At 44.6% G+C, this 72,089-nt stretch overlaps 1 protein-coding gene across 2 annotated transcripts; it reads right to left on the minus strand.

The window, feature by feature from the left end:
- Positions 1-19,933: 19,933 nt before the first annotated feature.
- LOC125553236 (vacuolar-sorting receptor 3-like) lies at positions 19,934-48,583 on the minus strand. 2 transcript variants are annotated; one of them, XM_048717069.2, is made up of 12 exons: positions 48,083-48,582; positions 40,592-41,284; positions 40,243-40,331; positions 40,035-40,104; positions 39,871-39,954; positions 39,518-39,594; positions 39,342-39,423; positions 30,042-30,124; positions 23,367-23,433; positions 22,830-22,958; positions 22,640-22,749; positions 19,934-20,421 (listed from the first exon to the last, which is right to left on the minus strand). In XM_048717069.2, the coding sequence occupies exons 1-12, from the start codon at positions 48,390-48,392 to the stop codon at positions 20,314-20,316; spliced, it is 1,902 nt and encodes a 633-aa protein (XP_048573026.1). In that variant the 5' UTR covers positions 48,393-48,582; the 3' UTR covers positions 19,934-20,313. The 2 variants fall into 2 exon arrangements, 1 of the variants encoding a protein (XP_048573026.1); XR_015600023.1 differs by lacking the exon at positions 23,367-23,433 and having other exon boundaries at positions 48,083-48,583.
- Positions 48,584-72,089: the final 23,506 nt, after the last annotated feature.

Consider the following 72,089-nt stretch of genomic DNA (forward strand, 5'->3'; position numbering starts at 1 on the left):
TGCAAAGCAGTAGAAGTCATGGGAGCAGAAGCTTGAATTTGAACCTTGGTGCAATGATTTCCTTCCATTATCTGAATGAAAATGCCAATTTTTGTAGTTGTAGTTCATGCGACATGACCTGGAATTTTGGCATATTTCCAGGATGCATCAGAGAAGATTTTGACTCCTGGGATAAAGAGATCTGTCTTGATTGAATCTCCCTGTTGGGCATATGAGCTCTTTGTCCAGACTGTGCAAAAAAATTGTGTTGGTCCTGCTCTAAGTAATTCCCTAGTTCTTGGTTTGTTGCAATTGCTTGTGTCGTGTGATGAACTTGTCGAGGTGTACCTGCCTTCCAATCAAACTTTTTATCATTTCTAGATTTCCGTAAACACCACATGAAAGTCAGAATGTTCTCTAGTGGAGCGTGAGGGTGGTTTATGGAAACAAGAGTTTGGATGGCTTCAACCTTTGGAGCAATACATTATTCTGATACACCAAGGCTGAGCAAACCAAGAAGCTCGAGCAAAGGTGCAATAGAAAAATAGATACAAATCATCTTCTTCTTCATTGCACCTAGAGCAATATTTGTTTATGTGTGTAGAAAATCAACCAGCTCTTTTACTTGTGGGGATTTCCCATATAATAATTTACCATCCAAAAGTTTGAACTCTATGAGGTATGTGCTTGTTTTTCAAATCTCTTGGAGAACCGCCTTGATATGTGAGGGTACCTGTCTTGGTCTAGGTTCACCTTGTTCGTGCATAACTAGAAGGCAAAGTCTATATGCTGATTTTGAATTGCATTTACATGTTGGAGTTAGATCAGAGGATATAATCATCTTCACATTGGATAATGGGAGTCTTTTTTATGACATTAGCAGCAGGTTGTTCAAAGAGTGTATCTATGAGAGCACTATTCAGATTTTTTTTGATTTGGGATTTAAAGATCTTTTACAAGGGCAGGATAAGCAAAACGGTCTTCTAAATCATTAAGATAAAATACAACTAGATCTATCTCAGGGATGCAAATTAATGTATGGTTGAACCAGTTAGTGTCAGAGGGTAGGGTACCATTTGCCTACCTAATTCAGCCGGATCAGTGGGACATCTAGATCAAGGGACACCTAAGCAGAAAGCATAAGGATTGAGGAAACAATGACAGTTTTCACGAGCAGTGGATTAAGTGAAGTTAAGATATACCTCAATGGGAGAATCATCAGCGTGAGATCTTGAGGGATTAACAATTGTGATTTAAAACGTCATTAGAGAAGACTACTAAAAGAGGTCGTGTGATTGCAACAGAGAAAAAACACCACACTTCCCTAACCCAATAATCATGACACAAGATCTCAATGATTCCACGTCTTTTATTTCAACACATGGTATCCCATCTGTATGTTCGCTTACCTCCTCACCCTCTCCCACGGTGGCCTTAGTGCATCCCGTCCTTTGCACCGGTGATAGACCAAATTTTAGGGCCAGGGCTTTAGCCATCAATACATCTATGCACCAGTCAATCTTACCATTTCCCCAACAATAAATTTACATTTGTCATCTCTTAAGACCGCCCCCATCGTACCGCGGAGTAAGCCATGGTCAAAAGAAGTATCAACGTTAAGTTTAACAAATCCCAATGAAGGGAAAGACCATCCTCCTCTTTTCATGGAAACCTTTAGCGAGGAGGCAGTAACAAAATTGGTCGTAAGAGCCCGGATCCACATGGAAATTTGGTGTGCTTTTTGAGTTGTCTCCTTGTGAACCAATTTACGTCTTTCCCACCACAAGTACCAGGCTGATATAGCAAACATTTCATGACATTCTGGTTAGCCATAATACACAACTCCTAATTTGGCATTGAGAGAAAATATTCCAAAACCGCCTCACCCGCATGATCTACTTCACAAGCTCTGTCAATAATATCATCCATCCCCGGCCTTCTCCACACTTCTTTTTCTCTGTTGCATAGAAATAACAAATGATTTATGTCTTCTAATACAGATGAGTAGACATGGAAATTGGGTGAAACTTCCACATGTCTATTGGCTAGCACAACATGGCACGAAAGAGTGTCATGTAGCGTATGCCAAATAAATATTTACCTTTGCCGAGAAAGAAAGTTTCCAAATCCTACACCAAATAGGATTAATTGTGGTATGTCCCATCCCATTGGTATGTCGTAGCTTGTTTCCATATTGATGGTCCCATTCCAAAAAATAAGCAAATCGGACCGAAACATACCATTTTGTGTGAAATTTCAAGCTATGAAATCTGGCATATCATCTTGCGAGATAGGGATCGCAAGTACTCGTTCAACATTGATAGGCCATAGGGTTTGTCTAAGTAGATCTTCATCCCAAGTATTAAGAATAGGGTCAATCAAATCTACTACCTTAGATAACAATGGACCTCCCTTAGGAGTAATAATTTTCTGGTTTGCACAATTTGGAATCTAGGCATCCTCCCAAATATTAATATTCCGACCATTCCCCACTTGTCAAATGTGACCATGTTTCAGAGAAATCACACCCACCATAATACTTTCTCGGGTGAAGGAAGAACCCTTTTTTAGATTAGTGTTCAACAAATCACCATCGGGTAGTATTTGACTTTCAGAATAGTAGCACATAGAGAATTAGGATTCTCGATAAGACACCAAGCCTGTTTAGCGAGCATAGCCAAACTGAAACAGTGGATATCACGAAAAGCCATTCTTCCTTGATTCTTGGGTACACACATTTTCCATCAAGCCATCCAATGCATCCTCCCATGGTTGTCTTCGTCTCCCCACCAGAAATGCTGAAGGAAATATACCCTAGAGGCAATAATGAAGTTACTATTTATTTCCTTATATCATGATAAATGTTTATTATTCATGCTAGAATTGTATTAACCGGAAACATAATACATGTGTGAATACATAGACAAACAGAGTGTCACTAGTATGCCTCTACTTGACTAGCTCGTTGATCAAAGATGGTTAAGTTTCCTAACCATAGACATGAGTTGTCATTTGATTAACGGTATCACATCATTAGGAGAATGATGTGATTGACTTGACCCATTCCATTAGCTTAGCACTTGATCGTTTAGTTTGTTGATATTGCTTTCTTCATGACTTATACATGTTCCTATGACTATGAGATTATGCAACTCCCGTTTACCGGAGGAACACTTTGTGTGCCACCAAACGTCACAACGTAACTGGGTGATTATAAAGGTGCTCTACACGTGTCTCCGAAGGTACTTGTTGGGTTGGCGTATTTAGAGATTAGGATTTGCCACTCCGATTGTCGGAGAGGTATCTCTGGGCCCACTCGATAATGCACATCACTATAAGCCTTGCAAGCATTGCAACTAATGAGTTAGTTGCGGGATGATGTATTACGGAACGAGTAAAGAGACTTGCCGGTAACGAGATTGAACTAGGTATTGAGATACCGACGATCGAATCTCGGGCAAGTAACATACCGATGACAAAGGGAACAATGTATGTTGTTATGCGGTTTGACCGATAAAGATCTTCGTAGAATATGTAGGAGCCAATATGAGCATCCAGGTTCCGCTATTGGTTATTGACCGGAGACGTGTCTTGGTCATGTCTACATAGTTCTCGAACCCGTAGGGTCTGCACGCTTAAAGTTCGATGACGGTTATATTATGAGTTTATGTGTTTTGATGTACCGAAGGTAGTTCGGAGTCCCCGATGAGATCGGGGACATGACGAGGAGTCTCGAAATGGTCGAGGCATAAAGATTGATAGATTGGACGGCTATATTTGGACATCGGAAAGGTTCCGAGTGATTCGGGTATTTATCGGAGTACCGGGGAGTTACCGGAATTCGCCGGGGAGTGTATGGGCCTTATTGGGCTTTAGGGGAAAGAGAGAGAGGCAGGTCGCGTGCCCTCCCCAAGGCCTAGTCCGAATTGGACTAGGGGAAGGGCTGCGCCCCCTCCTTCCTTCTCTTCTCTTTTCCCTTTCCTTCTCTCCTACTCCTACTACTTGGAAGGGCTCCTAGTTCTACTAGGAAAGGGGGAATCCTACTCCCGGTGGGAGTAGGACTCCCCTAGGGCGCGCCATAGAGAGGGTCGGCCCCTCCCCTCCTCCACTCCTTTATATACGGGGGCAGGGAGGCACCCTAGAGACACAACAATTGATCATTGATCTTTTAGCCGTGTGCAGTGCCCCCCTCCACCATAGTCCACCTCGATAATATCGTAGTGGTGCTTAGGCGAAGCCCTGCGTCGGTAGAACATCATCATCGTCACCACACCATCGTGCTGACGAAGCTCTCCCTCTACACTTGGCTGGATTAGAGTTCGAGGGACGTCATCGGGTTGAACATGTGCTGAACTCGGAGGTGTCGTGTGTTCGGTACTTGATCGGTCGGATCGTGAAGACATACGACTACATCAACCACGTTGTTCTAACGCTTCCGCTTTCGGTCTACGAGGGTACGTGGACACACTCTCCCCTCTCGTTGCTATGCATCACCATGATCTTGTGTGTGCGTAGGAAATTTTTTGAAATTACTACGTTCCCCAACAGTGGCATCCGAGCCAGGTTTTATGCGTTGATGTAATATGCACGAGTAGAACACAAGTGAGTTGTGAGCGATATAAGTCATATTGCTTACCAGCATGTCACACTTTGGTTTGGCAGTATTGTTGGATGAAGTGGCCCGGACCGACATTACGCGTACGCTTACGTGAGATTGGTTTTACCGCCGTGCTATGCACACAGGTGACTAGCGGGTGTCAGTTTCTCCAACTTTAGTTGAACCGAGTGTGGCTACGCCCGGTCCTTGAGAAGGTTAAAACAGCACTAACTTGACAAACTATCATTGTGGTTTTGATGCGTAGGTAAGAACGGTTCTTGCTCAGCCCGTAGCAGCCATGTAAAACTTGCAACAACAAAGTAGAGGACGTCTAACTTGTTTTTGTAGGGCATGTTGTGATGTGATATGGTCAAGACGTGATGAGATATATAAGTTGTTGTATAAGATGATCATGTTTTGTTGAAGTTATCGGCAACTGGCAGAAGCCTTATGGTTGTCTCTTTATTGCATAAGATGCAAGCGCCAAATAATTGCTTCACTTTATCGCTATGCGATAGCAATAGTTGCAAGAGCAATAGTTGGCGAGACGACCATGTGACGACACATTGATATAGATCAAGATGACGGAGATCATGGTGTCATGCTAGTGACGATGGAAATCATGACGATGCTTTGGAGATGGAGATCAAAGGCACAAGATGATGATGGCCATATCATGTCACATATTTTGATTGCATGTGATGTTTATCTTTTATACATCTTATTTTGCTTAGTTCGACGGTAGCTTTATAAGATGATCTCTCACTAATTATCAAGGTACAAGTGTTCTCCCTGAGTATGCACCATTGCGAAAGTTCTTTGTGCTGAGACACCACGTGATGATCGAGTGTGATAGGCTCTATGTTCAAATACAACGGGTGCAAAACAGTTGCACACGCGGAATACTCAGGTTAAACTTGACGAGCCTAGCATATAACAGATATGGCCTCGGAACACTAAGACCGAAAGGTCAAGCGTGAATCATATAGTAGATATGATCAACATAGTGATGTTCACCATTGAAACTACTCCATCTCACGTGATGATCGGACATGGTTTAGTTGATATGGATCACGTGATCACTTAGAGGATTAGAGGGATGTCTATCTAAGTGGGAGTTCTTAAGTAATATGATTAATTGAACTTAAATTTATCATGAACTTAGTGCTGGTAGTGTTAGCATATCTATGTTGTAGATCAATAGCTCGCATTTAGCTCCCCTGTTTTATTTTTTGATATGTTCCTAGAGAAAACTAAGTTGAATGATGTTAGTAGCAATGATGCGGATTGGATCTGTGATCTGAGGTTTATCCCCATTGCTGCACAGAAGAATTATGTCCTTGATGCACCGCTAGGTGACAAACCTATTGCAGGAGCAGATGCAGATGTTATGAACGTTTGGCTAACTCAATATGATGACTACTTGATAGTTTAGTGCACCATGCTTAAACGGCTTAGAATCGGGACTTCAAAGACGTTTTGAACACCATGGACCATATGAGATGTTCCAGGAATTGAAGTTAATATTTCAAGAAAATACCCGAGTCGAGAGATATGAAGTCTCCAACAAGTTCTATAGCTAAAATATGGAGGAGAATAGCTCAAGTAGTGAGCATGTGCTCAGATTGTCTAGGTACTACAATCGCTTGAATCAAGTGGGAGTTAATCTTCCAAATAAAAGAGTGATTGACAGAATTCTCTAGTCACCATCACCAAGTTAGTAGAACTTCATGATGAACTATAATATGCAAGGGATGACGGAAACGATTCCCAAGCTCTTCGTGATGCTGAAATCGACGAAGGTAGAAATCAAGAAAAGCATCAAGTGTTGATGGTAAACAAAACCACTAGTTTCAAGTAAAGGGACAAAGGGAAGAAAGGGGAACTTCAAGAAGAACGACAAGCAAGTTGATGCTTAAGTAAAAAAAACCAAGTCTGGACCTAAGCCTGAAACTGAGTGCTTCTACTGCAAAGGGACTGGTCACTGGAAGCGGAACTACCCCAAGTAATTGGCGGATAAGAAGGATGGCAAAGTGATCATAGGTATATTTGATATACATGTTATTGATGTGTACTTTACTAGTGTTTATAGCAACCCCTCAGTATTTGATACTAGTTCAGTTGCTAAGAATAGTAACTCGAAACGGGAGTTGCAGAATGAACAGAGACTAGTTAAGGGTGAAGTGACGATGTGTATTGGAAATGGTTCCAAGATTGATATGATCATCATCGCACACTCCCTATACTTTCGGGATTAGTGTTAAACCTAAAATAAATGTTATTTAGTGTTTGCATTGAGCATGAATATGATTGGATCATGTTTATTGCAATATGGTTATTCATGTAAGTTAGAGAATAATTGTTGTTCTGTTTACATGAATAAAACCTTCTATGGTCATACACCCAATGAAAATGGTTTGTTGGATCTCGATCGTGGTGATACACATTTTCATAATATTGAAGCCAAAAGATGCAAAGTTAATAATGATAGTGCAACTTATTTGTGGCACTACCGTTTAGGTCATATTGGTGTAAAGCGCATGAAGAAAATCCATGCTGATGGGCTTTTGAAATCACTTGATTATGAATCAGTTGATGCTTGTGAACCATGCCTCGTGGGCAAGATGACTAAGACTCCGTTCTCCGGAACAATGGAGCGAGCAACATATTTGTTGGAAATCATACATACTGATATATGTGGTCCGATGAATATTGAGGCTCGCGGCAGGTATCATTATTTTCTGATCTTCACAGATGATTTGAGCAGATATGAGTATATCTACTTGATGAAACACAAGTCTGAAACATTTGAAAAGTTCAAAGAATTTCAGAGTGAAGTGGAGAATCATCGTAACAAAAATAAAAGTTTCTACGATATGATCGTAGAAGTAAAATATTTGAGTTACGAGTTTAGCCTTTAGTTAAAACAATGTGAAATAGTTTCACTACTCACGCCACCTGGAACACCATAGTGTAATGGTGTGTCCGAACGTCGTAACCATACTTTATTAGATATGGTGTGATCTATGATGTCTCTTACCAATTTACCACTATCGTTTTGGAGTTATGCATTAGAGACAGCTACATTCACGTTAAATAGGGCACCATCTAAATCCGTTGAGACGACACCGTACGAACTATGGTTTGGCAAGAAACCTAAGTCGTCATTTCGTAAAGTTTGAGGTTGCAATGCTTATGTGAAAAAGTTTCAACCTGATAAGCTCAAACCCAAATCGGAGAAGTGCGTCTTCATAGGATACCCAAAAGAAAATGTTGGGTACACCTTCTATCACAGATCCGAAGGCAAGATATTCATTGCTGAGAATGGATCCTTTCTAGAGAAGGAGTTTCTCTCGAAAGAAGTGAGTGGGAGGAAAGTAGAACTTGATGAGGTAACTGTACCTGCTCCCTTATTGGAAAGTAGTTCATCACATAAATCTATTCTTGTGACTACTACACCAATTAGTGAGGAAGCTAATGATGATGATCATGTAACTTCAGATCAAGTTACTGCTGAACCTCGTAGGTAAAACAGAGTGAGATCCGCACCAGAGTGGTACGGTAATCCTATTCTGGAGGTCATATTACTTGACCATGACGAACCTATGAACTATGAAGAAGCGATGATGAGCCCAGATTCCGCGAAATGGCTTGAGGCCATGAAATCTGAGATGAGATCCATGTATAAGAACAAAGTATGGACTTTGATTGACTTGCCCAAAGATCGGCGAGCAATTGAGATTAAATGGATCTTCAAGAGAAAGACGGACGCTGATAGTAGTGTTACTATCTACAAAGCTAGAATTGTCGCAAAAGGTTTTCGACAAGTTCAAGGTGTTGACTACGATGAGAGTTTCTCACTCGTATCTATGCTTAAGTCTGTCTGAATCATCTTAGCAATTGCCACATTTTATGAAATCTGGCAAATGGATAAACAAAAACTACATTCCTTAATGGATTTATTAAAGAAGAGTTGTATATGATGCAACAAGAAAGTTTTGTCAATCCTAAAGGTGCTAACAAAATATGCAAGCTCCAGCGATCCATCTATGGACTGGTGCAAGCATCTCGGAGTTGGAATATACGCTTTGATAAGTTGATCAAAGCATATAGTTTTATACAGACTTGCGGTGAAGCATGTATTTACAAGAAAGTGAGTGGCAGCACTACAACATTTCTGATAAGTATATGTGAATGACATATTGTTGATCGGAGATAATGTAGAATTATTCTGCAAAGCATAAAGGAGTGTTTGAACGGAGTTTTTCAAAGAAAGACCTCAGTGAAACTGCTTGCATATTGAGCATCAAGATCTATAGAGATAGATCAAGACGCTTGATAAGTTTTTCAATGAGTACATACCTTGACAAGATTTTGAAGTAGTTCAAAATGGAACAGTCAAAGAAAGAGTTCTTGCCTGAGTTACAAGGTGTGAAACTGAGTAAGACTCAAAGCCCGACCACGGCAGAAGATAGAAAGAGAATGAAAGTCATTCCCTATGCCTTGGCCATAGGTTCTATAAAATATGTCACGCTGTGTACCAGATCTATTGTATACCCTACACTGATTTTGGTAAGGGAGTACAATAGTGATCTAGGAGTAGATCACTGGACAGCAGTCAAAATTATCCTTAGTGGAATAAGGATATGTTTCTTGATTATGGAGGTGACAAAAAAGGTTTGTCGTAAAGGGTAACATTGATGCAAATTTTGACACTGATCCAGATGACTCTAAATCTCAATCCGGATACATATTGAAAGTGGGAGCAATTAGCTAGAGTAGCTCCGTGCAGAGCATTGTTGACATAGAAATTTGCAAAATACTTATGGATCTGAATGTGGCAGACCCGTTGACTAAACTTCTCTCACAAGCAAAACCTGATCACACCTTAGTACTCTTTGGGTGTTAATCACATAGCAATGTGAACTAGATTGTTGACTCTAGTAAACCCTTTGAGTGTTGGTCACATGTCGTGTGAACTATGGGTGTTAATCACATGCTGATGAGAACTATTGGTATTAAATCGCATGGCGATGTGAACTAGATTATTGACTCTAGTTCAAGTGGGAGACTGAAGGAAATATGCCCTAGAGGCAATAATAAAGTTATTATTTACTTCCTTATATCATGATAAATGTTTATTATTCATGCTAGAATTGTATTAACCGGAAACATAATACATGTGTGAATACATAGACAAACAGAGTGTCACTAGTATGCCTCTACTTAACTAGCTCGTTGATCAAAGATGGTTATGTTTCCTAACCATAGACATGAGTTGTCATTTGATTAACGGGGTCACATCATTAGGAGAATGATGTGATTGACTTGACCCATTCCATTAGCTTAGCACTTGATCGTTTAGTTTGTTGCTATTGCTTTCTTCATGACTTATACATGTTCCTATGACTATGAGATTATGCAACTCCCGTTTACCGGATGAACACTTTGTGTGCCACCAAACGTCACAACGTAACTGGGTGATCTACAGGTGTCTCCGAAGGTACTTGTTGGGTTGGCGTATTTCGAGATTAGGATTTGTCACTCCGATTGTCGGAGAGGTATCTCTGGGCCCACTCGATAATGCACATCACTATAAGCCTTGCAAGCATTGCAACTAATGAGTTAGTTGCGGGATGATGTATTACGGAACGAGTAAAGAGACTTGCTGGTAATGAGATTGAACTAGGTATTGAGATACCGACGATTGAATCTAGGGCAAGTAACATAGCGATGACAAAGGGAACAACGTATGTTGTTATGCGGTTTGATCGATAAAGATGTTCGTAGAATATGTAGGAGCCAATATGAGCATCCAGGTTCCGCTATTGGTTATTGACCGGAGACGTGTCTCGGTCATGTCTACATAGTTCTCGAACCCGTAGGGTCCGCACGCTTAAAGTTCGATGACGGTTATATTATGAGTTTATGTGTTTTGATGTACCAAAGGTAGTTCGGAGTCCCGGATGAGATCAGGGACATGACGAGGAGTCTCGAAATGTTCGAGACGTAAACATCGATATATTGGACGACTATATTCGGACATCGGAAAGGTTCCGAGTGATTCGGGTATTTATCGGAGTACCGGGGAGTTACGGGAATTCGCCGGGGAGTGTATGGGCCTTATTGGGCTTTAGGGGAAAGACAGAGAGGCAGGCCACCGCCCCCCCCCCCAAGGCCTAGTCCGAATTGGACTAGGGGGGAGGGCTGTGCCCCCTCCTTCCTTCTCTTCTCTTTTCCCTTTCCTTCTCTCCTACTCCTACTACTTGGAAGGGCTCCTAGTTCTACTAGGAAAGGGGGAATCCTACTCCCGGTGGGAGTAGGACTCCCCTAGGGCGCGCCATAGAGAGGGCCGACCCCTCCCCTCCTCCACTCCTTTATATACGGGGGCAGGGAGGCACCCTAGAGACACAACAATTGATCATTGATCTTTTAGCCGTGTGCGGTGCCCCCTCCACCATAGTCCACCTCGATAATATCGTAGCGGTGCTTAGGCGAAGCCCTGCGTCGGTAGAACATCATCATCGTTACCATGCCGTCATGCTGACGAAGCTCTCCCTCTACACTTGGCTGGATCGGAGGTCGAGGGACGTCATCGGGCTGAACGTGTGCTGAACTCAGAGGTGTCGTGCATTCGGTACTTGATCGGTCGGATCGTGAAGACGTCCGACTACATCAACCACGTTGTGCTAACGCTTCCGCTTTTGGTCTACGAGGGTACGTGGACACACTCTCCCCTCTCGTTGCTATGCATCAACATGATCCTGTGTGTGCGTAGGAAATTTTTTGAAATTACTACATTCCCGAACAAATGTGTCATCACGTCAATAATCCCTTTGCATATTTTTTTAGGAATTTCAAAGACCAACATTGCATAGGAGGGTATGCCTTGAATGGCCGCTTTTAGCAAAATCTCCTTTCCTCTGGCCGAAAGAAGTTTTTCCTTCCAACCACCGATTTTCTTAACAATCGATCAATTAAGTACTGAAAACAACCGGTTTTATCTAATCCCACATTGGCTGGCAGTCTTAAATATCTGTTGTTTAGGGCTTCAGTCATGATATTAAGAGTTGTACACATTTTCCCTCTAGTCTCCACACTCTTATTAGGACTAAAAAGATATTGGATTTGTCAACAATGGCCATCTGTCCCGAGGCCGCCCCGAGGCCGCGCAATACGAATCTAAAACTGATTTCAGTGCTTCCGCACTTTGCAAATTTGCTTTCATAAGGATTAAAGAGTCAACGGCAAAGAAAATATTTGTAATAGGTGGTGCGTCTCTGCACACCTTTGCTCCTAAAATATTTTTGTTTTCTTTCGCATGTGTTAATAGGGTAGTCAGACCCTCCGTGCGTAACAAGAAAAGGTAAGGAGATAACATGTCTCCCTGCCTCAGACCCATAGTAGGTTTAGAATTCTCACTTTCCTCCGCATTAAACTAAATTTGGTATTCAACAGTGGAGATGCATTGCATAATAAAATTTACACAACTTTCACGAAAACAAAGCTTGAGAATAATCTCCTTGAGAAAAGCTCACTCAACCGGCGATAAGCTTTGTGCATATTTGGTTTTATTGCACACAAACCTTCTTTGTGCTCTCCCCTTTTCTTAATAGTGTGGAAGCATTCGTATGCCACCAGTGCATTATCTGTAATCAGTCTTCAGGAATGGGCGCAGTTTGAGTCGGACTAATAATATTTGGTAGGAACACCTTTAAGCGAAAAGCTATCTTTTTTGCAATTATTTTATACACCACACTGCACAAATTGATTGGCCTAAATTGGGTTACATTCTGAGGAGAATTGACTTTTGGGATCATCACAGTCGAAGTATCATTCTAGCCTAATGGGTGCAGGTATTTGCCGCTTGCAAAAACTCCTCAATGAGACCGTCTCCTAACATTGGCCAAAACCTTTTATAGAAAATAGAGTGTAGACCATCAGGTCCCGGGGCTTTTAAATCCTCAATATCAAAGAAGACTTTGTGTATCGGTCGTATATGAAGCGAGGAGGGCATTGTTCATCTTAGTAGATACTCTCCTCCGAACCAGGGATAAAACCTCCTGATTAGGTTACTCAATTTTTGAGGTAAAAAGTTCTGTAAAATATTCTGTGATATGGTCTTTTGTTCCGTATCTTGCCACCAGACCCAGAGTCATCAAGAAGCTTCTTAATATTGTTTCTCTTTTTCCTATATGTGGTTGCGTTGTGAAAAAAAAGTATTTTGGTCTCCATGCATCAACTTGTTAGAGTTATATAGTTATATTTATGTGGCCTTTGGCCTTTTGTATTCTAGCTTCTGGCATTCTCTTGTACATATATGCTGGTCTTTGGCACCATAGTAATACAAGTTGCTTTCATAACATGGTACCAGAGCCATGTTGAGACTCCTATGGAGCTCAATCTTCACCTTCGTGCTTCTGATGGTGAGCCCCTGTCTGATCCGACTCATTATCGTCATCTTGTTGGTAGTCTTCTCTATCTTGCTGTTACTCGTCCTGATATCTCCTATCTTGTCCATATTCTGAGTCAGTTTGTTTCTACTCCCACTTCAGTTCACTATAGTCACCTTCTTCGTGTTCTACGATATCTTCGTGGCATGATCTCTCATCGTCTCTTTTTTCCCCGTTCCAGTTTGTTACAGCTCCAGACCTATTCAGATGCTACGTGGGCTAGTGATCCTTCGGATCATCGTTCACTTTCTGCTTACTATGTTTTTTTGGTGGTTCTCTCATTGCCTGGAAGATGAAGAAATAGACTGCAGTTTCCCGTTTGGGTGCGGAGGCCGAGTTGTGAGCTATGGCTCTTCTGACGACAGAGGTGACTTGGTTACGATGGTTACTGGAGGATTTTGGTGTTTCTGTTAATGCACCTACCACCCCCTTGTCTGACAGTACAGGTGCTATCAGTATTGCGGGACCCTGTGAAGCATGAGCTTATCAAGCATATTGGTGTTGATGCTTTTTATGTGCGAGCTGTTGTGCAAGATCATGTTATTTCTCTTCAGTATGTGCCTACTGAGTTACAGCTAGCGGATTTCTTCACGAAGGCCCAGACTAGAGCGCAACATAGATTTCACCTCTCCAAACTCAGTGTTATGAATCCATCATGAGTTTGAGAGGGGGTGTTAGAGTTATATTGAGTTATATTTATGTGGCCTTCGGACTTTTGTATTCTAGCCTTCTGGCATTCTCTTGTACATGTATATATGTTGGTCTTTGCCACCATAGTAATACAAGTTGCTTTCATAACACAACTAATTGCTCGACCTCTTTGTAACCAGAAAAATTCTTCTTGATCCAACAGATTCTCAATGAGAACAATAATTTCATTCTGCCTAGAGTGGGGATCAACATCATGGGACCGCGTTTAAGTTTCTCTAATTCTTTTTAAATTTATTAATTCTCCGCTTTGCCCTCTTCAGAGTTTCGCGGTCCCAAGAATGTAGATCGGCATGTATCGCTTGAGTCCTCTCTCCAAGCATCGAACTGATGCTAGCCAGTTTTGCCTTTTCCTAAGAAGCCTTGACAATTTCCCCAACAGTTTCTTCTCTAAGGCACCTGGCTTCAAAAAATTTAACACTTCTTTTTGGCGGATGAAACATATTACCGTCAAAATAATCCATATCCAAAACTAACGAGCGATGATCAGAATGTACACGTTCTTCATTAATAGCAGCTGCCCGAGGAAATTTATGTGCCCATTCTACATTACAGACTGCACGGTCAAGGTGTTCCCCAATCTCACCTTTCCTCTAGGTAAAGGGGTCGCCCATGAAACCCATGTCGTCCAAACCACACTATGTGAGACAACCATGAAAATCCTTCATCGCATTTTCCAAAGAATACAAATCTCATTGAAATCTCCTACTAACCTAGGTCTTCTTCAATAGTGAGCCAAGCTGCAGCGCGCCACCCCACTGTCTTAGTCAAAGAGGGTGTGGCCTATGGCAGATTCTCCATGATCTCTTGGAGAAGACAAACAGGTCATAGAGGAAAGAGATTCAAGGAATTATTGGTTACATAGTTAACAGATGCGAGGAGTTCTTTAAATATATCTGTAAGTGGCTAGGTGCCTTCCGACTTCCAATCAGGAGCATTTGTTTGATGTTCAAATTTTCACCAATTGAGAGTTTTCACCAGATATGTTGCCTTCAATATTGTTAGAGATATGACAAGCAATACCGAGGAAGACCAAATCAACATAGAGGATTCTAACATGGCAAACTCCCTCCAATAAGAAGGGTTAAAACCCATGGCGCCAGCCAACGAAATTTCCCTATACCTGGAGAGTTAACAAACGTCGGAGATTTATAACAATGACCTTATCTCATGCAGCAGCATAAAGAGATACTCCCTCCGTCCAAGTTTATTGGGCCCCTTAGCCAAATCAACGAGACAAAGGAGCCTCGTATGCAAAGATCTTTTTCGTTACATAGCCAATAATTATAGGGCATTAATTATGGACAGGGGTTTCGGAAAACAACAAAGTTAATGCCTTTCCTTTGCGCGCACAGGGAAGCATGGGAGCAACAGGTTGACGAGCGCTCCTTCGGGAGCCTCCCAACGATCACTTTGAGGTGGGCTGAGAGTGCACCGCTCTCAGCTGCCATCACGTGTCGCGCTCTCGGCACTCCCTTCAGATTTTATCTTTTTATTTTTTTCCATGCGTGTTTTCAAAATTTTCAACGATTTTTTAGGGGTTTTCAACTTCTCAATTTTCCACCCATCTCTTTTAGTTTTTTGACAAAAAATTGATTTATTTTTATTTTTACACAAAAAATGCTTTTTTCTTTCGTGAGAGACACGGATTTAAAAACATGTTTTCTCTTTTTTTTTCCTTCTGTGAGAAGCACGGTTTTTTTCTGCGAAAGGCACGGTGCGCCTCCTGGAAACGAAAAAAAAATCTTCCATGAGAGGCACGATTTTGCTTCTGGGAGAGGCACGGTCGTGCCCCTCCCAAACGAAAATTACGCGTTTTCTTTTTTTTCGGAGAGGCATGGTTTTGCTTTCGCGAGAGGCACGGTCGTGCCTCTCGTAAACGAAAAAACCGTGTTTTCTCTTCTTGTTTTCCTTCAATGAGAGGCATGATTTTGCTTCCGTGAGAGGCACGAAAACAAAAAAAAAGTCATGTTTTCTATTCATTTTCCATCTGCGAGAGGCACAGTTTTTTCGTCCGGTTTTTCCGTGGGAAAAAATAGTTCGTCAAAACCTATCAACATAGGATCTAGTTTCAGAAATCTTGACGCGAGAAATCCAATAATGAAAATGGTTTGAAATTTGAACGCATGATTTAAGAGATAAAATATTTTCAATAAACCGATCTACGAAAAAAGGAAAAATCTCAGGTTGCAACAAGTGGCGCACATACAACGTGCCACTTGTCGCAACCTTGAAAGGTGAAAATTGATCTTTGAAAGGACTACTCGGTTAGTAATTTTGGGGACGAATGCATCCGCACCGATTCCAATTGCATGGGCCCATGCATGCCTAATGAAAAAGAAAAACGCATCCATTGGTAAGTGGTAGCAGTTTCCCTAGTTATACACATATAAGTGACTCAATCAAACATAAAAAAGAAAAGGATGCGTCTAGTCGGTGTGTGGGCACCAGGAAGGATCACCCAAGCAGCCGACTAAAAAGGAATTTATCGGTCCCCTCGTCCATAAAAAGGAAGGTGCTCAAATCTCATGCATAAAAACCCGCTAATCAAGTACCCACCCATGCATGCCCTTCTGCATTAAATGCAATTCCATCATTGTCTTGCTGCGTATTAAATTCAGTTTTTCAAATTTTTCAAAAAGTGATATCTTTTAAACCAATCATCGGAATTAAGATCCGTCTTCACCATTGGAACCCTCGCGAGATGCTCTTCGAAACTAGATCCCGCATAGGCATGTTTTGTGCAATTTAAATCCCGTTTTGTGCAACTATTAGCAGTCAATGTGCAACTAGTACATGATAGTCGATGTGCAATTTTCTACCTACTCGTGGACGTGTAGTTTTCACTCATGCAAACACTTATGAACACATTTAATTTGGGTTTTCATTTTTTTTAAATGCCATAAGCTTTTGGTTCGAACATCGGAATTAAGATCTATTTTCACCATAGGAATCTCCATAACGTGTTGTTCAAAGTAGACCCCGAATGAGTATGCTTTCACAAACTTTTTTCCTGCAATTTTCTTCTCATTAAATGCAACTGCCTAGCAGTTAATGTGCAACTACCTGATAGTCGATGTGCAACTTTTTCACGTGCGTCGAGAGTATGCAACTCTGTGCTCGTACGTGAGCTACTACGTCGATGAGAGTGTGCAACTCCATGGTCATGTTTGTGTGACTATGCCGCCACACGTAGCAACTTCTGCAATCGTGCGTGAGCTGCTATGTCAATGAGAGTATGCACCTTCATGGCCGCGCATATCCGACTACGCCGACGAGGGTGTGCAACTCTATAGTCGTGTGTGTGCAACCATACGGATAAGTGTGCAACTCCGCTACCACGCGTGTGCGACTATGCCGACAAGAGTATGCACCACCGTGGACATGCGTGAACTACTACGCCAATGAGGATGCAACTCCGTGGTCCTGTGTGTGCAATTATGCTACCACACTTGTACAACTCCGTTGCCATGCGTGTGCGACTGTACCGACGATAGTGTGCAACTCCGTAGCCAATGAGAGTGGACACTGATGCCGTCGAACACTGATGCCGTCGAGAGTGTGCAACTACGCGGCTCTGTGTGTGCGACTATGCGAGTGAGAGTGTGCAACTTCACTGTCGCGCATGTGCGACTATGCCGACGGGACTATGCAACTCCTCATCGTGCGTGACTACTACGCCGACGAGAGTGTGCAACTCCATTGTCATGCATGTGCGACTATGCCACTGCGTGTGTACAGCTCTAGTAGTCATGCATGAGCTACTATGCCAACGAGTGTGTGCACCTCCACAACCGCGCGTGTGCGACTGTACCGATAGGAGTCTTCCACTCCATGGTTGTGCATGTTTGACTATGCCTACTGGGGTGTGCAATTCCATAGCCGTGCATAAACTACTACGCTAACTAGAGTGTGCGGTTCTATGGTCCTGTGTTCCACTATGCAATCTCGCGTGTGCAACTTCCGTAGTTGTGCGTGAACTACTATGTTGATGAGAGTGTGCAACTCTCGCAGCCAACGAAAGTGGACATTTATGCCGATGACAGTGTGCAACTCCATGGCCGTCCATGTGCAACTAAGCGGGCAAGGGTGTGCAACTCCGCCACCACACGTGTGCGACTATACCGACGAGCTATCGTCATGCGTCTGCTACTATGCTGGTGAGAGTGTGCAGCTTCATGATCATGTGCGTGCAATGATGTCGTCGCGTGTGTGCAACTCCCGCAGCCTGCGTGAGCTACAATGCTGACGAGAATGTGCATCTTCGCGGCCGCGCGTGTGCAACTATGACAATGAAAGTGCGCAACTTTGTGGTCGTGCGTGTGGACATACTTTCACTTTGCAAGTAGTAGTTGGTCGAGCTTACAACGTCGCGCTTCTAGCTATACTTTAGTAAGCAATGCGGGCGCGAGACATCATCTAACCATATTAGTATTGTCGTGTTTTGTAATTTTCTAAGGGTCGTATCCAATCGAGAACTCATATGTATGCAACTACAACTACTACGGATTTCAACTAAAAATATGACTAACAAAAATAGATCAAAGCAAAAACATTCATCATAAAAGGATACCAATAGTGACATAAAATCTTTAGAACTTCAATTTTTCACAGCATTACATCACTATCAAAACAACCTTATTAGATTAGTTTCATCTAAAGAACATTTTTAGTTCAATAGTTTCTTACTTGGTCCGATGTAACCCAATGAATGTTACTGTAGTCAAATCAATAGTCAGAGTAAGATAAACACTACCAAAATGAAGGACAAAATTAAGGACTAATGTGTGTGTCACCATTGGTCTAATTAAGCATCAAAACAGAAAACAAATCCAAAGCAACATGCCGGCACACATTGTTCTATAACGAGTGTTCAGATCTGAATTGCAAATTAGCCAGATACTAATTTGGCCAAAATTGGTCGAGCTCAGAACGTCGCCGGTCTAGCTATTCTTGAGTAAGCAATGCGAGCGCAGGACATCATCCAACCATCTTAATATTGTTGTGTTGTGCAACTTTCTAATGGTCGTATCCAACTGAAAACTACTATGTGTGCAACTACAACTATTGCGGATGCCAACAAAAATGTGACTAACAAAAATAAATCAACTTAAACAAAAACATCATCTAGCCAAATTAGTATCGCCGTGTTATGCAACTTCCCGGTTATCGTATACAATCTGGGCTATTGCCAAGGCCAACTTAGTATAATTGTGCTGTACCGAAGCCCTCCCTTGCCCCTTGCCCTAAACTAAACTCCCGTGTTTTGCAAGCCTTAATGTGCTGTAGGCAGTCCCCGTTATGCATATGCGTGGTGACATTTGTTGCTGTACAATGTAGTAAAACAAGATCACTTGCTGCCAATAAATCAACAAGAAAACATCCATGGCGTGCAATCCTGAATTTGTGCAAGTTGCCACTGTTAGTAAGGAGTAATAAGCGCAAGGAAAGCAAAACATTAAGAGCTTTAAATAAGCAAGTACTCGTTCCGTTCCAAAATAGATGACTCAACTTTGTACTAACAATCGAACCAGAGTCGCCTGTCTAGCTATTCTTGAGTAAGCAATGGTAACCTAGGTTGATTGCCTCAAAAAAAAACCTAGGTTGAAACTGAATTCTCCATTAGAAGTTAGCCTCAATATTAATTTGGATCACAACTCAACAAATGGCATTCACTAATAGTGCATGATCATTCACACGCTACAAGTGTTTGTGCAACAACATGCATATAATAACATCAGTGCAATAAATGCAATTTTTGAAACTTCAAACTGTTTTAAGACATGCTCAATATACAATTCATCTTCAAGATCTGCTTTGTCTCGACAAGAGCATCATTACTAGATCTCATATGCGTAAGTTTCAATGGTAAAAATCAACTTACAAATTCGCCACCAAATGGTTAATAAAATTTTCAAGGTATTGGTATTAAAGTTACCATGTGGCAACTTTGATAAAAAAAACATCAGCAATTTTGACACAAACACAATGACATATTTCTTTATCATGGGGCGACAAAAAATCCATCTTAAAAGTTCTCAGCCAATAATAAATTAAGTTGCCATTGTGTTGATATCATAGTTGCCACATAGTAATAATGCCAACACGATGGAAACTTCATTTATCATGGGGCGGCAACTTTAGGGTCAAAAAAGGTTGCAAAAGCATTCACGAGTGGAATCTAGTTACGAAGCCCTTGACAATACAAAGCCAACAGCTTAAACACATTGTGAATTGGGCATATGGTTTGGTACACAAAACATTTTTTGGTTTAAAAAAAGTTGAAATTAGCTTGCATCATCACATGCATGTATGCAACTAACTACCCCACATGTTGTGGTTGGGTCGCTCCAGGGACGAGCTGAGCGAACGTCTGCTCATTATAGAATCTGTAAATATTACCGGAGATGGAGTTGCCATGACCTCTAAGGTGAAAGTGCTCTAGATAAATTTGTACGTGAGTCTTACATTCATGTCAGACTCTAAAATCATGCTGCCATTCACCTTTGTATGCATTCTGTATATTTCAACGCTGTTCAAACCACATTTCTGCCTATGTTAGTTGTACAGGTTCAGTTAGTGAGCAAGTGGATGATCTTCGTGTGGATCATTTGGGACCTCCCCTTGACTGTCCAGTGGCATGTACTGTGCCATGATAGCTCTAATCTCAGAGTCCATGTATGACTGAAAAAACAACACAAAACAACCATCTAGAATTAGACATCTGTCAATGAAACTAAGGAGAAGAAGCCTTAGTTAAAACATATTTACAGTATTGCTGAAACTCAACATCATAAGAGGGATTTGATGATATCGGCTTTCAAAACCATAAGCATAAGCTACAGCGGAATGTGTACATTTGTTACCCTTCTACTCCCTCCGTTCCATCTTAAGTGTCGCTGATTAGTACAACTATGAACTAAATCAGCGACACATAATATGGACGGAGGGAGTAGTTTTCTTTGCAGATGATGTGGGAAAATATTAAAGACATGAAAGTTGTCATATTACATAGAATTTCAACCACTGTTGGTACAACAGCAACTAGGATAGAACTTTCTTTTTAAGAACAAGCAACTTCAGTTGCATGTCGTTTTCGTTAAGATAAGTGTGAAGTGTGACAATTACGAGAATGTGGGTATGCTAGTACAATGTGGGTATGCTAGTACATCTTAACGATCGCTTGATTAACCACATGAATCACTGGAGATGGCTTCTTGTCGAAAACACACGTGTTGCGCTCAAGCCAAACCCTTCGCATCCCCACAATAGCCCAAGTAGCAGCCTCTCTCCCTCTCGGACCCTGGACTCTGTTGGGCATGTAGCACCACCATTGTCTGACCGTGTGGCTTGATGGTGTTAGTGAAGCCATCGCTCGCAACCTGAGGAACTTGAACCAAAACTCCCGCATGTAGGAACATTTGACGAAAGATGGTCAATCGTTTCTGGCGCCTGATTGCAGATAGGGCACACCAGGGGACTTGGTAGGGCCTGCCACTCCAAACAGTCAGCCATCCAGCATCGATTCCTAAGCACCAAGCAAACGTAGAACTTTTCGTTTGGCTGCACAATGTTTCTCTACAGGTTCCTGGTATTGTCCACTTGCTCAAAGACAAAGAAAAAGCCTCATATGCAGAACTGGCTGAGTACTTCCTGTTGACAGTGAGCCTCCACTCAAAGTAATCATCCACATCTGAGAGCAAAAGCATGTCCTGGATTTCCCTCCATATTTCAAAGTATTCTGCTATCACTTGCATCCGGAGTTGTACCCTAATATCCATGATTTACCTGTGATTAGCCAAAGCCTCGGCCACTGATCTTCTTGTCGCACCACACGCTTTAGCAAAGGAGAACAGTGTTGGTGCAATGTCATGGGCACTTCGCCCATTAATACTGCTCGTGCCAAAACTGTGATCTGTCTCCTATGTCCACCATGCATTGGTAGCCGCCAAGAAGAGGGTTGTTGCTCTTTGCTAATCGGCACTTGCAGTCCTGACCACACCCTCGGCTCCCCGACGCAACCCCGCCAGCTCCATCTGATCCTATGTGCCTCATTCAGGAACTGAGGATTGTGAATCCCAAGTCCTCCGAACTCTGTTTCACATTTGGTCCAAGCAAGCGCAACAGCCACCGACATCACCATGGGCACACCGGCAAGCCCAAGTGGACCCATGACAAGGACACGTGCACGAGCCATCTAAACTGAGGTGACTTCACTCCTCTTTGAGCTCCATATACCTTGAATGAGACTTTGCTACTACCTCAAAGTGGCATCCTATGTGTGATTAGGTTTGTTGACGACCACCGTGGAAGCACGAGGAAGGAAGACCAAGTCCAAGACGAGGAGTGAGAAGACGAGGAAGATGAAGGAGTAATTCGCGAAACCGGAGTCGGAAACCCGAAGACTCCAAAGTTTGTCAACTCTAGTCTCTCCAGACCTGATCCGGTCTCCACCAAGAATACGGCTTGTTACGCTTCATGCACTAGCCAACGCAACCAAAAGTCCGAACTGATGGAAAGGGATAGGCAATCCACATACACACTTCAATACCCCCTCTCACGTGTGACGTGGGAAGTTAACACGTGAATAGACTCAAGAGGTATGGCTCAAGAGGCCTATACGTGGACATAGAGGGGGGCAGCATCAATTTTTGGATGTATTGTGAAATCCAAAACTTGAACTCAAGACCTTAGGCCCTAATACCATGTTAAGCTTCATGCACTAGCCAACTAGGACTTGAACTCTAAGACCTTAGGCTCCCATAATATGTTAAGCGTCATGCACTAGCCAACGCAACCAAAAGTCCGAACTGATGGAAAGGGCCAGGCAATCCACATATACACTAGGTTTACAAATAAAAACTACATGAATGAAGATAATATTCTGCACCAGCTAGCTTACCCTTAATCTGTATTTGTATACCACATAGCTTCCTGCCGCCACAATAACCAAGGCTACCAAGATCCCCCACACAGCAGCCCATGCTGCTTTAGCCTGAACTGTTGTCTTACCTACAGATTAACCATACAAGATTAAGTGATATGTACAAAAAATGATAGATATTTGTTACATAATCAAAGTCTAAAATTACTTATGCAAGTGTCGTGCTCCTTGATGTACAAAAGGTCGCCACTACAAGTACAATCATAGCCACCCCATGTATCTCTGCAGCTGCATTCAGGACACTGGCAAGCTTTTCTCTCCTTGCACTCGTCAATATCTGCAAAGGTAAATGACAAGTAAGCTACAGTTTAAGAACTATTGTACCTGCTGCATTGCACTAATTTTTTACTGCCTTTTGTCACAAAATATATAACGTTTTTGCAGAAAAATTGTTAATCGGAAAAATATTCATGACAATTGTCCATATTCCAAGTATGTGTGAAGTCATTTGCATCTGCAAGAAAGACCTCGTTTTGTTATAGAAAAAAGAGAATCATTTGTATGTGTGAGAGAGAAGAGAGATTATCTAGAGAATAAAATTCAGAGCGAAAAGACGATCAGTGCAGTACAGGACCATTGGTAGAACATCACTTATTCTGAGATGCAGGTCAGTGGTAATTTCCTAATTTTTGTGTGTGTGTGATCGGGTGGGTGGTGTGGAATGGGGGGTAAGGCTAACGAGTACCATCACATTTTTTAACACCGTCCCCTCGGAAACCAGCTGGACACTTGCAATTTTGATCTCCTGATTCCTGTAAAATAAAATTTGGGTACGCGAATACTTATCAGAGTCAAGTAGAACTGTAGAAGTTATTACTGTTAGAGTATACTATATATATATATATATATATATATCCTACTCTATTTTACTATCAATGCACCGTAATTTTACGTTCCGTAAGTTTTGTCTTATTTCCGACGCAAAAAGGGACCGTAAGAAAATATATAATCGCCGTAAAAAATATTTTATGTTATGTAAAATTACAAACGTAAAAACATAGTCTAAAATACACATAAACTGCAAATTTTCTTATCTTATGACCTATATTTTTAATTTTTATGTCAAATTTTACGTAATTAATCAATAGGAATGTAACTATTTGAATTCGAAACGTAATTTAATTATGAAATGATCGTAAGATTACCTCGGGTGAAGAATATTCTGCACCCTGGGTGATGAATAGTAACACTATGTATATATATATAGCCATGTAGGCTTTTGTATTTACCCCATTGTATAGGGGGTTTTCTGCATATTTCCTGCACCTGTACATGTATATATACTGGCCTATGACCCCATGGGAATGCAGGTTACATATTCCTAACATGGTATTACAGCTAGGTCAACTTTTTCGCACGCTGCAACTTGTGCTATTGATCCACTGCCGCGTCGCCGCCATCCTCTGGCGGCTGTTGTTTTCTCTATTCTCCCGTTGCCGCCAGATTTCCCATGTCCGCTACTGCTTCTTGCCCCGCTCGCCTCTCTCCCGTCTGCCTCCAACGCCTCTCTGCCCCGCCCCCTGCAGATCAACGCCCCAGGCCGGCTGCTTTCATCCCACCCGTCCACCACTGGAGTGCTGCCCGCACCTTCACATCAAGCAGCTCGGTCCTGCCTCCTGCTCCGGTCCGTAGGGTGCAGCCGTTCAGGTCAATGGCTGCTGGATCCCGTCCAAGTCGCCATCAGCCTTAGGCCACAGCCGCGACCTGCCAGAGCCGTGACGATCGCTGGCCTCCTGCACCCAGCAATCAGCGGCTGCTGATTTGCTAGCTCCAGTCCTGCCTGCCGGTCAAAGGCACTGCTGGCTGCGCCTTCTATTGAATCAAGCCACCGGCCACTTCTATTGGGGCTGATGCGGCTGATTGTCCTCTTGTAAAAAAAAGAAGAGAAAAAAAGGTGCCTCCGGTTCAAGGGTGTTCCCTACACTAACCAAATCTCGCACATGCGCTTTTCCTCGGTGCTTGGTGCTCATCCGCTTGTGATGTCATCCCTTCGGCGTCTTACGCAGGCTGTGCTGGTCGATTTACAACAACTTCTCTCAAGACCTCCGCATATGGTGATTGTCACTCTACACCAACTCCTCTCGCTACTTCCACCGGTGATTGTCACTCTACACCGGCTCCTCTCGCGACTTTCACCGATAGTGCTGATGCATATGGCTCCATCGACTACGCCTCGCACACGCGCCTTCCCTCGACGCATGGTGATTGTCTGCATGTGACCTTGTCTCCACCACCGGCCTCTGCAGATGATATTGGTCATGCTACATCGCCTCTAGCAGCTTCCAAAGCTGGTGGTGGCCGCTCCTTTTTCGATGCTGCTATGTTAGCTGCTCCAGTTGTGTCCATGGTAAAAGAAAAAACTACTCCAGCTGTGTCCTTCACTGAGCAGGAAATTTTGTGACTTTATGACTTGCTTATTGCCTCCGGCACTTCCTTGTCGGGTGCATCTGTGTCTACCTCTTCAATTGAGCCCCTGACTGAGCAGGAGATTACACGACTTCGATGCTTGCTAGCCACATCCTCTGCTTCTTCACCAACTGGTTTCTGCTACCGACTATTTGGCATTGTGGGACCACCTTCTACACAGGCAGGTACATCTCCATGGATTCTTAATACCGGAGCATCTTTTCATATGACTCATGATTCATCCACTTTGTCCTCTATTCGACCTCTTGCTTCTCCTGTTCATGTTCTTACTGTTGATGGTACCTCCCTCCCGGTTAATGGCCGAGGCATTCTTAACACTTCGGCTTTTCATGTTCATCATGTTCCTCGACTTACCATGCAGCTCATTTCTAGTGGTCAGAATGTTGACTCTAGTTGTAGGGTCATTCTCGACTTTGACTCATGTTCAGTTTTGGATCGTCACACCGGTGCTCTACTTGGTGCTGGCCCTAGACATCGTGACTTAGGATCTCTAGGAGCTTGACTGGCTTCACCTTCCCTCCCCTGCCATCACCGCCAGTCTTTCCGCTTCAATTGCCTTGTCTACCAGCTCTTTCCAGTAGTGGCATCATCACCTTGGTCACTTGTGTGGCTCTCGTCTTCCATCATTAGTTCGACGTGGTCTTCTTGGATCCATCTCCGGTAGTGTGTCTTTAGACTCTCAGGGTTGTCGGCTTGGTAAACAAGTCCAATTACCTTATCCTCATAGCGAGACTCTATCTCAGCGTCCTTTCGACATTGTTCACTCTGATGTTTAGGGTCCAGCTCCCTTTGCCTCAAAAGGAGGTCATCACTACTGTATTATCTTTATAGATGACTTCTCTCAACACACTTGAATATATTTTATGTTTTCTCGTAGTGAGGTCTTATCTCATGGTTCACACTCAGTCCTCCACGCCTATCCATGTGTTCCATGCTGACTCTACGGGAGAGAATATCTCCAAGTTGTTGCATGGAGTCCTTGTTGAGCAGGGTACTCTTGCTCAATTCTCTTGGTGCTCATGCTCAAAATGGTGTGGTTGAGAGGCCCGTGCATTGATGACCGCCGCCTCTCTTCCGCCTCACTTTTGGGCTGAGATTGTCTCCACTTCCACCTATCTCATCAATCTTCAGCCATCCACTGCTTTGCAGGGTGGCATTCCTTTCGAGTGACTTTTTGATTGTTCTCCCGATTATTCGACGCTTCGTTTGTTTGGTTGTGTTTGCTATGCTCTTGCCCCTTGTGAACGCACCAAACTGACCGCTCAGTCTGTCAACTGTGCCTTTTTAGGCTATTGTTTGGATGCGTGTTTCTCGGGATGTGACTTTTGATGAGTCTCGTCCCTTCTACCCGTGTCCATCTTCCTTGACCTTTTCAGTGGATGATATCTCTTTCCTCACTTCTTGACACACCTATCACTTCCGTTGAGCCCTTGTCCATCCGTCATGCTGCCCCTACTTCTACAACTATTGCAGATCCGACATCGTCATCTCCCATGGTTTCCTCACCTCGCTTGTCACAGGATTCTACACCTTCATCCCCAGCGACTTCGTCTCCATCACCCGAGTTTACCCTGGTGATTCTCCTCGCATTCTTCCATCGCTTCCTCACTTTTATACTCGTCGTCTGCGTGTATGGATGCATCTAATGATGTGTCATCTACTTCTAATGTGCAGTCTTCCTCATCTCAGCCTACCTATGGCTTGCATCCTCGTTTGCTTCCGCCTATGGATCGCCTTGGTTTTCCACGCACTGGCGCTCAACTTCTTATCGTGAAGTTGTTGTTCATCCCGAATGGCATCTGGCGATAGCAAAGGAGCTGGCTGCTCTTGAGCACACCGGCACATAGGATCTTGTTTCTCTTCCTCCACTTGTTCGCCCCATCACTTGTTAGTGGGTCTACAAGGTTAAGACTCACTTTGATGGTTCTCGTTACAAAGCTCATCTTGTGCTATCACCACGCTCATCCTCCACGATCATGTTGTGCATGATCACACAAGCAATCATCACCTCCCAAAGCTTCTGAGTGCTCCATGTCAATGCAGGGTTTCGAACTATACCCCATCGAGATTGAAGCACACCAAAAGCACACTCCACATCCTTCCTAGCACTTTCCTGCATTTGGGAAAATCTCTGTCTCTTCTCTCCTTGCAGATTGGGTATGGTCTTCACAAGAGTTGACCACTGAAGATAGATACCATCAGCTAGGTAATATCCCTTGTTGTAATGGTGGCCATTGATCTCAAAGTTGACCTCTGGGGAGTGGTCTTATGCAAGCCTTGCAAACACTAGAGAACGTTGAAGCACGTTGATATCATTGTGAGAACCAACCATGCCAAAGAAAGAATGTCACATCCACAGATCTTGTGAAGCCACCGCTTCTAGTACGACAGTGACACCTTTCACATGCCCCTTGTACTCCCCTGCCAAGCAAATGGACAGTTCTTCCACTTCTAGTGCATACAATCTATACTACCAAGCATGCCCGGAAAGCCCCTCTCAGCATTGATCGCCAACAACCTCTCTGTATCAACGGCAGTTGGCTCTCTCAGGTACTCAGGGCAGGACACTGCCACCACGGCCTTGCAAGAACTATACATTGAGAGGAGACATGTGGACTTACTCATACGCACGTACTCATCCACAAGATCACCAGAAATTCCATATGCAAGCATGCGAATAGCCGCAGTCCATTTCTGGCAAGAAGAGAAGCCAAGCTTGCCAAGGGCATCCTCTTTGCACTCAAAGTATGGGTCATATCCTACCACTCCCTCCCAAATACGATTCAACACATGTCTCATTCGGAAGCGGCGATGAAATTGATGTGGTTTGAAGAGTGCGGTATTCTCAAAGTAATCAGCATAGAGTAGGGCGTGGCCGCTCTCCCTATTGCGGTTCAAGGCCGGAGCATGCCCCGGGATTGATCCCCTGAACCGAGGCCGCTGCCTACCAATGTGGTCATGGACGACCAATGCATCCACCACAAGCTCTTCGTCATCCGAGGACGAATCATCCGATGAACAAATATAGTTGTGAAAGAAATACTCATCCCCGCTATCCATGGTACCTTGTGAGCAAAGCGTCGAACACCTTGCGGTCATGGAGACGCGGCCAAAAAGAGCACGTTGATGGGCCCTCCGGCTATGCAGCGCCTGCCGAAAGTTCTTGGGGTCGATGGGCGGCATCGGTGGCTGTAGCTTCTCTCCCACCAGCAACAAAGAACAACGAACGCCGGCAAAAAGCTCCTCCGAAACGCGAGCGTAGGCCGGCTATAGCATGGGTCATGGTTCGGACGGCCTTGCAGGACGGCGACGAGGCCGGGAAAATGGGGGTATAGACGGGGTGGCGGCGGCGATGCTAGGGGCGGGGGCTGGAGGGCGGAGGGAGGGCAGGGAAAGAGAAAAATTGGTTGTGTCCCCAACGAGCGGGACATGGGGGACAAGGGCGTGTGTCCGTTTGGATGCAAACGTGGCCCAAAGTTGGGCGGGGAATGGGTCAAAAGCGAACGAAAAACGGACGTTTGTCCGTTTACACCCGCGCGTGGCCGCGTTTTGTGTCTGTTTACTCCCAAACGAACTTGGCCAGACCATTTGGGGTCGTGCGTTCGAGTTGCCCTGAGCTGCGTGAGAAGGTTTATATGCAGCCACCACCTGTGCATTTTGTTCTTGATGGAATGGCATATCGTCTTCGTCATTCTCTCTATGGCCCTAAGCAAGCCCCTCGCGCTTGGTTTGAGCGTTTTGCTCTGTGGTGACTGCCGCTGGTTTTTCAGCGAGTGCTCATGATCTAGCGTTGTTTGTTCACCATTATGCTCATGGTCGGACTTTTCTATATGTTAACGACATGATCATCACTGGCGACAACCCCGAGTATATTGCCTTTGTGAAAGGCGTCTTAGTGAGCAGTTTCTTATGTTTGATCTTGGCCCTCTTCGCAACTTTCTTGGGATCAAGATCTCTTCTACCTCTCATGGCTTTTTTCGTTCTCAAGAAAAGTATAGCCAGGATCTTCTTGCTTGTGCTGCTCTTACTGATGAGCAAGTTGAGACTCCCATGGAGCTCAATGTTCACCTCCGTGATACTAATGGTAACCCCTTGTCTGATCCGTGAAACGTTATCTCATCTTGTTGGGAGTCTTGTCTATCTAGTTGTCACTCGTTCGGGTATCTCTTATCCAGTCCATATTTTGAGTCAGTTTGTTTCTGCTCCCACTTCAGTCCACTATAGTCGCCTCCTTTGTGTTCTCCGATATCCTCATGGCACGATCTCTCACCGTCTGTTCTTCCCTCGCTCCAGTTCATTACAGCTTCAGGCCTATTCAGATGCTGCGTGGGCTATGATCCCTCAAATCGCCGTTCAGTTTTTGCTTATTGTGTTTTTCTTGGTGGTTCTCTCATTGCTTGGAAGATGGAGATGGAAGATGGAGAAAGGGATTACATTTTCCTATTTGAGTGTAGAGGCTGAGTTGCGAGCTATGGCTCTTTTGACAGCAGAGCTGACTTGGTTATGGTGATTTCTTCAGGAGTTTGGTGTTTCTGTCACTACACCTGCTCTGCTATTGTTTGACAGTACTAGTGCTATTAGAATTGCGCGTGACCTTGTGAAGCATGAGCTCACCAAGCATATTGGTGTTCATGCCTTTGTGTGCGCTGGTGTGCAGGATCAGGTTATTGCTCTTCAGTATGTGCCTTCCAAGTTAAATTAGCGGATTTCTTGCGAAGGCCCAGACTAGAGGGGTGTTGTTGATCCACCATGAGTTTGAGGAGGGGTGTTGAGTACTATATATATAGCCATGTAGCCTTTTGCATTTACCCCATTGTATAAGGGGTTTTCTGCATATTTCCTGCACATGTATATATACTGGTCTATGGCCCCATGGGAATACAAATTGCATATTCCTAACAATTACATGTACTTGTTACGTGCCTAAATGTACCTGACAAGCAGAGAATGTTTTTCCGTTGCGAGTTTCATGCCAGCACCCACCATGGTTTATCAAGCATTTTCCGGGACCAGCAGCTGTAGATAAAATGGTTATTCAGTATAAACTTCTCTCGCTGTTAATCATCCACTACACACACAAAAAAAACACTTGTGCAGTTCACAGCATGTGTCATATAATCATGCAAATCGAAACAAATTGTGCAATTCTAAGATGCGAATGTCAACATTATACAGCAGCTACTTCTGAAAAGGACAAATCTTAGAACCACAATCATGATTTTTTAACTAATTCATCATTCAGTGCTTACTGCCCTGCTAACCAGCAAATGATTAGTACTCCCTCCGTTCCAAATTATTCGTCGCAGAAGTGGATGTATCTAGAACTAAAATACATCTAGATACATCCATTTCTATGACGAGTAATTCGGAACGGAGGGAGTAGAAGACTGTAGGAATATATCGTATTTCCATGAAATAATACTATATGATTTGGGTTTCATAAACTGGGAGTTGGACAGTTAGCTAGAGGTGCACAATTGCATGCACCTAACCCACCAAGGCGCCAGTTTTTTTATATCTTCGGGTCTTAATAGGCATATTATGTCACCTTCAAGCATGGCCATCGCCATACAAATTTATAAGACCTTAACTGAATAAAATGAAGCTAGCAAGTAGACTTAGAGCAACTCTAGCAGACCCCGCATCTGTCCGGCTCGCAAAACGTGTTTGCAGTTCGCGGAAAAACGCCTTTGCGGGCCGAAGCGGATGGCCGCAGTTGCAAACCCCGCATAATGGACCCGTAAAAAGGTATATTCACGGAATATGCTTTTTTACGGGTCGGCTTTGCGGGGTCTGATCTGGCGTAACTCCTCCCGGCCCGAAAAAACTAAATTTGCATCTTAATTTGATCTAGCATAATGCATTTCTTTGCTTTTTCGACAACATTGGATACATAGACATCACCAAATCTTTGCTAGAATAGCAAGACCAAAGAAAACAAGAACCACAAGTATGCATTTTAGAAGATTTCCAACTTCCATAACTGCTCCCACAAGTTGGACTAATATCTTCTCCATGCATTCATTGTTTATCTACGGATTCTTGATTTTGCATTCTTCTTTCTTCATCTTTGGTTCGAAAGAAGTAGACGTTGCTTCCCCTCTAGTTGCACATGCAGCCGCATCATTGCCTTCGATTCTACTAAGGAGTGCACCAACATCTATTAAGTTTCTTTCTATCAATAAATCAATGTATTCGCCTTCCCAAAACCAAAATGAGCATCCATCTTCCTACACAAAAGAATGAGCATGTTCAAAGAAATGAGCTATCGCAATTGAACTAAAGAGCTATCAAAATAAACTACCGCAAGTGCACGTACCCCATCGTTTTCACATTTGAAGAACACCCATCCGGGGTGCTTCGGCGTGCCCGAGGTTAGCCACAGCACTATCCGCGTGCAGTCGTCACACTGTATGAGCGGCATCGGCGAGCCACAAAGCCGATGTGCGAGCGCCGAGCCCGGTGGACGGCCGGACGAATCCATGCCCGCAAACCGTCGGCGGCGGCGGGAGGACGAACACGTACCTGCATGCGGCGATGCGCCCTTGCCGGGGCTGCGGGAGATGCTCCCCGACCACTCCATCGCTTGGCGCAGCCACCGGCGGCCGGAGAAGCCAAATCCGGCGGCCCGCGATGAAGTTTCGCATATCCGCAAATCCGGCGGCCCGCCGGCGCAGGGGGGGGGGGGGGGGCGGGGAGGCCTCGTGCGTGTGGCAGCCTTTCAGCAAGCTCCTGTCGGCTGCTCTCGCCGGAATCTTGGGCGGCGGCCCAACGGCGGCACGAGGGGGGAGGGGAGGTGGTTGGTGGGGAAAGCGCGGGTTGAAATGTCCCCCCACCAACCGCTTCCCGCTTATATGCAGGGCACCGTAGCGGCAAGGGGAAAACCCGCGAATACGCGGGTTGGGGCCGAGATTTTGCCGCGCCCCTCAAATATTTTTTCGGGCCGGGGCGGGATGCGGGGTCTGATCGGGCAGTTTTTTCCACCCCGGCCCGCATTTTGGCGGTTATTTTGCAGGTCGGGGCGGGATGCAGGGTCTGCTAGAGTTGCTCTTAGAAGTTAGAGACGGTCGGTCACAACTCACAACAGCAATCCATAGAAGAGTTTATGTAATGTAATGAGATGAAATCCCGATCCTACACAAGGCCCTGAAATCTGTCGCGTTGCTAGTGCCATGGATGGTTTGGAAGCACAGGAACAGCTGCGTCTTCGACAATGCAACACCATCCTTCAACACGCTATTAGATAGAATTAAGGACGAGGCCCGCTCTTGGGCTGCAGCCGGGGCACCTGGCCTCCGCCTTGTGCTGCCACAAACCTGGGACGTGCATTAAGCCGGATGTAACCGACGATTGTAACTGAACTTCTCCCATTTCAATGAAAAGAAGCGCAAAGGTCTTTTGCGTTTTCTCAAAATAAGAGTGAAAAAGAAGCAGGGTGCATCGTATGTGATTGTTGTTGTGGAAGGTAGCTAGGGGAGTGCTAGGGGTGACGCACGGTAAGAAGCAAGAACCCAAAGACACGTGGTGGTGGTGGAATGAAGATGTCCAAAAGGCTATCAAAGAGGAGTGCTACAAGAGTTGGCACCATGATAGAAGCACCAGCAATGTGGAGAAATACAAAGAGGCAAAGAAGAAAGCAAAGCAAGCTATGAGTGAAGCAAGGGGGTTAGCCTATGATGAGCTCTACCGGCGACTAGACACAAAGGAGAAAAGGACGTTTACAAGCTAGCGAAAATCATGAAGGAGGACAAGGGACCTCAACCAAGTCCAATGCATCAAGGATGAGGCAAATCGACTCCTAGTGAAAGATGGGGAGATCAAGAACAGGTGGAGAAAATACTTTGACAGGTTGTTCTATGTGGGGAATGAGAACACTATGCCTGAGCTAGATGACTCCTTTGATGAGAACATGATGCGAAGCATCCCAAGGTCATCCCTATGGACCTACCTACATCTCCTACGACACCACTTGGACCAATGACAAGAGCCCGAGTAAAGGCTATCGAAGATAAGTGAACTCGCTCCTCCCCGGACTTCCACTTCCTACATATGAGACATGGCTACTACCTCATGCGGAGACCCTATGTGTGATCAGGTACCCGGAGGAAGGCCACGGAGCAGCTACATCCAACGGACAAGACGACGAGGACACCAAGTGCCAAGGACAAGAAGAGGAGCTGCCACTAAAGCTACAGCCACCGGACGACCGGTCGGGACCGGACGTCCTGCACCTGAAACCCCAGCCTGCCCAGGCCCCAGCCAACGCAAGCTACAGCGAGCGGACGGCCGAACGACCGGCGTCACCACACCCGAGCCGAAACAGCGGATGTCCGACGCCACCGGACGACCGGCCATCTCCGAAAATCCGGTGCCACCTCAACCGAGCCAAAACGAGCGGAAGTCCGGCGACTACCGAATGTCCGGACGCCCACGAGCCACCGGACAATCGTAACCCACCGGACATTCGGTACCTGTCTGCGCACAGTTTCGGGCCCGAGGCCCATGTACCCCTTCACTTCACCCCCATTTGCACTAAGACTATAAATAGACCTCCTCCTCCTCCTCCTAGTTAGGGTTAGCGTTGTGTTAGCTCATATGTGAGATAGAGCTTCGCTCATCCATCCGGATCTACTCCATCGTGAGGGACCGTCACCTCTTCGGAGAAGATCCACTTGGATTCAAGACCCCTAACGGGAAGACCTCAAGACCTCCTCACGGAGAAGAACCAGTTACCTATGTATCGTCCTTTGTTGGATTCGGATCGTGTATCTCTTTGTGTTTCGAGGATCTAGCATATGTGTGACCTAATCTCGTTGGTTTGAGTGTTTCCCTTGTGTTTCCTTTCGTGTTTCCCCCTTGTGTTCTTCGTGTTCCTCGTTGGGATCCGCTCCTTTCATGAAAGATCGGTCGTATAGGGTTCCACCCTACATCAGAACAATAATAGACGGTTCGTTTTGAGGATCCAAGAGCTCAAGGCTAATGAGGCCCTAACAAGATGGAAGGAGGAAAGGCCTTGGGACCAGAAGGTATTTCTATTGAGATGTTGAGGTTCCTTGTGAAAATGGCAGTAGTATGGCTAACTATGCTATTCAACCATATTTTTCAAACAAGATGCCCAAAGAGTGGAGGAAGAGTACACAAGTACTACCTTCATGAATAAAAGAGATATTCAAAGTTGTACTAATTACCAAGGAATTAAGCTTATGAGTCATACTATGAAGCTTTGGGAGAGTGATTGGGCATCATTTAAGAGAGACGGATGTCATGAATAAACAATTTGGTTTTATGCCCAGAAGATCGACTATAGAAGCGAGTTTTCTGCCACATTAGCTCATGGAAAGTGATAGGGAGCAGAAGAAGGATCTTCATACCATTTTCATCGACTTGGAGAAGGCATATGACAAGATACCAAGGACGGTCATGTGGGCACTAGAGAAACATAAAGTCCCGACAAAGTACATTACCCTCATGAAGGATATGTATGATAATGTTGTGACAAGTAATCGGACAGGTGATAGTGAGGCCGATGCCTTCCCAAATACTAAAGGACTACATCAAGGATTACACTTGGGCCCATACATTTTTGCCTTAGTGATGGACGAGGTCAGAGAGGATATACAAGGAGATATGCCCTAGTGTATGGTTCTTACCGATGAAGTGGTAATAGTTGGCGAGGCTAGGTTGGGTGTCAATATGAAATTCGAATTGTGGAGACAAGACTTGCAGAGTCCAAGGGCTTAGTAGAACCAAACCGAGTATATGAGGTGTGACTTTAGTGGTGTTAGGTGCGAGGAGGGAGATATTAGTTTAGAGGGGCATATAGTGACTAAGAGGGGGGCCTTCCGATACTTGAGATCACTTCTACAAAGTAAAGGTGGTATCGATGAGGATGTTACTCATAGAATCAAAGCAGGGTGGATGAAGTCGCGGCAAGCATCTGGCATCCTCTATGACAAGAAGGTCCCACAAAAGCCCAAAGGTAAGTTCTATAGGACGCCAATCAAACTTGCGATGATATATGGAGTCGAGTTTTGGCCTACTAAGAGACAACACATCCAACAAATGAGTGTCACTAGGATACACATGCTAATGTGGATGTCGGCCATACACCGATTGAAGAGAAGCTTGTCCACCGACTAGGCCTGGGCATTCGGTCTAGCTAAGCCGATCGGTTAGGTTCCTCGGGCTATTGAGAAATACGGTTATCAAATATTCATGACCGATCAGTCATTTGAGAAACTGCTAACCAAGGCTTCGGTCAACCAAAAAGTCACTTCGGTCCTCGGTTTAACTCAAACGGAACCGGTTCTCTGAAAATCTGAGCTATGGAAGAAAGATAGGAAGGGAAAAATGTATCGTACAGGCAAGAACACCTTGTATGTCCTAATGAACTACTTATGGGGACGTGAATCCATTAAAAAGCAATCCCAACGGGATGGTGACGGAGATAGGTAAAGAAAAGAAGATGCAGTCTCCCAAGGAGACACAAGAGACACGAAGGAAAGAGATAAGGCGTTGGGCGCCGATTTCCGGGCGGCCGAGGCGCCTCCACTACCGGCGTTGGCTGCAGCGCTCACTGCTGGCCAAGGATGAGACGAAGGAAGGAAAGAGAAAAGGCGTTGGGCGCCGGTTGCCGGGTGGCCGAGGCGCCTCCACTGCTTGCACTGGCTGCAGCGTTCACTATCGGCCAAGGATGAGACCAGGAGTCTAGGAGATAAACACCTGTGATGGCTACGTTGGAAATGGAGAATCGGAAGTTGTCCTCGCGTGGGGGGGGGGGCGCTGTTGTTGCTGTCGAGCAGCAAGGGTGGGTTGTGCCTGTGCGTTCTTTTGATAAGACAACATGGAAATCAGCAATCCATGTACCAGAACCTCAATTTACTTTCATTCACTTTGTTTTGTTAAGCTTCATGCACTAGCCAATGCAACCAAAAGTCCAAACTGATGGAAAGGACTAGGCAATCCACATATACACTTCAACACCCCCTCTCGCGTGTGACGACGGAAGTCAACACGTATATAGACTCAAAGGTATGGCGAAAGCTAGGACTTGAACTCAAGACCTTAGCTTCGATACCATGTTAAGCTTCATGCACTAGCCAACGTAGCCAAAAGTTGTTGTGTTGTTGTTGGCCAGCAGTGTACCAAAACCTCTTGTTGTCCGAACTGATGGAAGGGCTAGGCAATCCACATACACACTTCAACAGCTTGTACTCTCTTTTTGGGGGCATTCTGACAGGTTCTATAGGGTTTCATCTCTAGCATACCCAACTTTCTTCGGACAAGAGGTTTTGTGTTGTTGTTGTTGTTGCTGTTGGTGCTGTTGTTGTTGTTGCTGTTGTATTTTACGTCTGCTTGTTGACTTCACAAGTTGCAAGGGTTCTTCATTATCTTGTTCATACAATAATTATGTCATGGATGGTAAGGAGTTCCCAATTATTTGTTGTTTAATGGCACTTGATCGATTTGTGCATTTTCTTCAAGTGTTTTCAGCGGAGCCCAGAGCCGGCGGTATCAAATAGGCGCCCAGGCTGTGATAGTAAAGATAGTCCGGTTGGTAAAGCAACTAGCGAAGACGTCTAATTAAAAGGTTGCAACGTCTAGCAAACATAAAATGTTGGCCAAACTGAACTTATTTCAATTATGAAACTCCTATTGCCATATGGATTGCACTCTTGATTTCCTGAACCTCTTCCGCACTTCCATAACTGCAGACTGTGGAGCTCTACTGTCTCGGCACACCATTGGCATCTCTCGCTTATCGACAGCAAGAGTCCTACAGGCTTGCAATAACTCCTTGTCATTATCAAAGTTCTCCATCACGCCTCCTTTAGTATTTTGTGATGTCCCCCGATACGAGCTCATAACATATACAAACAGAATGACCATGACAATATACCAGCATGGTTTCATAGCCCACAGTGGTTTACATGCTTCTTAATGCTTTAAGAGACACACTAGCATACATATAAATAACTACTCCCTCTGTCCCAAAATTCTTGTCTTAGATTTGTCTAGATACGGATGTACCTAATACTAAAACATGACTTGATACATCCGTATTTAGACAAATCTAAGACAAGAATTTTGGGACAAAGGGAGTATATTGTAGCGAACTGAGTGTAGCTCAGATGGTTAGGTCTGTAGCTCAGATGGTTAGGTCCCTTGTGGTGGAACCAACCCATCAGCATTCAAGTCCTAGACTTCGCAGTGGTGGTCGCAGTTTCCTGGATTTATTTCAGGCTTCCGACGATGTGCCTTCAGTGGGAGGAGACGTTCCCGTCGACTATGAAGGCATCTATGGCGACTTTGTCAATCTCAAGCTGATGGGTCGGCTCAGTCTCTCGAAGGTGCTCATAGGGGTAGGGTGTGCGTGCGTTCATAGGGGTGAGTGTGTGTGCATATGTATGAGCGTCTGCGTCTGTACTGTGCTAAAAAAAACTATGTTGTACATGTATTTCTTCAAGAATGGGGGGAGGGGGTGTTCAAACTTGTAGTAATTATAGTGGAATTAAGCTATAGGAGAGCCATTGAGCACCGCTTAAGAAGAATGACAAGCGTCACAAACATTGGTTTGGTTTCATGCCCGGTAGGTCGACCATGAAAGCTATCTTCTAGGTAACTTATGGAGATGTAGGGAGCAAAACAAGGACCTGCATATGGTATTCATTGATTTGGAGAAGGCCTATGATAAGATATTGTGGAATACCATGTGGTGGGCCTTGGAGAAACACAAAGTCCCAACAAAGTACATTAACCTCATCAAGGACATGTACGATAATGTTGTCACAAGTATTTAAACAAGTGATGGCGACAACTTTCAAATTAAAATAGGACTTCACCAAGGGTCAGCTTTGAGCCCTTATCTTTTTGCTTTGCCGATTGATGAGGTCACAAGGGATATACAAGGAGATATCTCATGGTGTATGCTCTTTGCGGACGATGTCGTGCTAGTCGAGGATAATCGGACGGGGATTAATAGAAAGTTAAAGAGTTGTGAAGCAGACTTTGGAATCGAAAGGTACTAAAGTTGCACCATGTAGTAATAGAGTTGCACCATATAGCACCAAATTTGGCATCAAAAATATTCCATCGAAACATACTCATGCGGGATGTAGTTTTAAAGATCTCATCGCGAGGATTCCAACGGTGAAAACGGATCTGAATTCCGACGCACGGTTTGAAAGATATGGATTTTAAAAAAAATGAAAACCCGAACAAATGCACGTACACATTCATCAGACATGGAATTGAAATGTGTTGTCAGTATGTGCCATGTCAGATGAATAAAGACAAATTTGGACCATGTGACTGCATGCATGCGTGTGTGAGGCGGCCGCTTGCTTCTCCCAAATCCTGCGCATGCACGATTAAGAATTTGGGTTTGATATTGGGGTCAATGCTGCAAAAGGATGGTGATATCCATGAAGATGTGAGCCATCGAATCAAAGCTGGATAGATGAAGTGGCGCCAAGCTTCTGGCGTACCCTGTGACAAGAGAGAGCCACAGAGGCTAAAATGCAGGTTCTATAGGACATTGATTCAACCTGTGATGTTGTATGGCATAGAATGCTGGCCAACTAAATGGCGACATGTTCAATAGTTAGGAGTAGCAGAGATGTGCATGCTGAGATGGATGTGTGACCACACAAGAAAGGATCGGGTCCAAAATGATGATATATATGGCTGGGGTAGCACTAATTGAAGAGAAGCTTGTCCAGCATCGTCAGAGATGGTTTAGGCATATACAACACAGGCCTCCAGAAGTGTCCGTGCAAAGCGGAAGGATAAAGCATGTTGATGATGTCAAGAGAGGTCAGGATAGACCAAACTTGACACGGGAGGAGTTTGTTAAGAGACTTGAAGGACTGGAATATCACCAAATAACTAGCCATGGACATTTGTGCATGCAAGTTAGCTATCCAGGTGCGCGAACCATAACTAGGTTTCGAGATCTTATGGGTTTCAATTCTAGCCTATCCCAACTTGTTTGGGATTGAAAGGATTTGTTGTTGTATACATGTATTTCTTACACAATTTAACTTCAGTATATAGCAAGTTTTAACAACAGAACTTACTAGCCAACAAAATGTTGATCAATCATGGTTTCACTACTAGCCACTTACTGACGCAAGCAGTGTTAAAAAGGAACTGTAAATTGCAAACTGGAAGATAATTGTTTCAACAGTCATTCATGTATAGAAGTTGCAAAGATAGCCAGAAAGAATATTACGTTCACAGTTGCTGTAGCCATCTCCTTTAAATTGCACGCCATTGAATGTGGGGCATTCACACACTCTGCCACGAAAAGTGTCCTGGACAAGTATTGATCACAGCAAATTAAGAAAACCAGAGAATGTTTAAGAACATAAGACTGATGTCCAGTGAAAATCATCAACCTATACATACCCTACAAGCTGTTACATTAGCAGCGTTGTCTTGCCAGCAACCTCCATTATCGCTCAGACACTCGTTTGTTTCCATGTCTGTTAAAACAACTCAGGATTAGCACTCGATATTTTAATAACAGTTTTGCTAAAGCACATCTAGATGTGCCATAAGTATTGCACATCTAAGTCCTATATCATTGATCTTATGCGGAGATTCGTGTGAGTATTTTCTTTTTTTCCTTTTTCTTTTTCTTTCTACACTTGCTTGTGTCACTTAGATGTGCAATAACTAGGGCACATCTAGATGTGCCCTAGACAAACCCTTTTAATATACACAGGTACATAAGGAAAGGTGTAATGTCTTGTCCTTACCATCACTCAGACAAACATTTGGCTCAGTAGTTTCCTCAAAGCCAGCACAAATAGCTTTGAGGACAGCTTTCCTTCCTAGCTTTCCTGTTCTTTTCAAGACTAAAATCAGCTAGAGCAGGTGCAATTTGGTTACATCCTTACATTAGATCTTGTGGAACATTTACCTCGATATTGTCGATTGTTCACAACAAGAGTAGGCAATATGGTAACATCTCCTCTTGACCCTTTCCCAATCTATCTAACATCATAGATCATATTAAAACCCCAGGATACAAAAGTGTATTTAAGTTGATAAATTGAATTGATAATAGTCTACAGTGTTTCAGTTTTACTTATAAATTTCACTTGACTAATTCTATAAGGTCGGTTCACCTGAGAGTCCTGCTCCATTTTTAGTAAAGGGTGGTCAGAATCATCATTTGAATCTCCCATGCACTTATCAATCTTCTTCACTTCCAAACCTGTTGAAGTGTAAAATGAATATTACCTTCATGCTTAAATTAGTGATGCCACTTTAACTATCAGCAAGGTCTCCGATGTCATACAATGCCATTTCTACAGATTATGTACATACGCATGTGAATTCAAATGCATACGAACTTATGTACATTTCTTAAAAACATGAATGTGTTATGTTAATTGTAATAAAACAAGCACAATTAATTACAATGAACATGTTTATTGCTGAGTGAAGGTAAGTCTCAGAAAGAAAAGAGCCAACCTAGTGATTTAATGACTGTTTCTGCGCACTTTTTGTTATACTTCTTCTCCTTCATTGGGCACCTTATGTGAAAATCAGTCACATAATCCCACCAGATCCATGGTTTTTTTATCTCATTTGCAACATTAAACACACAAAGCTGTCTCAAGTTCTCTACAACAACATCTTTTCCATCATAGCCAGTACTAAAATCTTGTTCTGGATCAGGTGCACAATACCTTCCATGGTTTATACACTGGGACTTGCATTGTTTGCTGACAACAAATGCTTGAGGGCAATACCAAGTAATATAATGGGGTGTGAACTGACTATAACCACCTTTTTCAAGTAACTGCGCAGCTCCCTTAAATTCCTTCAGAAAATGCATAAGCATATCACATTTAGGCCCACATTCATCATTGCTATTTGTCCACAACTCATACTCAACTCGGTTATCAGGATGTGGGACAGCCTCCCTCCAATCAAGATTCACGTTTACCATTTCACCATCTTTAACAGCCTTCTTCAATTGTTCTCCAAATTTCTTATCAATTAAAGCAGAAGGAATGGATATGTTCTGTATATATTTTGCAGCCTCATCATCTTCCTGAAGTAAGTCCATTGTTATCAGTGGCTCATCCTTGTCATCAACTACAAGCACTGCTGAGGCACCAGCATATTGTGCATTCCAGACCTTCTTAGCAAACAAGCAATCTGGATAACATACATGGAGAAAACAACATTAGCCTTTTCTTTAAGTTGCTTAAGTGGCTAAACAAGATGAATACTCCCTTTTCAGTTTAGGGCATCTCCAATAGTTTGTACATAAGCATGTATGTATAGACATCCACATCATCAACCAACATTACAACATATTCTACTCCAATAGCTTGTATGTAACACTAACCCATACTTATATATTCTATATTATTTCTGTTCTTTCATGTTATAGTCTTCTCTCAACTTTTGCCTTGGCTTGCCTGTAGCTATGGTCATGAAGTTATACCAACAATGAACCAACTCTCTCCTAACTATTACTTCCCTCCATATAGGATTTAGCTGATGTGGCAAAAGCTAACTAACGATGACAAGACATTGTTGGAGATGCCCTAGAACCATCTCAGAAATCACTGTAACCAAGAAGGATCTAATAAAGTGGTGGGCCACGTATTAATGCAGCATGGCCACTTCTCTCCTTCATAAACTGTCAAGATGGGAATGCGCCGGGTCGACCCGCTGGGTCACTGACGTGACCCAAAATGTCAAGGCCAATGGGCCAAGTGGGTTGGCCTTAAATTATACATGGGTCAGTGGAGCCGGCACCGTGCGACCCAATGGATCAGATGGGTCAACCCAGTCAATTCGCTATGCACTAGTTGCTGCTGGCCGCCCCCGAGCGTCTCTGCCGCCGGCCGCCCCGAGCATCTCTGCCGCCGCCAGCGTTCCTCCCGCTCCTGGTGCGCCTCTTGTTCGTCGTCTTGGTCACCATCGAGCTTGCCGTCCCGCTGCCCCAGCCGCCATCGAGCTCGCCATCCTAAATGCCGTTCTGTTCCTCTCGAACTTGGCAAGCTCGCCGTCTCAGTGGCCTTCCGAGTCTCCGGATTTTGCTCGCTCTTCCCGGCTTCCTCTCCTTCCCAGCGCAGCTGCAAGCCAAGCATAGGCGAGACTACTACTGTTTTGGTTCTTGGTCAGTAAGTATATGTGTAGATTCTGTAGTAGGAGTTCCAGAGTTTCAGTAGGTACTTCGGTGCGTATAAGGATTCTGCACAGGTGAGACAACTATAGCTTCAGTGTAGATTTTGTAGTAGTTTCAAGTGTTGGTTCTGCAGTAGTCCCGGTGCGTATATGTGTAGGAGTTTTTGACTCTTGTAGACTGCAGACATGGAATATTTAGGTTGACCTGTAGGAGTTCAGTAGTAGTCGGGAATATTTCAGTGTTGGAGTTTGGGTTGTCCTGTGCATACGTGACAATTTTTGTCAATCTTGATCTTCAAAGTAGGCTAAAATATTCTTCTGTTCATAAATATGACAGTGTCTTCGGGGCAACAATTTGCTGAACTTTTGGGTCGGCCTCATGTACCCAACGGGTCAGTGAGGCCACAAATTTCTGATGAAATAGGTCGACCCGTGGCCTCATATATTGACCTTGGGGCCACTGGGCCAGGTCCGGGTCGGCCCATTTCCATCTTGAACAAACTGGTTGGTTCCACATCCAGGCTCTCCTGCCTGCGCAGTGAGAGGGTCAAAGGCTCATGTATCTTTCCCCTTTTGCCTCTAACTTACCCCATCGTGAGGGAGACTAGAAATACTCTTCCACCACCTCCTCTCTAGGGTTAGCTTAGAATAGAACTTTTTCCGGTAGAACTTAGCTCCACCTACCTCCCCTTGTGGGAACAAGGCCACCTCCCGGTGAAGACTCCGAGAAGTACAAGATTGTTAGCCTGAGCTGTGAGTGCTCGGGGCCGAACTACGAGTACTCAGGGCGCTGTAAGCAGCTAGAAAAGGAGTTATGGACTAGCGAGAGAGACACTTGATTTCTGCTGAGAGGAAGCTATATTATATTGCTAGCTCTTGGGTTATATTTATAGTACAAAGGGAGGGTCGGATCCTGATGTCTAAACCGACTATGTAGCTGCTAGTACATGCAAAACTACATGTCTAGATGCATTCACTTCCTTACTAACTAAGAAGGCTCTAGCCGACATGACTATTGCTTCCTAGCTACTCCCTCCGTTCCAAAATAGATGACCCAACTTTATACTAACTTTGTACTAAAGTTAGTACAAAGTTGAGTCATCTATTTTGGAACGAAGGGAGTAAGTAATATCTAAGTCCGCTATCTGCAGACAGTGGTGGAGCCCACAATCTCCCCCTCAACCCTGTCGGAGGGGCTTGATGTCAGACGATCCTGACCTTGCCGCGCAGGTCCTGGAAGCGTACACGACCAAGAGGCTTTGTCAGAATGTCCGCCTTTTGCTCGCTGGTTCCAATGAACTCCACAGCCACCATGCCCTTCTCGACACACAGTCCCGTATGAAGTGGTAGCATCAATGTGCTTGCTGTGGTCGTGAAGTACCGGATTTTTGCACAGCGAGATGGCGGACTTGTTGTCAACGTAGAGGATCGCAGGGGCAGCATCTCGCTTTAGTAGCTCGCCGAGAAGACAAGCCAACCAGATCCCTTGGCACGCCGCTGTCGCCGCTGCAATGTACACGGCTTCACACGAAGAGGTGGCGACGACCTTCTGCTTATGTGATTTCCAGCTCATTGGACTGCTCCCGAGAGAAAACAGCACGCCTGAGGTGCTTTCTGGAGTCCACGTCACCGGCGTGGTCCGAGTCACTGTAGCCGACAAAGGTCTCGCCGTCTCCACGGTGATACACGCATCCTGTTGAGGGTACTTCTGCCAAAGAGAAACCAGCAAGAAAGACAACACACCACCTTCCCCTGTTGATGGACAGAACAGTGTTAATATGGGCACCCCTCTGAATAACCTTCCTATGATTGCACCTTGTCAGCCCTATATCCTTAATACAATACACCAGTGAGAAATGCTAGGTTGTAGGACAGTCAGGGCAGGGAACTGAACCTGGATGAAACTCCAAATCTTCCTTACAGACATCCCAATTATGGTAGCCATCAAGGACAAACCAAAACAAACCTGAACAACAGAACTTGCAGCCTCAGCAACAGCAAGTTGCAGTTCAGACTGTTCAGGTGCATGAGCAGTTTCAAGAAGAGCAGGTGGACTGGGAACAAGCCAGACATGCTAGTAGGCAAAGGGCACAACCACAGCAAGACCCCAGAAGAGCTCCTGGTGCTTTTAAACCTACTAAAGTAAATATTCCTGTGTACAAGCTATGGAGCAATACTTTGAAAATGCTAGAATTCCATTGGACCAGACAACTGAAGTTGCAATTACTTATTTCACTGCTGATGCAGTGCATTGGTGGAGAGGAACTGGTTATACTGCTCATGCAGTGCAATGACACGGGTTGTGCAGGTTTTTAGGAGACAAATTCTCTGAATTTTCAGTCTATGAAAATGTCAAGACATTGCATGCCCTAGCGGAAATCTCATATGCGGCTCAATATATAAAGCAATTTGAGACCCAAATGAATATCATGAAAGGGACAATCCAGCAATACCCAATGAGTATTTCATGAACAGTTTCATTGCTGGTTTAAAGGATTGCATACAAGGCCACTTGCAATGCCACAAGCCCACTGACATACAAAATGCAATGTGGTTAGCAAGAAGATTGGAACACCCCTAACAGGTGCAAAGGCCATCCTTTCTTTACCAACAACCGAGTGCCAAAAGACAGGTAGCATTTGATGCAAATGAATTACCAACACCTGCTGTTGCAACACCTGCTGCAATTATACAGCAAGCAAGAATTAAAGGAATTTGCAAGAAATGCTTTCCTGGACATAAAAAAGTTTGCAAGTATTCCCAGCAAGCACAAATTCATGTTTTATAAGCTCAATTCCCTAAAGATGCTGATATTATTCATCTGACAGATTATGAGGAAGAAACTGAGGAAGGAACACCTGGGAACAATGAACAGGGACTGCAAATCTCAATGCATGCTCTAATGGGAATCAAGGCCAAGAAATGTATTTTCTGTAGCTGTGAAAAATGGGAAAGCAACAACCATGGCCCTAATAGATAGTGGGAGTACTGCCACATTTATCGCCCCACAATCTGCTGAATTAGCAGCATGTCCTTTGACATCAACTACCAAAGTCAGATTTATGGTAGCTAATGGACAAAAATAATGGTCTGAATTTATTTCACGTCAGTGTCCTTATGAAATTCAGTAAGAAAAGTTTTGCTTAGGTTTCAGAGTATTAAGCTTACAAGGCTATGATGTAATCTTGGAGCTGACTGGATATATGACCATAGTCCAGTGCAATTAGAATCAAAGAACATGCAGATTAAAGCTACTCTTGCTGATGACAGGATTGTTCCATGATTAGAGCTTGCCATTGTCAAAAGACATTCGGCAAGCATGTGAATAAACTGATCCAACAGTCAGTTTGTGGAATAGTGCTCCTCATCCAACTTGCCCTGGAACAGGCAACTAAAAACCCTGAACTACCTGAAGCAATTAAGGTTGTACTACTGGAACTTGCTGATATATTTCAGGAACCAAATGAGCTACATCCCAAAAGAGCTTTTGATCATAATATATCATTACTACCAAAAATGCCAAGATCATTAACCAGAGAGCATATATACTTCCTCATCATCAGAAAATATCATGGAAAGTAAAAGGGCAGCCCGGTGCACGTAGCTCCCACTTGCGCAGGGTCCGGGGAAGGGTCTGACCACTTTGGGTCTTCTGTACGCAGCCTTTCCCTGCATTTCTGCAAGAGGCTGTTTCCAGGACTCGGACCCATGACCTCATGGTCACAAGGCAACAGCTTTACCGCTGCGCCAAGGCTCCCCTTCAGAAAATATCATGGAAAGTATTGTTGCTAATTTGCTCAAGAAAGTTGTTATCTGAGAAAGTGCCAACCCTTATTCCTCTCCTGCTTTATTAGTAAGGAAAAAGGAGTGCACTTGGAGATTATGCAATGACTAGGAAATTATATGCTCAGACTGTTTAAAGCAAATATCGTATTCCAATTGTTGAGGGTCTACTGGATGAATTACATGGTTTTACCATTTTCCCCAAGACCAGATAAGCATGCAAGGAGAGGTAGCAACACAATGGTCACTTTGAGTATTTAGTTATGACATTTGGTTTAACTAATGTTCCTGCTACTTTCAAAACTCATGAACTATGTCTTATCTCCTGTTTTGAGGCAATTTATGCTAGTCATTTTTTATGACATCCATTTCCAACAATTTCATCATCTTACATGACAACAAAATGTCCCTACCAATTTATAGAAGTGTGCCACAACATGCACTTATTCACAACCAATTGTATATATCAGTCAATACTCTTTGTGTCGCACACCAAATGCCCACAAAACTGAATTCGTTATTATCTACAGTATGGCGATTCGGCCCGCAATGTTGTATGGCGCTGAGTGTTGGCCAACTAAAAGGCAACATGTTCAACAGTTAGGTGTGGCGGAGATGCGCATGTTGAGATGGATGTGTGGCCACACAAGGAAGAACCGGGCCCGGAATGATGATATACGAGATAGAGTTGGGGTGGCACCGATTGAAGAGAAGCTTGTCCAACATCATCTAAGATGGTTTGGGCATATTTAGCGCAGGCCTCCAGAAGCTCCAGTGCATAGTGGATGGCTAAAGCGTGCTGATAATGTCAAGAGTGCTCGTGGTAGACCGAACTTGACATGGGAGGAGTCCATAAAGAGAGATCTAAATGACTGGAGTATCACCAATGAACTAGCCATGGACAGGGGTGCGTGAAATCTTGCTATCCATGTGCCAGAACCATGAGTTGGTTGCGAGGTTCTTATGGGTTTCAGCTCTAGCCTACCCCAACTTGTTTGTTGTATGGCGATTTTAGCCGAAAAGGCCACTCTAGCAGAGTCGCCATCGGGCCCCTGATCGCCATTATTTATGGAGGGGACTCCATATGGAGCCTGCAAGCCTCCATATTTGGAGGTTGTGGGGCTCCGGTTTGGAGGTTGCTCCATCCGCCAACTGCTCGCATGGGAGGGCAGTTTCACCTCCCTCATCAGCCTACTGTGCGGCCCATCTCCTCTCCCTGCCAATTAATGGCGGTCACCCGCGTGCCAACTGCCCGCGGCCATTCCCACCACATTTTTCTGCTGCCTTTTTCCTGCAGCGCGCCACGTTTTGCTGCCGCCCGCGCCTACAAAATGGCCATCGCCATGTCCGAATAGCTCATATTGCCGCCACCCATAGCCTTTACTTCCCTCCGTTCCGCCCGCAGCCTCCACTTCCCTTCCCGTGGCCGGACTGGGTGCCACTCTCAAAGGAGGAGAGGCGTCCGCTCTCATCGCCAAGGAAGAGGAGGAGAGGGATCAACAGCATTGTTCAAAATTATGCTAACCATTAGGTGGGATATCCATGTGGATGTTTGCCTTAATGCTCAGTATAATTTCGAGCATTGTCGACAGAATCGAGTCGCCGCCGCCGAAATCATCCTCACCCTCACCGTCGTGCTCGTGGCCGTGATCGTGATCTGCGACCATGATCGTGCCATGGGCGTCGCCGGCCTGTTGATGATGTCAGTGAAGCAAAATAGAAGCTTACAAATTGGACAATAAGTATGTGGTCAATGACATATGGGTCTCATATGTACCAAAATTACGAAGGCTGGGATATGGCTGGCTCTGACTTTGCACGGCGCATGTTCAGCCTCCAAAAGTATAATGTGTGGTGTGTGCAATACAGCGACTGCAAATATGATGACTCTGCTAGAGTTGCTCTAAAGCAGCTCACACTGCCGAGTCCTGCAAATATCAGCGGATCCACCAGAACCGCAAGCGAACCACATAACATCGCAAAACTGCGGAGCAACGGTGACAGAGATTAAAATCAGGAGAAGGCATCACTCACTTCCGCGGTCTATGAGAAGGAAGCTGGGGAGCGCTCCAGGCTTGGTGCGGAAGAGGTGCTCCTTCCTGCCGCTGTTGAAGGCCTCGCAGGCGTCTGAGTTGCCCTTGGGATAGACGACGGCACCAGCCATGCTCCCGCCGTACTGCGGGATGCCGAAGTTGCCTATGGCGCTATCGTGCCGCCCCCGCAGAGCTGTCGGCGACGTGACCATCAGGCTGTTCTTCTCCACCACAAACCGCGCCTCCAGCTCCACCGCCGCCGCGAACGCCAGCAGCAGCAGCAGCAGCCACCTAAACCCTAGCCCCCACATCGCGCTCGTGTTCAACTGCTGTGGTGGCGGCGGGGAGCGAGGGGACGAGAGTTCAGATCAGAAGCGGAACTGGACTGCCGAGATTATTGGGGCGATTTGCCGGTTTCTCTGTCTCTCTCGTGTCCACGGCTCGCGTGTTGAAGTGCGATTGAGATTGGTGTGTGACGCTGTCACAACTGACTTCGTTGAAGAAGGTTCGTGGACCAGGTGCATCGAGCAGCTGTATATCGTATAAATCTGTCCCGCAAAATCCTGCAAAATTGTTAGTCTTTTCCAGTGCTTCACGGTTTACAGATGCTAAAAATGTCACATAGGCAAAAAAATAATGTGACAAAGCAACTAAAGAAGAAAAGGAACATTATGGTGATCCTGAAAGGAAACGGTGCTAAGCACATGGACCTATGCAAAATGACTATCCATCAATACATGAAAGAATTTAATTGTTAAACAATTCAATAAGGGAAACTTAGTTACAAAACCAAAAACACATATGCATTGGGAGACTACTTATAAGTGCATCAAGTGCCCCTTTGGTGGTTATAAAGATGCTCTACAGGTGTCTCCAATGATGTTTGTTGAGTTGGCATAGATCGAGATTAGGATTTGTCACTCCGATTGTCAGAGAGGTATCTCTGGGCCCTCTCGGTAATGCACATCACTATAAGCCTTCCAAGCAATGTGGCTAATGAGTTAGTTGCGGGATGATGCATTACGGAACGAGTAAAGAGACTTGCCGGTAACGAGATTGAACTAGGTATTGAGATACCGACGATCGAATCTCGGGCAAGTAACATACCGATGACAAAGGGAACAACATATGTTGTTATGCGGTTCGACCGATAAAGATCTTCGTAGAATGTAGGAACCAATATGAGCATCCAGGTTCCGCTATTGGTTATTGACTGTAAGTGAGTCTCGGTCATGTCTACATAGTTCTTGAACCCGTAGGGTCCGCACGCTTAACGTTCGATGACGATCGGTATTATGAGTTTATGTGTTTTGATGTACGGAAGATAGTTCGGAGTCCCGGATAGAATCACGGACATGACGATGAGTCTCAAAATGGTCGAGACATAAAGATTGATATATCGGACGACTATATTCGAACATTGGAAGTGTTCCGGATGATTTCGGAGAAAACCGGAGTGCCGGAGGGTTACCGACCCCCCCCCCCTCGGGGAACTAGTGGGCCTAGATGGGCCTTAGTGGAGAGAGAGAGAGGGGCTGTCAGGGCAGGCCACGCGCCCCCTCCCCCTTGAGTCCGAATTGGACTAGGAGGGGGTGGCGCCCCCCCTTTCCTTCCCCTCTCGGGAGGAGGATTCCTCCCCTCCTTGGCGCGCCCTAGGGCCGGCCGGCCTCCCCCTTGCTCCTTTATATACGGGGGCAGGGGCACCCTAGAATACACAACAGACAACTGTCTTAGCCGTGTGTGGTGCCCCCTCCATCATAATCCACCTCGGTCATATCGTCGTAGTGCTTAGGCGAAGTCATGCGTCGGTAACTTCATCATCACCGTCATCATGTCGTCGTGCTGACAAAGCTCTCTCTCGACACTCAGCTGGATCAAGAGTTCGTGGGGCATCACCGAGCCGAACGTGTGCAGATCGCGGAGGTGTCGTACTTTCGGTACTAGGATCCATCGGATTGTTAAGACGTACGACTACTGTAAGTGCATCTAGTGCCACCCCTAGTTGGTTTTGGAGTATTGACGACAACCCTAGTTGAGGGACTAATGTGTTTGTGAGAATTGCAGGATAACACATGTAGAAGTCCCTCATTGATTCGGTTTTCCTACCAGAGATGACCCCTAAAAATGTATGAAGACATTGAAGTCACAGGTGGTATGTGAAGACATTCACATTGAAGACTATGATAAGAGAAGACATCGCGTGAAGACTATGGAGCGCGAAGACTTAGCAGCTTCGTCGTTCTGTGTTTTTCTTTGTTGAGTCATAGGACCACCGTACTGTTAAGTGGGGTCCAAGAGAACCAGTCAGAATGACTGAAGTGATGCTTAACCAAAATCCTATGTCTTCGAGTGAAGACTATGAGAGCAAATTTTGTCCAAAGTTGGATAAGTCAGCTTTGCTTGTAGTCCAAGTAAAGTTGCCGTGTGTGTTTGAAATCTGACCGTTGGAACACGTGTCAGTTCCTTAGTGACCAAGGGTCATTTCAGACAAATCAGGTCGGGTTGCCCAGTGGCTATAAATAGCCCACCCCCTGCAACCATAAACGGTTGGATGCTCAAAGTTAGAGTACGGCTTTTGTCGTTTGAGAGCAACCCACCTCGAAGCCTTTGAGAGAGAATTCCTTGTGAGGATAAAGCCCTAAACACCCAGAGCCAAAGAGTGTTAGGCATCACTTAAGTCTTCCTGTCTGTGTGATCTGAAGACTTATTACACTTGAGGACTGTGTATCCTCCAGCCGGTTAGGCGTCGCGTTCTGAGCATCCAAGAGTCATTGTGGATCGCCGGTGAACGAAGTCTGTGAAGGTTTGGAAGTCTACCTTGAAGACTTACTAGAGTGATTGGGCGAGGTCTGTGTGACCTTAGCTCAAGGGGAATATGGTGAGGATTGAGTGTCCTGAGCTGCGTGTTCAGGACTGGGTGTCCGGGACTGTGTGTCCTCAGGTTTAAATACCTAGCCGCCCTAACCAGACGTACAATTGTCATAGCAACTGGAATTGGTCCAACAAATCATTGTTTTCAACGAGTCACTGGTTTCATCATTCCCTTCCCTTTACTTACTGTTGGTCCTTGTGAAGTCATTGTATGATTGCATTATCTTTTGTCTTCACTAAGTGACTACTTGTTCTGATTGGCTTCACAATATCTTCATACCTGATCTTTACTGCCTAGCTGCTATTAGTCATTGTACTTTCACTTCATTGAATATTTGACTATGGTTTGCCTAGTGTAGTCTACCTTCCGCTGCATGGTGATATGTTTATTTCTATCGTTTGTCTTCGAAACTTCCATGTTTTGAAGACTTTCATAAAAATCGCCTATTCACCCCCCTCTAGTCGATCACTAGCACTTTCAACTACATCAACCGTGTTGTCATAACGCTTCCACTTACGGTCTACGAGGGTACATGGACAACACTTTCCCTCTCATTGCTATGCATCACCATGATAGATCTTGCATGTGCGTAAGAATTTTTTTTGAAATTACTGCATTCCCCAACAGTGGCATCCGAGCCAGGTCTATGCGTAGATGTTATATGCACGAGTAGAACATTAAGGAGTTGTGGGCGTGGGTATATACATATTATTTGATGTCACTGGTTGATTCTTGATTCAGCGGTATTGTTGGATGAAGCGGCTCAGACCGACATTACGCGTACGTTTATGTGAGACTGGTTCTGCCGACGTGCTTCGCACACAGGTGGTTGGTGGGTGTCAGTTTCTTTAGTTGAATCGGATTCAATGAACAAGGTTTTTTCTAAAGATCAAAATGCAATCACTATACCGCGTTGTGGTTTTTGATGCATAGGTAAAAACGGTTCTTGCTCAGCCCGTAGCAGCCACGTAAAACTTGCAACAACAAAGTAGAGAACGTCTAACTTGTTTTTGCAGGGCATATTGTGATGTGATATGGTCAAGACATGATGCTAAATTTTATTGTATGAGATGATCATGTTTTGTAACAGAGTTATCGGCAACTGGCAGGAGCCATATGGTTGTCGCTTTATTGTATGAAATGCAATCGCCATGTAATTGCTTTACTTTATCACTAAGCGGTAGCGATAGTCGTAGAAGCAATAGTTGGCGAGACGACAACGATGCTTTGATGGAGATCAAGGTGTCAAGCCGGTGACGATGGTGATCATGACGGTGCTTTGGAGATGGAGATCAAAGGCACAAGATGATGATGGCCATATCATATCACTTATATTGATTGCATGTGATGTTTATCCTTTATGCATCTTACTTTGCTTAGTTCGGCGGTAGCATTATAAGATGATCTCTCGTTAAATTTCAAGGTATAAGTGTTCTCTCTAAGTATGCACCGTTGCTATAGTTCGTCGTGCTGAGACACCACGTGATGATCGGGTGTGATAAGCTCTACGTTCACATACAACGGGTGCAAACTAGTTTTGCACATGCAGAATACTCGGGTTAAACTTGACGAGCCTAGCATATGTAGATATGGCCTCGGAACACTGAGACCGAAAAGTCGAGCATGAATCATATAGTAGATATGATCAACATAGTGATGTTCACCATTGAAAACTACTCCATCTCACGTGATGATCGAACATGGTTTAGTTGATATGGATCACGTGATCACTTATATGATTAAAGGGATGTCTATCTAAGTGGGAGTTCTTAAGTAATATGATTAATTGAACTTAAATTTATCACGAACTTAGTCCTGATAGTATTTGCATATCTATGTTGTAGATCAATTGCTCGCGTATAGCTTCCCTGTTTTATTTATGATATGTTCCTAGAGAAAACTATGTTGAAAGATGTTAGTAGAAATGATGCGGACTAGCTCCGTGATCTGAGGTTATCCGCATTGCTACACAGAAGAATTATGTCCTTGATGCACCGCTAGGTGACAGACCTATTGCAGGAGCAGATGCAGACACTATAAACGTTTGGCAAGCTCGGTATGATGACTACTTGATAGTTTAGTGCACCATGCTTTATGGCTTAGAACCGGGACTTCAAAAAGGTTTTGAACACCACGGAGCATATAAGATGTTCCAAGAGATGAAATTGGTATTTCAGACTCATGCTCGAGTCGAGAGGTATGAGACCTCTGACAAGTATTTTGCCTATAAGATGGAGGAGAATGGCTCAACCAGTGAGCATGTGCTCAGAATGTTTGAGTACTACAATCGCTTGAATCGAGTGGGAGTTAATCTTCCAGATAAGATAGTGATTGACAGAGTTCTCTAGTCACTATCACCAAGTTACTAGAACTTTGTGATGAACTATAATATGTAAGGGATGACGAAAACGATTCCCGAGCTCCTCGCGATGCTGAAATCAGCGAAGGTAGAAATCAAGAAAAGCATCAAGTGTTGATGGTTGACAAGACCACTAGTTTCAAGTAAAAGGGCAAGGGAAAGAAAGGAAACTTCAAGAAGAATGGCAAGCAAGTTGCCACTCCCATGAAGAAGCCCAAAGCTAGACCCAAGCATGAAACTGAGTGCTTCTACTACAAAGGAAATGGTCACCGGAAGTGGAACTGCCCTAGATCCTTGGCGGATAAGAAGGATGGCAAAGTGAACAAAGGTATATTTGATATACATGTTATTGATGTGTACTTTACTAGTGTTTATAGCAACCCCTCAGTATTTGATACTGGTTCAATTGCTAAGAGTAGTAACTCGAAACGGGAGTTGCAAAATAAACATAGACTACTTAAGGGCGAGGTGATGATGTGAGTTGGAAGTGATTCCAAGGTTGATAAGATCACCATCGCACACTCCCTTTACCTTCGGGATTAGTGTTGAACCTAAAATAAATGTTATTTGGTGTTTGCGTTGAGCATAATATGATTGGAATTGGATCATGTTTATTGCAATACGGTTATTCATTTAAGTCAAAGAATTTTTGTTATTCTGTTTACATGGATAAAACCTTCTGAGGTCATACACCCAAGGTGAATGGTTTATTGAATCTCAATCATAGTGATACACATATTCATAATATTGAAGTCAAAAGATGCAAAGTTAATAATGATAGTGCAACTTATACGTGGCACTGTCGTTTAGGTCATATTGGTGTAACGCGCATGAAGAAACTCCATGCTGATGGGCTTTTGGAATCACTTGATTATGAATCATTTGATGCTTGCGAACCATGCCTCATGAGCAAGATGACTAAAATTCCGTTCTCCGGAACAATGGAGCAAGCAACTGACTTATTGGAAATAATACATACTGATGTATGCAATCCGATGAGTGTTGAGGCTCGTGGCGGGTATCGTCATAGATGATTTGAGCAGATATGGGTATATCTACTTGATGAAACATAAGTCTAAAACATTTGAAAAGTTCAAAGAATTTCAGAGTGAAGTGGAAAATCATCGTGACAAGAAAATAACATTTCTGTGATCTGATCGTGGAGGAGAATATTTGAGTTACGAGTTTGGTATTCATTTGAAACAATGCGGAATAGTTTTGCAACTCACGCCAGCTGGAGCACCACAGCATAATGGTGTGTCCGAACATCATAACCGTACTTTATTAGATATGGTGCGATCTATGATGTCTCTTACCGATTTATCACTATCGTTTGGGGGTTATGCATTAGAGACAACTACATTCACATTAAATAGGGCACCATCTAAATCCGTTGAGACGACACCTGGTTTAGCAAGAAACCTAAGCTGTCGTTTCTTAAAGTTTGGGGCTATGATGCTTATGTGAAAAAGTTTCAACCTGATAAGCTCGACCCCAAATCGGAGAAATGCATCTTCATAGGATACCCAAAGGAAACTATTGGGAACACCTTCTATCACAGATCCAAAGGCAAGATATTCGTTGCTAAGAATGGATCCTTTCTAGAGAAGAAGTTTCTTTCGAAAGAAGTGAGTGGGAGGAATGTAGAACTTGATGAGGTAATTGTACCTTCTCCCGTATTGGAAAGTAGTTCATCACAGAAATCAGTTCTAGTGATTCCAACGCCAATTAATGAGGAAGCTAATGATGATGATCATGAAACTTCAGATCAAGTTACTACCGAACCTCATAGGTCAACCAGAGTATGGTCCGCACCAGAGTGGTATGGTAATCCTTTCTGGAAGTCATGTTACTAGACCATAACGAACCTAGAACTATGAGGAAGCGATGATGAGCCCAGATTCCGCAAAATGGCTTAAGGCCATGAAATCTGAGATGGGATCCATGTACGAGAGCAAAGTATGGACTTTGATTGACTTGCCCGATGATCGGTGAGCCATTCAGAATAAATGGATCTTCAAGAGTGATAGAGGCGAAGGTGTCCCGATGTTTCGATGAGATGGGGCTATCGTTTCTTTGGGAGTCGACCTTGATGATCAGACTACGAATGTGCGAGATGTCGCGCCTTAGCAATCGCTAAACCAACTTCCGAGAGGTTATTGACCACGCCGGAGCACGATCAACCCGACCACGAGGGTCTGTTTTCTGCGAGCAAACGAAGAACAAGCAAGAAACTGAGATTGCAATCTGGATATTGCGAATATAAGATGAAAGCTTTATTGATCAAGGTGGGGTTCTGTGATGTCTTGGTCTGGTCGTTGGACACAAACGAAGTACGCGAAGTTGCAGCTATGGCGAACTTTTAATCTAAACAGAACCCAAAGTCTAAACGACGCCCTAAGGGTTGTATATATGGAGGAAGAGGGGGGAATTTCGTGGCCCTTGGAAGAGGGGTCCGAAACCAACCCTGCGGAGAATCCCAAGGTCATCCCCATGGACCTACCATCGTCTCATCAAGTGCCTACCGGACCCATGACTCGATCACGTGCAAGAGCCTTTGAAACCGAGGTGACATCTCTCCTCTCACAATTCCACTTCGATGCACATGAAGCATGGCTACTACCTCATATGGATACCTTGTGCATACTCAGGTACAATGGAGAAGCTAAGGAGCAAGGACAAGAAGAAGAGGAAGATGGACGAGAAGACGGAGAAGAAGAAGGGCTGCAGGAAAAGTCCCAGCCACCGGATGACCGGCCGGGACCGGACGTCCGGCGCTTGAAGCGTCAGCCGAGCCCCAGCCAGCGAACGTCCGGTCCAGACCGAACGACCGGTGCCCTTGTACCCGAGGCAAATGAGCGGACGTCCGGCCCCGAGCGGACGACCGGCGCGACCGCACCCGTGCCGAAGTCAGTGGAAGTCCGGAGCCTCTGGACGTCCGGCACCCCCATCACAGAGCGGAACCAGCGGACGACCGGAGGACACCGGACGTCCGGCAGCTCCTGAGACACCGGACGACCGGTCCCCAACGGACGTCCGGTACCTGTCTGCGCACAGTGTTCGGGCCCGAGGCCCATGTACCCCTTCACTTTGCCCCCATTTGCACTTAGACTATAAATAGACCCCACATTCATCCTAGCTAGGGTTAGCGTTGGTTTAGCTCATACTCAGAGATAGATCCTCATCGGATCTACTCCTCGTGAGAGACCGCGGCCTCTTCGGAGAAGATCCCTTTGGATTCAAGGCCCCTTTCTAAGGGAAGATCCCCTTGTGGATTCAAGACCTCCTCACGGAGAAGAACTGGTTACCGTGTATCGTCCCTAGTTGTCCGTGGATTCGTGTATCGTTCTATGTACTTGAGGATCTAGCCCATGTGTGACTTATTCGTGTTGGTTTAGTGATTTCCTCTTGTGTTTCCCTTCCATTCATCCTCGTGTTCTTTGTGTTTTTCTCGGGATCCGCTCCTTTCGTGAAATATCGGGCAATTAGGGTCTCTACCCTACATCATCTTGGTATCATGAGCAAGGTTTATCACGATTTCGGATCCCCCTCTTCGTTTTTCTAGCTTGATTTTGTTGTTTTTCGTCCCAATTCAAAAATCCCCACCAAAAATAGCCCAAAATTTTTTCTTGTGTTTTGTGAGTTTGATGATGTTTTGTTGGTTTTGATCCGTGAATTTGTTGTGTTGCAAGTAGATCTAGCCGTCCCCCACCATTTCCACCTCGAAATCCCTCCCAAAATCCCCACAATCACCTCCCGGATCTGAAATTCCGTGTTGACCCCGACCACCGAACGACCGTAACTTACCGGACGTCCGGCGATCCAGGAAGCATCGGACGTCCGACCTTACCGGACGACCGGCGACCGGACATCCGTCCACTTCCGGACGACCGCTACTTCCACCACATCATCTGCTACATTCACCACATCATCCGCTACACCACCTCCAACTTCCGCAAAACCGTTCCAATATCCCAACCCACACCACCACTTCACCGCTACCTACTCCGACAATTTTGGTCGCCTTTGGTTTTGAGAATTTGAGTTGCGGTACCGTATCCTTTTGTGTTTCGGCTATCTAGGTACGGTTCGACATCGACATCACCGCCGCTCATCTTCGCCACGGACGCGTCATCAACAATGACCACCTCGACTATGACTTGGTATTCGTGCCTCCATTTTGACACCATACCGGAAGCAAGACCAGTAACCTCATCTTGGTATTGGACATATCACTCTTGCCATTACATTGATAGCCATCATCGCCTTACTCCTTTGCGTTGCTTACCCATCGAGACTAGCCATTGAGTATTGCCGGCAACGAGACTTGTGCACATTAGTGATCATACTTCCCATAGCATACATACATCATTGTTGCCTATATTGGTATCATCTCTCGTGTCACAACATTGTCATCGCATACTCACTTGCTATCTTGGTTCGTCAAGCATTGCAAGAGAAAAGAGCTCAAACATCAAAGAGCCAACCAAGTTTTTAAGCAAAGAGGAAAGATAAGCAAAGAGCTTTTAAGCACGAACCATAGCATCATACAACATTAAGATTGTCATACTTGATCATCTTGGATCATATCGTAGCAACACCTTGCATAAAACATATTTGGGATAGAAGTCGTTGCATTTTTGCTAAGTAGGTTGTGCACAAGTTCTTGTATCCGCCTATCGTGCAATCGTGCTAGCGTCTCTCTAGTGTTGTGCAATAAGAGCATTTTTGTGGATTCCACATTTTGGCTCACCCTTGGTTGCACAACCCCACTTATCTTTTTGCGCGTGTGTTTCCGTGTACCGTATATGCTTGGTCTACTTGTTACATTGCATCTTGAGAATCTTCTCCAACATTATTGAATCTTGCTTACATTCACATTAAAAATTGTGCCACCATCCTAACCAAGCTCCACCATAAGCTTTTACTTGTGTAGGTGTGAGAAACCGACGAGAATTCGTACCAATTGGGCTATTTCCTTGTCCTACATTGGAGTGATCATCGATTCACTTTCAACTTCGGTCAAGGTACATTTGGTATTCGTTCTTCTCTTTCTACCACTCACACTCGTCTTGGAATGATGGATAGGCCAAGTACTTCTACCAACCCACTCTTCATGGAGCAAGACAACGACATGAACTCCTTCGTCACCAAGAGTCACCTCTTTGGTGCACAACGTGCTTTGCATCAAGAGCAACAAGCTATGAGTGAACGCATCGACAACCTTGCCGCCGACTTGCGACTTTCCGAGCAACGTACAAGGGACTACTTCGACCACAAGCTCGACGATCACAAGTAAGAGAATGACGCAAGGATGGATGAGATTCGTGCTTTTTTGCTCAATCGCTCTTCTTCCACTTCAAGAAGGAGCTGTTCAAGTCGCCATTCCGACTCAAGTACACCGACATCGAACACTCTTCATCGAGCCACGCGCATCGACCATCAAGCAAACCTCAATCCGCTTCAGGATACTGACTCTCAAGAGCGACGACGCCAAGCCGAAGAAGCCTTTGCGCTAGCTCGAGAACGGCAACAACAACGCCAACATGAAGAGGAAGAACGCGCGCGTCTACATCAAAATGCACAAAATGCCGAGGCTCAACGTCAAGAACAACAACTCCATGACGCTCAAGCACTTGAGGCGCAACAAGCTCTACGTGATGCGAGTCGAGCCGTTGCCGATCGAGGCCGACAAGCACGTGAACAAGAGGAAGCACTTCATGAAGAACTTAATGAACGACGATTTCAAGCTCGCCTGCATCGTCTAGTTCCCCCTCGAGCTCGACGCGTTCCTCCACAAGCTCGCCAAGACCATCAAGTTCATCAAGAGCATGAAGACAATGGGAATCCTCCGCGACAAGAGCTACACGAGGTTGACAACCCTCTGCGTCAAGAGCACCATGAGTTGGACAATCATCTACAACATGGGCGTCATCATCCCCGACCCCAACACAATGAAGAGCAACGCTACGGCAAGCTCAAGTTCACCATGCCCAAGTTCAACGGAAGCAACGATCTCGAAGAATACCTTTCATGGGCATTGAAAGTTTACAAGATCTTCCGTTTGCACGATTATGAAGAAGAGAAGAAGATCGCGATGGCATCACTTGAGTTCCAAGACTATGTCCTCATTTGGTGGGAACAAGTCATTGAACGCCGCGAGGCAAGAGGTGATCCACCCATCACTACTTGGGCACAAATGAAGGATGTCATGAGAGCACGCTTCGTGCCTACCTACTACAACCGCGACCTCTTCAAGAAACTACAACAACTCAAGCAAGGAACCAAGAGCGTTGAAGAATACTACAAGGAGATGGAGATTGCAATGATAAGAGCCAATGTGACGGAAGATGTTGAGCAAACTATGGCACGTTTCTTGAATGGACTCAATCATCCTATCAAGAAGATCGCCGACTTCCAACCATACTCAAATCTCATCGAGCTCGTGCACCAAGCTACCAAAGTGGAACGCCAAGTGCAAGATGACTTCAAGTATGCCAAGTTCTCATCCAAGTCCTACGACTTCTCCAATAACCAAGCTTCAACGACTCCAACACCGACTACAAGACCGTCTACTTCCAACATCGACAAGCCGACTTCCAAGAAAGCTTCATCAACTACAAGTCATCCTACTACAAGCAACTTCAAGCCGAGAGCTTCATCATCATCAACCCCTACCCATGAGACCGTCAAGACGAGTTCCCTCAGGTGTTTCACTTGCGGAGGCCGAGGCCACAAGTCCTATGAGTGCACCAACAAGCGCACCATGATCTTCAACGACGATGGCACTTATGATTCCATGAGCGAAGGAGAAATGGAAGCCCTTGAGCAAGTCGCCATGCACCGCCAAGTGAACAATGAAGAAGAACAAGTCTTTTGTGATGAAGACTCAAGTCCCGCACTTGTTGTCTCCAAAGTTTTGACTCTCCAACATCACCAAGAAGAAGACCAAAGATGCACCATATTCCACACCAAGGCCGACATCAATGGACGATCTGTCAAGGTCATCATCGATGGAGGGAGTTGTCACAATCTCGCAAGTGAAGAACTTTGCTCCAAGATCCAATTGCCCAAGACGAAGCATCCACACCCATACAAAGTGCAATGGCTTAGTGACTCTGGTACCATCCAAGTCGAGCACCGAGTACAAGTCTCCTTCAAAATCGGTGCCTACGAAGACACCTTGGAGTGCGACGTCATCCCAATGACCGTTTGCCATCTTCTCCTTGGACGGCCATGGCAATTCGATAGAGGAGTCGTCCACAATGGGCGTACAAACCACTATAGCTTCAAGATGCAAGGAAAGGAGTTTGTGTTACGACCTATGTCTCCAAGCCAAGTGATCGCCGATAAGCAAGCCACCCATCGTGGAGAGAATGGTGAGAGAGTGAGCCACCAAAAAGAGAGTGAGCGCCACAAGCCCAAATTGAGTGCCTCCACGATGAGCGAAAACAAGAACCTAGTTCTATTTGCCACCAAACGTGAGATGAGAGAAGTGTGTGAGAACCCATCTAGTGTCCTACACTACGTCCTCATGTGCAAGGACAATACACCACAAACTAACACTTCTCACACTCTTCCTCTAGTGTTGTCTTCTCTTTTGCAGGAATTTCAAGATGTTTTCCCCGATGAGCTACCTCCGGGACTACCTCCACTACGAGGCATTAAGCACCGCATCGACCTCATCCCCGGAGCACCGCTTCCGAACAAAGCTCCCTACCACGTCAACCCCAAAGAAACCAAAGAAATCCAAACGCAAGTAAAGCATCTCATAGACCATGGATATGTGCGTGAAAGTTTGAGCCCTTGTGCCGTACCGGTCATTCTTGTGCCAAAACGTGACGGTAGCTTTCGCATGTGCTCCGATTCTAGACCTATCAATGCTATCACCGTTCGCTATAGGTACCCCATTCCACGCCTAGATGATATGCTAGATGAGCTTAGTGGTGCCACTATATTTTCCAAAATTGATCTTAAGAGTGGTTACTATCAAATCCGCATTCAAGAGGGCGATGAATGGAAAACCGCTTTCAAAACCAAGTTTGGTTTGTATGAGTGGTTAGTCATGCCTATGGGTCTCTCGGAAGCACCAGGCACTTTTATGTACCTTATGAATCATGTCTTTCGCCCTTACATTGGTATATTTGTTGTGGTTTACTTTGATGACATTCTTGTGTTTAGCAAATCTATCCAAGAGCATGTCACCGCACCGTTTTGCAAACTCTTAGGAAAGAGCGCCTCTATGCTAATATGGAGAAATGCCTTTTTGGTGTTGACAAGCTTGTTTTCTTAGGTTTTGTGGTCTCTTCTAAGGGTGTTCATGTAGATGAGTCCAAGATCAATGCTATTAAGACTTGGCTGCAACCAACCAACTTGCATCAAGTGCGTAGTTTTCTTGGTCTTGCGGGTTTCTATCGTCGCTTTGTGAAGGATTTTAGCACCATTGCTTCGCCTTTGCATGCTTTGAGCAAGAAGAATGCGCCGTTTATTTGGGGACCATCCCAAGATACCGCATTCAATGAGCTTAAGAATTTGCTTACTCATGCTCCCGTGCTTGCTTTACCCAACTTCGACAAACCTTTTGAGATTCATTGCGATGCTAGCGGTAATGGCATAGGAGGTGTGTTAACGCAAGAGAAGCACCCCATAGCTTACTTTAGTGAGAAACTTTCCGGAGCGCAACTCAACTACCCCATCTATGACAAAGAGCTATATGCATTAGTCCGTGTTTTACATGAATGGGAACATTACCTTCGTCCCCATGAGTTTATCATTCATACCGATCATGAGACTCTCAAGTATCTCAAGGGTCAAACTAAGTTGAACAAGCGTCATGCTAAATGGAGTGAATTCATTGAGTATTTTCCCTATGTCATCAAGTACATCAAGGGTAAAGAAAACATCGTAGCGGATGCTCTTTTCCACATATGCATGCTAGTCACGCAACTTGAGTTAGATGTCATTGGCTTCGAGCATATCAAAGAATTGTATGCGCATGATGAAACTTTTGCCACTCCTTATGCCAAGTGTTTGTCGCATACATCGTGGGAACGTTATTACATCAAAGATGGCTACCTTATGAGAGCTAACAAACTTTGCATCCCCAAGTCGTCCCTTCGTTTATTGCTTTTGCAGGAATCGCATGGAGGAGGATTAATGGGACACTTTGGACGCGACAAGACGTTCGCCACGCTCTCGAAGAGCTACTTTTGGCCAAAGATGTTTCGGGACGTCAATCGCTTCACCAACCGATGTTCGACATGCCGCAAAGCTAAGTCCAAAGCTCAATCTCATGGTCTCTATATGCCTCTACCGATTCCATACCAACCATGGGAAGACATTAGCATGGACTTCATACTTGGTTTGCCTAGGACTCACAATGGGAAAGATTCTATATTTGTCGTTGTGGACCGTTTCTCAAAAATGCACATTTTATTCCTTGTAACAAGATAGACGATGCTTCACATGTTGCTAATCTCTTTTGTAGGGAAATATTACGTCTCCATGGTGTGCCAAAGATAATTGTCTCGGACCGCGACGTCAAGTTCCTTAGTTACTTTTGGAAGACCTTATGCGCCAAGCTCGGAATCAAGCTACTCTTCTCCACGGCGTACCATCCTCAAACCCACGGCCAAACGGAGGTGACAAACCGCACACTCTCCGCTCTACTTCGAGTACTCATCAAGAAGAACATCAAGGAGTGGGAGGAGTGCCTACCTATCGCCGAGTTTGCCTACAACCGAGCAAGACACTAAACAACCGGCAAGTCGCCTTTCGAGGTCGTTTACGGATTCAACCCATTGTCACCATTGGACATTCTTCCTCTACCACTCCAAGAGCGCATCAATTTGGAAGCAAGTGCGCATGTGACACATCTCAAGAAGATGCATGAAGATACAAGAAACACCATCGAGCGCCAAGTTCAACGCCTTGCGACCAAGCTCAACTTCAACAAGCAACCTAGGGTCTTCAACATTGGTGATCGAGTGTGGCTATACCTTCGCAAGGACCGCTTCCCACAAGAACACAAATCCAAGCTTCGACCACGAGCGGATGGACCCTTCAAGGTGCTTGCACGCTACAACGACAACGCTTACAAGATCGACCTCCCGCGAGACAAGTACAACGTGAGCGACATCTTCAACGTAAAAGATCTCTCTCCCTTCCATGGTGATGAAGATTTTGATCCGAGGATGGATCTTCCCCAAAGGAGGGGAGATGATGCGGATCATCCCAAGGTCATCCCCATGGACCTACCATCGTCTCATCAAGTGCCTACCGGACCCATGACTCGATCACGTGCAAGAGCCCTTGAAACCGAGGTGACATCTCTCCTCTCACAATTCCACTTCGATGCACATGAAGCATGGCTACTACCTCATATGGATACCTTGTGCATACTCAGGTACAATGGAGAAGCTAAGGAGCAAGGACAAGAAGAAGAAGAGGAAGATGGACGAGAAGACAGAGAAGAAGAAGGGCTGCAGGAAAAGTCCCAGCCACCGGACGACTGGACAGGACCGGACGTCCGGCGCCTAAAGCGTCAGCCAGGCCCCAGCCAGCGAACGTCCGGTCCAGACCGGACGACCGGTGCCCCTACACCCGAGGCAAATGAGCGGACGTCCGGCCCTGAGCGGACGTCCGGCCCTGAGCGGACGTCCGGCCCTGACCGGACGACTGGCGCGACCACACCCGAGCCGAAGTCAGCGGAAGTCCGGAGCCTCCGGACGTCCGGCACCCCCATCACAGAGCGCAACCAGCGGACGACCGGAGGACACTGGACGTCTGGCAGCTCCTGAGACGTCGGACGACCGGTCCCCAGCGGACGTCCGATACCTGTCTGCGCATAGTGTTCGGGCCCGAGGCCCATGTATCCCTTCACTTTGCCCCCATTTGCACTTAGACTATAAATAGACCCCCCATTCATCCTAGCTAGGGTTAGCGTTGGTTTAGCTCATACTCAGAGATAGATCCTCATTGGATCTACTCCTCGTGAGAGACCGCGGCCTCTTTGGAGAAGATCCCTTTGGATTCAAGGCCCCTTTGTAAGGGAAGATCCCCTTGTGGATTCAAGACCTCCTCACGGAGAAGAACCGGTTACCGTGTATCGTCCCTAGTTGTCCGTGGATTCGTGTATCGTTCTATGTACTCGAGGATCTAGCCCATGTGTGACTTATTCGTGTCGGTTTAGTGATTTCCTCTTGTGTTTCCCTTCCGTTCATCCTCGTGTTCTTCGTGTTTTTCCTGGGATCCGCTCCTTTCGTGAAAGATCAGGCGATTAGGGTCTCTACCCTACATCACCTAACTCTTGTTTCCCCACACATACAGACTCTAAAAACAGCCTATACTTAAGTATTTCGAAAATACATGGGCCTGGCCCAATAATAAGGTGATGCAGCACCTAAAATAGCCTCTGGAAGAAATTTATGAAGTGGCATCTTGTATATTTCGTCCAAGGCTTCATGCACTCCTTATGGTGGCTTCAAAGTCCTGAAATCATCACTTGTAACTCCGTTCTAGATCCCCTTGCGCATGCCATCATCTCCACGCTTGAACTTGTTCGAAGCTTCATCTTTCTTGTCCAAGCTAGGTCCTTCATTTGTAAGCAAGACAAATGTATCCAATTTAGGCAGCATCATATTCTCATGAACATTAAAATCGTTGCGAAGAAACGAAAGTACCTGATAATTCAATTGGCGTGCGCGAGCTCTAGTAATTGGTCCAGTATGTATAGCAGCAGGGGCTGTGGGTGTAACAATGGTATTGATGTCCTCATCATCCTCCCCTTCTTGAAATGAAGTCGTCCTCGACGAAAGTTGATCGTCCTCACCCAAATAAGGCTTCAAATCTGCAATGTTAAAAGTGGGACTAACCCCAAAATCTGCAGGCAGCTCAAGTTTATATGCATTATCATTTATTTTCTATAACACCTTAAAAGGACCATCAGCACGTGGCATTAGCTTCGATTTGCGCAAATTAGGAAATCTATCCTTACGCAAATGTAACCAAACAAGATCTCCAGGTGCAAACACAACATGTTTTCTACCCTTATCTCCAACAAGTTTATATTTAGCATTCATACGCTCAATGTTTTCCTTAGTTAACTCATGCATTTTTAAAATCAATTCAGCATGTTCTTTAGCATCAAAATTAATCTTCTCCGAAGATGGAAGATGCAACAAATCAATAGGTGCACGAGGTAGGAAACCATACACAATTTCAAAAGGGCACATCTTAGTAGTAGAATGCAATGAACGATTATAAGCAAATTCAATATGAGGCAAGCATTCTTCCCACATTTTCTTGTTATTCTTCAAAACAGCCCTAAGCATAGTAGACAATGTTCTATTGACTACTTCAGTTTGTCCATCAGTTTGGGGGTGACAAGTAGTACTAAAAAGCAGTTTAGTCCCCAACTTAGCCCATAAACATCTCCAAAAGTGGCTAAGAAATTTAGTATCATGATCCGAAACAATAGTATTTGGCACACCATGCAAGTGAATAATTTCACGAAAGAACAAATCAGCAACATTAACATCATCATCGCTTTTATGACATGGTATAAAGCGTGCCATTTTCGAGAACCTATCCACAACAACAAATATGCTATCCCTCCCCTTCTTTGTTCGAGGTAAACCTAAAACAAAGTCCATAGATATATCCTCCCAAGGAACACTAGGTACAGGCAAAGGCATATATAAACCATGAGGATTGAGTCGTGACTTAGCTTTTTGACATGTAGTGCAGCGAGCAACAAAATGCTCAACATCCTGTCTCATCTTTGGCCAAAAGAAACGTGTAGCAAGTATATCCTCCGTCTTGTTGACGCCAAAGTGTCCGATTAATCCTCCTCCATGCGCCTCCTGCAACAACAAAAGATGAACGGAGCTAGCTGGAATGCATAGCTTGTTAGCACGAAACACAAATCCATCGTTAAGAACGAACTTGTTCCAAGTTCTCCCTTCCTTACAATTCTACAATACATCTTTAAATTCAGCATCATGCACATATTGATCTTTGATGGTCTCCAAACCAAATATTTTAAAGTCAAGTTGGGAAAGCATAGTATAACGATGAGACAATGCATCAGTAATAACATTTTCTTTGCCCTTCTTGTGTTTAATGACATAAGGAAAAGTCTCAATGAATTCAACCCATTTAGCATGTCTACGGTTCAGTTTTGCTTGACTTCTAATGTGTTTCAAAGATTCATGATCAGAATGTATAACAAATTCCTTGGGCCATAAATAATGTTGCCATGTTTCTAAGGTCCGAACAAGAGCATATAATTCTTTGTCATAAGTAGAATAGTTCAGACTAGGCCCACTCAATTTTTCAGAAAAGTATGCAACAGGTTTGCCATCTTGTAATAACACACCTCCTAATCCAATTCCACTAGCATCACATTCAAGCTCAAAAGTCTTATTGAAATTAGGAAGTTGGAGTAAAGGAGCATGTGTCAACTTATCTTTCAATACCGTGAAGGCTTCTTCCTGTGCGGTACCCCAAACAAAAGGCACATCCTTCTTTGTAAGCTCGTTGAGAGGTGCAGCAATGGTGCTGAAATCTCTCACAAAACGCCTATAGAAACCAGCGAGGCCAAGGAAACTCCTCACTTGTGTGACCGTTTTGGGATGCGGCCAACTCTCAATAGCTTCAATCTTGGCTTTATCAACTTCAATTCCCTGTGGAGTAACAACATAGCCAAGAAAAGATACTCGGTCGGTGCAAAAGGTGCACTTTCCAAGGTTACCAAACAAACGTGCATCACATAGAGCAATAAAAACAGCACATAAATGTTCCAAATGTTCCTCCAAAGATTTGCTATAAATCAATATGTCATCAAAGTAAACTACCACAAATCGTCCGATGAAAGCACGTAAAACTTCGTTCATTAACCTCATGAAAGTACTAGGTGCATTAGTTAACCCAAAAGGCATGACTAACCACTCATATAATCCAAACTTAGTTTTATATGCTATTTTCCATTCATCTCCCAATTTCATACGAATTTGATGGTATCCACTACGCAAATCAACTTTGGAGAATATTGTAGAGCCACTCAATTCATCAAGCATATCATCTAGCCTAGGAATAGGATGACGATAACGAATAGTAATATTATTAATGCCTCTACAATCAACGCACATACGTGACGTACCATCCTTTTTCGGTACTAAAATGATAGGAATAGCACAAGGACTAAGGGATTCGCGTATATAACCTTTGTCGAGCAGTTCTTGTACTTGACGCATAATCTCCTTCATCTCCTCTGTATTGGTACGGTATGGTGCACGGTTGGGTAATGATGCACCGGGAATTAAGTCAATTTGATGCTCAATCCCTCAAATAGGTGGTAATCCCGGTGGCACGTCTTGTGGAAAGATGTCAGCGAACTCCTGCAAAATGTTAGTGACAGCAGGAGGCAAAGAGGAAGGCACGTCCTCAAATGAAAATAATGCCTCTTTGCACACAAAAGCATAGCAAACAGATTTGCTAAAATCTAAATCATCAATATCAGATTCGGTGGAAATTAAACATGCACTTTTCAATTTAATTTCAGAAGCAACACTAGATGGTTTATTATTAGGCTGCATTTGTTGCTCAAATTCTATTGCCACAATCTGATTTTCACTTTTATTTTTCTCCTGTTTTGCTTTATTAGATCTATTAATATCATCTTTCAAAATGGAATCAGGAGTCATAGGAAGCAAAGTAATATTTTTATCCTTATGAACAAGAGTATACTAATTGTTTCGACCATGGTGTACAGAATTTTTATCAAATTGCCATGGTCTACCAAGTAATAAGGAACATGCTTGCATAGGTACCACATCACAATCAACATAATCAGCATATGTAGAGATACTAAAATGCACACGAACAGTACGTGTTACCTTAACCTTGCCGCTGTTGTTGAACCATTGGATGTAGTAAGGATGTGGATGTGGTCTTGTGGTGAGAGATAGCTTCTCCACCATCTCCATGCTAGCCAAGTTATTGCAGCTCCCTCCATCTATGATGACGCGAACAGAACGTTCCTTCACAACTCCCTTTGTATGGAATAAATTATGCCTCTGATTTTGCTCAGCTTGTGTAACCTGCACACTCAAAACACGTTGAGCAACTAAACATTCATACTTGTCAGCATCTTCAGCAGCCATGTATTGCGTCTCATGATCTGAATCCTCTCCACCGTGTTCTTCATGTGTAATAAGAGCCAAAGTCTCCTCATCATAGTCACTAGCGGACTCATACCCACCATCCTCGGTAGCAATCATCAGACGCTGAGATAGGCATTCTCTCGCAAAATGTCCTCTTCCCTTACAACGACGACAAATAATATCACTTGTGTGCCCTGTTGATGCCATGGAAGAAGAAGAGCTCTGCGCAGGTCCGGCAGGTGTGCTCTTGGCAGATAGTGGTGGTTGTGACTGCTTTCTTGTATCACGGCTGGAGGTGGCACCTGATGGAGGTGCTGGTGGAGTGGAAGTAGAGGATGCACGTGGTGTCCATGATGAAGATCGACCTGCAGAAAAGTTAGTTCGCGCCAATGCCTGTTGATCCTGCACTTCACGTTCAGCTTTACAAGCAAGATGGAATAAACGAGTGATATTAGTATACTCATACTCTAGAATGGTCTGAATCTCTCTATTTAATCCACCCATAAAACATGCAAGCATAGCTTCATTCTCCTCAACAATACCACATCTAATCATGCCAGTTTGTAATTCCTGATAATATTCTTCTACAAAATTTTTTCCTTGTCTTAAGCGCTGCAATTTTTGAAGTAATTCACGTTGATAATATGGTGGAACCCAACGAGTACGCATAGCAGTTTTCAAAGCAGCCCAAGTAGTTGGAATAGGATATAATCTACAATGTTCAGACCACCAAACACATGCAAAGCTAGTGAAAGCACAAACAGCAGTAGGAACACGTCTCTCCTTAGGATATTGTAAACATGTAAATCGTTGTTCAGTTTCTAACTCCCAAGTAAGATATATATCAGGAACATATCTACCCTCAAATGGTGAAATATTCAATTTTAGTTTAGGAAGATGGTCATGTACCTCAGGTGGTGGTGCAGCCCTACCGTTGCGATGATATGCATGAGGACGACCTGGTGGTGGTGGTGCTGGTGGTTGCACGTAGTTCTGATTTTGGTCAACCTCATCCTCGTAATGGTCCTCCACCTCTGCAGTAGCAGCAGGAGCGGCCGAAGCATCAACAGCGGAACCCGAATTTTTCCCAGGGTCAATGGGAATGCGCTGTGCTCGTCCCACTTGATTTGGAAAGCGACGTTGTTGTTGTTGTTGTTGTTGTAGAGGTGCGTTAGGGGCAGCCGGTGGTGGTGGTGGAAGACGCGCGAGCAATTCATTAAACTTGTTATCGAGCTTTGTTTCGAACGTCTTCTCCATGCCATCTATCTTCTCCATGGCCTCTTCAAATCTGTTTAGCACATCTTGCACCTGTCCACTCATCATTTGCTGAAATTTATCATGCAACTCCTTATTCGTCATGTTCTCCCAGTCAGTCTCGTCGGCTTGTGATCCTGCCATGATTAGCAGCAATAGAAACACACAAGAATATGATCCTACAGACTACTAACAAGAGGTGGTGGGGGATGCCACAAATCCGTCAAGCAAATCTCAAATTCTTACCAGTTCTTACCCAGCAGCAGGCGGTGATCGGCAACCGTCGTAGTCAAAACTCTCAAAGCTTGGATAGAGCAATTACCAGGGAGAGTCAAACGCACGACGTAGATGTATGTGGAGCTGGGAAGGCTTATAGTATGATAGCAAAAAGGGTTAGCAATAATCAATTCAGAGATGCAAAGTTGAATAAACGGTCAACGACGGTACTGTGCTGGTCCTAGGCTAGACCGTACTAGAGACGCGAGCCTAGAACATGAACAAAATCACGGCGCGGCACGTAAACAAGGGAGGAGCACTCTCTGAATTTTTTTTCTGTTTTTTTCACTTTTTTGCACTTTTTTTCCTCTTTTTTTTGCTCCGCAACAATTTTTTTTCAAAAAAATCTACAAATGGTCTAAAAACTGCCTAGCCAGAATTTTCCAGACTTAGTTTTTTTTTGAGTTTCGAACTATTTTTCTTCTGCGGGTAGCACGGAAACTTAGGAGTCCTACTCTGTCACGACTCGAAGTATCGCGTGATCTGGAAATCGAAAACAAAACAACAATTACTGGACTCGGACTGGTGGCGGAGAGGAATCTGGTGGAATCTCGGACTGGTGGCGGCGATGAATCTGGTGGAAATCGGACTGGTGGCGGATATATGTTGCAGGTGGACTGGGATTGGCGTGATGGCGGCGGATATGTGGTGGCGTATATGGACTCGGATTGGTGGTGAATATGGCAGCGACGATGAAGTTGGTGTGGTGGTGGTATATGGCAGCAGCGATGATGATGATGCGGTGGTGATATATGGCAACGGCGACGTGACAACCTGTGAACAGAACTCGAAACTCTATAGGACTAGATGCTAAGACCAGCAACTTGACACGACGATGCAACCGCAAATTCAACAAAGCAAATACAGAAAAGATTATGCAAAGGCTCAGATTGGTTCGGATAGGATGAACTAACCCTATTTTTTGGCTTTTTCATGGACTATAGGTACGAAGAACAGACTCGATCTAAACTACAAAAAACTGTAAAATCTCACCGAGCAACCTGGAAAACTGATACCACTTGATAGAGGCGAAGGTGTCCCGATGTTTTGATGAGAAGGGGCTATCGTTTCTGTGGGAGTCGACCTTGACGATCCGACTACGAACGTGCGAGACATCGCGCCTTAGCAATCGCTAAACCAACTTCTGAGAGGTTATTGACCACGCCGGAGCACGATCAACCTGACCACGAGGGTCTGTTTCCTGCGAGCAAACGAAGAACAAGCAAAAAACTTAGATTGCAATCTGGATATTGCGAATATAAGATGAAAGCTTTATTGATCAAGGTGGGGTTCTGTGACGTCTTGGTCTGGTCGTTGGACACAAACGAAGTGCGCGAAGTTGCAGCTATGACGAACTTTTAATATAAACAAAACCCAAAGTCTAAACGACGCCCTAAGGGCTGTATATATGGAGGAAGAGGGGGGAATTTCGTGGCCCTTGGAAGAGGGGTCCGAAACCAACCCTAACTCTTGTTTCCCCACACATACGGACTCTAAAAACAACCTATACTTAAGTATTTCGAAAATACATGGGCCTGGCCCAATAATAAGGTGACGCAACACCTAAAATAGCCTTTGGACGAAATTTATGAAGTGGCATCTTGTATATTTCGTCCAAGGCTTCATGCACTCCTTATGGTGGCTTCAAAGTCCTGAAATCATCACTTGTAACTCCGTTCTGGATCCCCTTGCGCATGCCATCATCTCCACGCTTGAACTTGTTCAAAGGTTCATCTTTCTTGTCCAAGCTAGGCCCTTCATTTGTAAGCAAGACAAATGTATCCAATTTAGGCAGCATCATATTCTCATGAACATTAGAATCGTTACCAAGAAACGAAAGTACCTGATAATTCAATTGGCGTGCGCGAGCTCTAGTAATTGGTCCAGTATGTATAGCAGCAGGGGCTGTGGGTGTAACAATGGTATTGATGTCCTCATCAAAGAGGAAGACAGACACTGATAGTAGTGTTACTATCTACAAAGCTCGAATTGTCACAAAAGGTTTTTGACAAGTTCAAGGTGTTGACTACGATGAGATTTTCTCACTCGTATCGATGCTTAGAAGTCTTTCCGAATCATGTTA

The sequence above is a fragment of the Triticum urartu genome, chromosome 1A (assembly GCF_056163025.1).
Source record: "Triticum urartu cultivar PI428250 chromosome 1A, HENAU_Tu73, whole genome shotgun sequence".
NCBI classification, from domain to species: domain Eukaryota; kingdom Viridiplantae; phylum Streptophyta; class Magnoliopsida; order Poales; family Poaceae; genus Triticum; species Triticum urartu.

Bases quoted from the DNA above. Each gene is read 5' to 3' on its own strand.
- LOC125553236 (XM_048717069.2), bottom strand. From the start codon at position 48,392: ATGTGGGGGCTAGGGTTTAGGTGGCTGCTGCTGCTGCTGCTGGCGTTC. The intron at 40,332-40,591 runs GTTGGCTCTTTT...ACACTTCAACAG, and splicing joins AACAGTCATTAAATCACTAG to GTTTGGAAGTGAAGAAGATT. The intron at 22,959-23,366 runs GTACTCGTTAGC...TTACCTTTGCAG, and splicing joins CGGTGTTAAAAAATGTGATG to ATATTGACGAGTGCAAGGAG.